The 72,089-nt window shown below is 38.1% G+C and overlaps 1 protein-coding gene and 1 pseudogene across 1 annotated transcript; both read left to right on the top strand.

Annotated features, from left to right (window-relative positions):
* Positions 1 to 36,604: 36,604 nt before the first annotated feature.
* LOC126063726 (olfactory receptor 10AG1-like) lies at positions 36,605 to 37,378 on the top strand. Its single transcript, XM_049862122.1, has one exon. It carries the CDS (start codon positions 36,605 to 36,607, stop codon positions 37,376 to 37,378), a length of 774 nt encoding a protein of 257 aa, XP_049718079.1.
* Positions 37,379 to 59,891: 22,513 nt separating this feature from the next.
* LOC126063919 (olfactory receptor 10AG1-like) lies at positions 59,892 to 60,848 on the top strand (annotated as a pseudogene).
* Positions 60,849 to 72,089: the final 11,241 nt, after the last annotated feature.

The following is a 72,089-nucleotide window of genomic DNA, read 5'->3' as shown; positions in this document are numbered from 1 at the left end:
CATCAATGGATGGATGGACAAAGAAATTATGATATATTCACATAATGAAATACTATACAACAATTAAGAACAATGATGAATCCATGAAACATTTCATAACATGGAGGAATTTGGAAGGCATTAGTCTGAGTGAAATGAGTCAGTTGCAAAAGGACAAATACTGTATGCCACCACTATTATATTTTAGGAAAAGTTTAAACAGAGAAGAAAATATTCTTTGATGGTTATGAGAGTGGGGCGGGAGGGAGAGGGGTATCCACTAATTAGATAGTAGACATGAACCGTTTTAGGTGAAGGGAAAGACAATACACAGTACAGGAGAGGTCAGCACAACTGGACAAAACCAAAAGCAAAGAAGTTTCCTGAATAAAACGAGTGCTTCAAAGGCCAGAGTAGCAGGGGCGGAGGTTTGGGGACCATGGTTTCTGGAGACATCTAGGTCAACTGGCATAATAAAATGTATTAAGAAAACCTTCTGCATCCCACATTGGAGAGAGGCATCTGGGATTTAAATGCTAAAAGTGGCCATCTAAGATGCATCAATTGGTCTCAACCCAACTGGAGGAAAGGAGAATGAAAAACACCAAAGGCATATGGTAAAGATGAGCCCAAGAGACAGTAAGGAACACACACCAGAGACTACATCAGCCTGAGATCAGAAGAACTAGATGGTACCCAGCTACCACTGATGACTGCCCTGACAGGGAACACAACAGAGGCTTCCGATGGAGCAGGAGAACAGTGGGATGCTGATCTTAAATTCTGATAAAAAAGACCAGACTTAATGGTCTGACTGGACCCTTTGGTAGCCCAAGATTGGAACCATTCCTAAAGCCAACTCTTTCGACAGGAATTGGACTGGACTATATATAAGAAAGAAAATGATACTGGTGAGGAGTGAGCGTCTTGGCTCGAGGAGACACATGAGACTATGTGGCTAACTCCTGTCTGGAGGTGACACAAGAAGACGGCGGGGGACAGGGGCTGGTTGAATGGACACGGGGAATATAAGGTAGACAGGAGAAATGGGCTGTCTCATTAGGGAGAGAGTAGCTAGGAGTACAGAGCAAGGTGTGTATAACTTTTTGTATGAGAAACTGACTTGATTTGTAAACTTTTACTTAAAGCACAATAAATTAGAAAAGAAAATGTTCTATGTCTTACGTTCGTGAGTGGTGCCTGGGCTCTTAAAAGCTTGTGAGTGGCTGTCTAATATACATTATCGATCCCAACCCTTTTGAAGCAAAGGATAATGAAGAAAACTTTGTTTTAAACGTTGGAAACTATGTGATCTGGTTTTAAGTCTGCTCACTAATAAACATTTTGGTTTATTTCTTCAAATTGTTTTTTATGACTAAATTAAGATTTAGAATGCTATTTATCAAAGGAAATTTAAGAGTGAAATATAAGGGGGCCAAGATGGCGGACTAGGTGGACGCTACCGCGGATCCCTCTTGCAACAAAGACTCGGAAAAACAAGGGAATCGATCACATACATAACAATCTACGAACTCTGAACAACAAGCACAGACTTAGAGACGGAAAACGAACAAATACGGGCAGACAGCGACTGTTTTCAGAACTAGGAGCCAGCGCACCAGGCAGGTGACCTTCGGAGCTCGATCTGGGGCAGAGCCCAGGGGGGCAGACGGCACAGAAAGGGGGCCCACCCCTTCCCCCCCGAACCCATCCCAGGAGGAAGTCTAGCAGGTTGGCGCAGGCGGCGTAGGGGCGCAGCCGGAGGGAGAAGCACCCGGGAGGCAGTGACTGATCTGGGAGGGGGGAGAACAGCGTCCCAGCTGGGGTGCCGTCCCGCCGGGAGTTAGGCGAGAAGCCGACGGGGCGCGAGCGGGGGGGGGGGTCAACTATATTTCCCTAAAGTGACCCCAGGGCGGGGCCCACACGTTCGTGAGGGAGGACGCACACCCAGTCCGCCCGTGTGGCACGGCACACCAGAGGGAGAAATCCCCGGAAGTGTCTGGTCTCAAAACAGGGAAAGCAGCATCCCAGACGGGGAGCCATTCCGCTGGGATCTGGGCGAGCACGCGCGCGCGGGGGCGGGGCATGAGCGCGGGGTCCATTTTTATTACCCTGAATTGACCCAGGGGGCGGGACCACCTGGTCGTGCGAGTGACGCCCTCCCAGTTTGCGCGAGAGGTGAGGCACACCGGAAGGAGAAGTCCCCGGGAGGAACTGATTGGTCCCGAAGCGCGGAAAGTAGCGTCCCAGACGGGGTGCCGTCCTGCCGGGGCTTGGGCGCGCGCACGAGCGGGGCGTGAGCGCGGAGTCCATTTTTATTGCCCTGAATTGACCCAGGGGGCGGGCCCACCTGGCCGTGCAGGTGACGCCAACCCAGTTCGCGCGAGAGGTGTGGCGCTCTGGAAGGAGAAGTCCCGGGGAGGAAGTGACTGGTTCCCGAACAGGGAAAGCAGCGTCTCAACCCGGAAGTCATCCCGCTGGGATTTGGGCACGCGCACAGGCGGGGCGTGACCGCGGGACCTAATTATAATCGCCTGACTAGACCCTGGGGGCGGGCCCACCCGTTCGTGCGGGAAACGCCCACCCAGTGCCCACGAGCGGTGCTGCGCACCAGAGGAAGACCCCAGGAGGAAGTGACTAGTTTCCGAGCAAGGAAAGCAGTGTCCTAGCCAGGGACCCGTCCAGCCCGGATTTTGGCGAAAGGGGGCGGAGCGTGAACGTGGTGTTCAGCTCTATATTCTGTGGTGCTACACTCCTAGCTCTCAGATCCCTCCCCCACCCTCCCCAGGCGACCCCACTAACATCCGAATACCCGGAGCCAGAGAGAGAATTCAGATAGGGATCTGACTGCATTTTTTTTTAGCTGACTACTTGGAAAATCTAGTTTCCCAGTGATGGCTCGGAGACAGCAGTCCATATCAAACCACATAAAGAAACAGACCACGACAGCTTCTCCAACCCCCCAAACAAAAGAATCAAAATCTTTCCCAAATGAAGATACAATCCTGGAATTATCAGATATAGAATATAAAAAACTAATTTACAGAATGCTTAAAGATATCACAAATGAAATTAGGATAAATGCAGAAAAAGCCAAGGAACACACTGATAAAACTGTTGAAGAACTCAAAAAGATTATTCAAGAACATAGTGGAAAAATTAACAAGTTGCAAGAATCCATAGAGAGACAGCATGTAGAAATCCAAAAGATGAACAATAAAATTACAGAATTTGACAACGCAATAGAAAGTCAGAGGAGCAGACTCGAGCAATTAGAATGTAGACTGGGACTTCTGGAGGACCAGGGAAACAACACCAACATAGCTGAAAAAAAATCAGATAAAAGAATTAAAAAAAATGAAGAAGCCCTAAGAATCATGTGGGACTCTATCAAGAAGGATAACTTGCGAGTGATTGGAGTCCCAGAACAGGGAGGGGGGACAGAAAACACAGAGAAAATAGTTGAAGAACTCCTGACACAAAACTTCCCTGACATCATGAAAGACGAAAGGATATCTATCCAAGATGCTCATCGAACCCCATTTAAGATTGATCCAAAAAGAAAAACACCAAGACATATCATCATCAAACTTGCCAAAACCAAAGACAAACAGAAAATTTTAAAAGCAGCCAGGGAGAAAAGAAAGGTTTCCTTCAAGGGAGAATCAATAAGAATAAGTTCAGACTACTCAGCAGAAACCATGCAGGCAAGAAGGGAATGGGACGACATATACAGAGCACTAAACGAGAAAAACTGCCAACCAAGGATCATATATCCAGCAAAACTCTCTCTGAAATATGAAGGAGAAATTAAGATATTTACAGATAAACACAAGTTTAGAGAATTTGCAAAAACTAAACCAAGACTGCAAGAAATGCTAAAGGAGATTGTTTGGCCGGATGACCAATAATATCAGCTACCAGCACAATACAAGGTCACAAAACAGAACGTCCTGATATCAACGCAACTCAAACAGGGAAAGCACAAAAACAAACAAATTAAGACTAACTCTAGAAAATAAATAAATAAACAAAATAATACACACAACAGGAAATCATGGAAATCAATAGATAAACGATCAAAATAATCAAAAAGAGGGACTAAATATAGGAGGCATTGAACTGCCAGATGGAGAGTGATACAAGGCGAAATAGAAGGATACAAGTTAGGTTGTTACTTAGAAAAATAGGGGTAAATAAAAAGGTAACCACAAAAAGGAATATCAATTCCATAACTCAAGAAAAAAGCCAAGAAAAACGTAACGACTCAATAAACACAAAGTTAAACATTATGAAAATGAGGATCTCACAAGCTACTAAGAAAAACGTCTCCGCACAAAAAAGCATGTGGAAAAATGAAATGGACAACAAGGCATCAAAATGACAGCACTAAAAACTTACTTATCTATAATTACGCTGAATGTAAATGGACTAAATGCACCAATAAAGAGACAGAGAGTCACGGACTGGATAAAAAAACACGATCCATCTATATGCTGCCTACAAGAGACACAACTTAGACTTAGAGACACAAACAAACTAAAACTCAAAGGATGGAAAAAAATATATCAAGCAAACAATAAGCAAAAAAGAAGAGGAGTAGCAATATTAATTTCTGACAAAATAGACTTTAGACTTAAATCCGCCACAAAGGATAAAGTAGGACACTATATAATGATAAAAGGGACAATTGATCAGGAAGACATAACCATATTAAATATTTACGCACCTAATGACAGGGCTGCAAGATACATAAATCAAATTTTAACAGAATTGAAAAGTGAGATAGACACCTCCACATATATAGTAGGAGACTTCAACACACCACTTTCGGAGAAGGACAGGACATCCAGTAAGAAGCTCAATAGAGACACGGAAGACCTGCTTACAACAATCAACCAACTTGACCTCATTGACTTATACAGAACTCTCCACCCAACTGCTGCAAAATATACTTTTTTTTCTAGCGCACATGGAACATTCTCTAGAATAGACCACATATTAGGTCATAAAACAAACCTTTGCAGAGTCCAAAACATCGAAATATTACAAAGCATCTTCTCAGACCACAAGGCAGTAAAACTAGAGATCAATAACAGAAAAACTAGGGAAAAGAAATCAAATACTTGGAAAATGAACAATACCCTCCTGAAAAAAGACTGGGTTGTAGAAGACATCAAGGAGGGAATAAGGAAATTCATAGAAAGCAACGAGAATGAAAATACTTCCTATCAAAACCTCTGGGACACAGCAAAAGCAGTGCTCAGAGGCCAATTTATATCAATAAATGCACACATACAAAAAGAAGAAAGAGCCAAAATCAGAGAACTGTCCCTACAACTTGAACAAATAGAAAGTGAGCAACAAAAGAATCCATCAGGCACCAGAAGAAAACAAATAATAAAAATTAGAGCTGAACTAAATGAATTAGAGAACAGAAAAACAATTGAAAGAATTAACAAAGCCAAAAGCTGGTTCTTTGAAAAAATTAACAAAATTGATAAACCATTGGCTAGACTGACTTATGAAAAACAGGAAAGGAAACAAATAACCCAAATAAGAAACGAGAAGGACCACATCACAACAGAACCAAATGAAATCAAAAGAATCATATCAGATTACTACATAAATTTGTACTCTAACAAATTTGAAAACCTAGAAGAAATGGATAAATTCTTGGAACAATACTACTTACCTACACTAACACATTCAGAAGTAGAACAACTAAATAGACCCATAACAAAAAAAGAGATTGAAACGGTAATCAAAAAACTCCCAACAAAAAAAAGTCCTGGCCCAGATGGCTTCACTGCAGAGTTCTACCAAACCTTCAGAGAAGACTTAACACCATTACTATTGAAGGTATTTCAAAGTATAGAAAAAGACGGAATACTACCCAACTCATTCTATGAAGCTACCATCTCCCTGATACCAAAACCTGGTAAAGACATTACAAAAAAAGAAAATTTTAGACCTATATCCCTCATGAACATAGATGCAAAAATCCTTAACAAAATTCTAGCCAATAGAATCCAACAACACATCAAAAAAATAATTCACCCTGATCAAGTGGGATTTATACCAGGTATGCAAGGCTGGTTTAATATCAGAAAAACCATTAATGTAATCCATCACATAAATAAAACAAAAGACAAAAACCACATGATCTTATCAATTGATGCAGAAAAGGCATTTGACAAAGTCCAATGCCCATTTATGATAAAAACTCTTACCAAAATAGGAATTGAAGGAAAATTCCTCAACATAATAAAGGGCATATATGCAAAGCCAACGGCCAATATCACTCTAAATGGAGAGAGCCTGAAAGCATTTCCCTTGAGAACGGGAACCAGACAAGGATGCCCTTTATCACCGCTCTTATTCAACATCGTACTTGAAGTCCTAGCCAGGGCAATTAGGCTAGACAAAGAAATAAAGGGTATCCAGATTGGTAAGGAGGAAGTAAAGCTATCACTATTTGCAGATGACATGATCGTATACATGGAAAACCCTAAGAAATCCTCCAGAAAACTACTGAAACTAATAGAAGAGTTTGGAAGAGTCTCAGGATATAAAATAAACATACAAAAATCACTTGGATTCCTCTACATCAACAAAAAGAACACCGAAGAGGAAATAACCAAATCAATACCATTCACAGTAGCCCCCAAGAAGATAAAATACTTAGGAATAAATCTTACCAAGGATGTAAAAGACCTATACAAAGAAAACTATAAAACTCTGCTACAAGAAATTCAAAAGGACACACTTAAATGGAAAAACATACCCTGCTCATGGATAGGAAGACTTAACATAGTAAAAATGTCTATTCTACCAAAAGCCATTTATACATACAACGCACTTCCAATCCAAATACCAATGTCATACTTTAAGGGAATAGAGAAACAAATCACTAATTTCATATGGAAAGGAAAGAACCCCCGGATAAGCAAAACATTACTGAAAAAGAAGAAGAAAGTGGGAGGCCTCACCCTACCTGATTTCAGAACCTATTATATAGCTACAGTAGTCAAAACAGCCTGGTACTGGTACAACAACAGGCACATAGACCAATGGAACAGAATTGAGAATCCAGATATAAATCCATCCATTTATGAGCAGCTGATATTTGACAAAGGACCAGTGTCAGTCAATTGGGGAAATAATAGTCTTTTTAACAAATGGTGCTTGTATACCTGGATATCCATTTGCAAAAGAATGAAACAGGACCCATACCTCACACCATGCACAAAAACTAACTCCAAGTGGATCAAAGACCTAAACATAAAGACTAAAACGATAAAAATCATGGAAGAAAAAATAGGATCTACCCTAGGAGCCCTAATACAGGGCATAAACAGAATACAAAACATTACCAAAAATGATGAAGAGAAACCAGATAACTGGGAGCTCCTAAAAATCAAACACCTATGCTCATCTAAAGACTTCACCAAAAGAGTAAAAAGACCACCTACAGACTGGGAAAGAATATTCAGCTATGACATCTCAGACCAGCGCCTGATCTCTAAAATCTACATGATTCTGTCAAAACTCAACCACAAAAAGACAAACAACCCAATCAAGAAGTGGGCAAAGGATATGAACACACATTTCACTAAGGAAGATATTCAGGCAGCCAACAGATACATGAGAAAATGCTCTCGATCATTAGCCATTAGAGAAATGCAAATTAAAACTACGATGAGATTCCATCTGACACCAACTAGACTGGCATTAATTCAAAAAACACAAAATAATAAATGTTGGAGAGGCTGCGGAGAGACTGGAACTCTCATACACTGCTGGTGGGACTGTAAAATGGTACAACCACTTTGGAAATCCATCTGGCGTTATCTTAAACAGTTAGAAATAGAACTACCATACAACCCAGAAATCCCACTCCTCGGAATATACCCTAAAAATACAAGACCCTACACACAAACAGATATATGCACACCCATGTTTATTGCAGCTCTGTTTACAATAGCAAAAAGCTGGAAGCAACCAAGGTGTCCATCAACGGACGAATGGGTAAATAAATTGTGGTATATTCACACAATGGAATACTACGCATCGATAAAGAACAGTGACGAATCTCTGAAACATTTCATAACATGGAGGAATCTGGAAGGCATTATGCTGAGCGAAATGAGTCAGTTGCAAAAGGACAAATATTGTATAAGACCACTATTATAAGATCTTGAGAAATAGAAAAAACGGAAAAGAACACATACTTTTGTGGTTACAAAGAGGGGAGGGAGGGAGGGAGGGAGGGAGAGGGCTTTTTATTGATCAATCTGTAGATGGGAACTGCTTTGGGTGAAGGGAAAGACAACACTCAAAACAAGGAAGGTCAGCCTAATTGGACAGGATTAAAAGTAAAGAGGTTTCCGAGATAAAATGAAAGCTTCAAAGGATAGCGAAGCAGGGGCTGGGGTCTGGGGAACTTGGTTTGAGAGGACTTCTAAATCAATGGGCAAAACAATTCTATTATGAAAACACTCTGCATCCCACTTTGAATTGTGGCACCTGGGGTCCTAAATGCCAACAAGCAGCCATCTAAAATACATTAATTGGTCTCAACCCACCGGCAGCAAAGGCAAAGGAAGAACACCAAGGTCACACGACAACTAAGAACCCAAGAGACAGAAAGGGCCACTTGAACCAGAGACCTACAATATCCTGAGACCAGAAGAACTAGTTGGTGCCTGGCCACAATCGATGTCTGCCCTGTCAGGGAACACAACAGACAACTCCTGAGGGAGCAGGAGACCAATGGGATGCAGACCCCAAATTCTCATTAAAAGACCACACCTAATGGTATGATTGCGACTAGAGGAATCCCAGAGACAATGCTCCCCAGAACTTCTGATGGCACAGGACAGGAACCATCCCCGAAGACAAATCATCAGGCATGAAAAGGACTGGTCAGTGGAGGGGAGAGAGATACTGATGAAGAGTGAGCTAATTAAATCAGGTGGACACGGGAGAGTGTGTTGGCAACTCTTGACTGGAGGGGGGATGGGAAGATAGAGAGAGAGGGAAGAAGGTAAAATTGGCACGAAACGAGAGACTGTAAGGGCTGACTCAATAGGGGGAGAGCAAGTGGGAGAAGGGAGCAAGATGTATGTAAACCTACATGTGACAGACTGACTGGAATGGTAAATGTTCACTTGAAGCTTAATAAAAATTTAAAAAAAAAAAAAGAGTGAAATGTAAAGCTAATGAATGGAACAACATTTTTAGGATATATAACTGTCAAAGAGATTATATCCCGAATATAAAAGAAAATGTCAATAAATAATCATAAAGACAAATAATTCAAAAGAAAATTGATCAATTGATACCTGAAGGCAAAAGAGAAAAAACCATAAACATATTAAAATGTGACCTACTTCGATCATAATAAGTATTCATATTGAAACTACAATGACATATTTAATGAAGATGCAATGACATTTTACCAAGCTACTGGGTAAAAATGAAAAAGAATGATAATATTGAGTGCTGGTCAGGAAGTAAAACATCACATTGGTACTTTCAAATGTTGCTATCACAAGTATAAAATGATACATCCAATCCGAAAGCTTATTTGAGAGTGAAATAAATTATTGCTACTTCTAGGTAGAAGCCCCCTTCTAATGAGTTCTTATGTGCAAAAGCAACAGTGCCCATGTCCCAAAATGGGAACATCCCAAATGTCCACCATAGTAGAATGAATTTTTAAAAACTCTGAATGTTTATAGCTGAAATAATAGGAACAAAATTGAACAAACTCTAAGTATATGCAATAAGAAATGATTTTTAAAATACAGTGTTCACTGACAAAATTAAAATATATAGAACACACTCTGCATGACTTGTTTTACATAAAGCTTGCAAAGAGAGAATATTAATTTGTATTTTTTCATACGCATAGTTACATAGAGAAAATACATAGGAGAGGAAGTGAATGATTATAATGGAAGTCAAATTTGTGGTTATTGCTGGGATGGGGGGTGGTGTTACCAGGGCATGGTTGGTAATTGACTTCTACAGTGCTGGTGATGTTCTATGAACAAATTTACTCAGAAATTGCCTGAGTGCCTTTTAAAAATTAATTTGCAATATTCATTTTTTTGGTAATATTTTATCAAGTTTTTATGAAAATTTTACCCAGCAAGTTACGTTCCTATTTGAGAATTTCTGCAAAAATCATTCAGTGACATTAGTTACATTTATCGCAATAACATGTCAACATTCCCTTTAATTGTGTTCTGTTTATTCCATTTCCAGTACTCTAATTTCTCCGCCACCACATGTCTACCAGTTTGTCACACTGGGGGGGCTTGCGTGTTGCTGCGATGCTGGAAACTATGTCACTAGTATTCAAATACCAGCAGGGTCAGCCATGGCAGACAGGTTTCAGCTGAACTTCCAGACTAAGACAGACTTGGAAGGACAGGGCTGTTAACTTCTAAAAAGATTTACCCAGTGAAAACCTTATGAATAGGAGCAGAGCATTGTTTGATGTAGTGCCAGGAGATGAGCTCCTCAGGTTCGAAGGCACTCAAAAGAGCTGCCTCTTCAAAATACAATAGACGTTAATGAAGTGAATGGAGTCAAGCTTTCAGAACCTTCATTTGCTGCTGTGGCATGACTCAAATTGAGAAGAAAGAGCTGCAAACATCCATTAATAAATCAGAACATGAGAATGTATGAAGTATGAATCTAGAAAAAATGGAAGTCATTAAAAATGAAAGAGAACAAATACACATTGATATCCTAGGCATTAGTGAGCTGAAATGGACTGGTATTAGCCATTTTGAATCACACAATCATTTGGCCTACTATGCCAAGAATCATAGCTAGAAGAGGAATGACATTGCATTCATCATCAAAAAGAACATTTCAAGATCTATCCTGAAGTACAACGCTGTCAGTGATAGGTTAATATCCATACACCTACAAGGAAGACCAGTTAATACGGCTCTTATTCATATTTACGCACCAGCCACTAAGGCCAAAGATGAAGAAATTGAAGATTTTCACCAACTTCTGCAGCCTGAAATTGATTGAACATACAATCAGGATACATTGATAATTACTGGAGATTGGAATGCAAAAGTTGGAAACAAAGCAAAGAATAGATAGTTTAAAATATGGCCTTGGTGATAGAATTGATGCCAGAGATCACATGATAGAATTTTGGAAGACCAACAACTTCTTTGAAAATAACTTTCTTTGCCAACATAAATGGCGATTATATACATGGACCCTACCAGATGGAATACACAAGAATCAAATCCACTACAACTGTGGGAAGAGACAAGGGAAAAGCTCAATATCTTCAGTCAGAACAAGGCCAGGGGCTGACTGTCAAACAGATCATCAATTGCTCATATACAAGTTCAAGTTGAAACAGAAGAAAATTAGAACAAGTCCACGAGAGCCAGGTACGACCTTGAGTATACCCCACCCGAATTTAGAGACCATCTCAAAAATAGATTTGACATGCTGAATACTAATGACCAAAGACCAGATGAGTTGTGTAGTGACATCAAGGACACCATACATGAAGAAAGCAAGAGGTCATTGGAAAGAAAGAAAAGACCAGAATGGATGTCCAAAGAGACTGAAACTTGCTCTTGAACATGGAGAAGCTAAAGCGAAAGGAAAAAATGATGAAGTAAAAGAGTCGAACACAAGATTTCGAAGAGCAGCTGAAGAAGACAAAGTAAAGTATTATAATGACATGTGCCAAGACCTGGAGCTGGAAAACAAAAAGGGAAGAACATGCTCAGCATTTCTCAAGCTGAAAGAACTGAAGAAAAAATTCAAGCCTCAATTTTTGATATTGAAGGATTCTATGGGTAAAATATTAAACAATTCAGGAAGCACCAAAAGAAGATGGAAGGAATACACAGATTCACTATACCAAAAAGGATTGGTCGACATCCAAACATTTCAGGACGTACCATATGAGCAGGAACCAATGGTACCGAAGGAAGAAGTCCAAACTGCACTGAAGGCATTGTCTACAAACAATTGATGGAATACAAATTGAGATGTTTCAACAAAAGGATGCAACACTGGAAGTACTCATTAATCTGTACCATGGAAGTTGGAAGACAGCTACCTGGCCAACCAAGTGGGAGAGATGTATATTTATGCCTATTCCCCAGAGAAGTGATCCCAGCGAACGCAGAAATAATCAAACAATACATTAATATCACACACAAGTAAGATTTTGCTGAAGATCATTCAAAAGCTGCTGCAGCAGTATATTGACAAGGAACTGCCAGAAATTCAGGATGGATTCAGAAGAGCACATGGAACCAGGTATATCATTATTGATGTCAGATGCATCCTGGCTGAAAGCAGAGAATACCATGGATACTGTATGATTTAAAGTCAGAGTGGTATGTGTCAGGGTTGTATCCTTGCACCATATTACTCAATCTGTATGCTGAGCAAATAATCCGAGAAGATGGACTTTATGAAGAGAAAGGGGCATAGGATTGGAGGAAGACTCATTAACAACTTACATTATGCAGATGACACAACCTTGCTTGCTGAAAGTGAACAGGACTTGAGAGCTTAATGATGAAGATAAAAGTCCACAGTCTTCAGTGTGGATTACACCTGAACATAAAGAAAAGGAAAAATCCTCACAACTTGACCAAGAAATGACATCATAATAAACATAGAGAAGATTGAAGTTGTCAAGGATTTCATTTTACTTGGATCCACAATCAACACCCATGGAAGCAACAGTCAAGAAACCAAAGAACTCATTGCATTGGGCAAATTTGTTGAGAAAGACCTCTTTAAAGTGTTAAAAAGCAAAGATGTCACCTTGAAGACTTAGGTGTGCCTGACCCAGGCCATGGTGTTTTCAATCACCTCATATGCCTGCGAAAGCTGGACAATAAATAAGGAAGACCAAAGAAGAATTAATTCCTTTGAATTGTGTTGTTGGTGAAGAATATTGAATATACCATGGACCACCAAATGAATGAAAAATCTGTCTTGGAAGACATACAACCAGAATGTTCCTTAGAGGCAGGGATGGCAAGACTTCCTCTCACAGACTTTGGACATATTATCAGGAGGGATCAGTCCCTGGAGAAGGACAGCATGCTTGGTAAAGTGGAGGGTCAGCAAAAGAGAGGAAGGCCCTCAAAGAGATGGATTGACATAGTGCTTGCAACAATGGGCTCAGTCATAACAACGATTGTGATGATGGTGCAGGACTGGGCAGTTTTCATTTTGTTGTACTTAGGTTTGCTCTGAGTCGGAACTGACCTGACAGCACCTAAGGACAACAACAGCTATGGACAACTGATTTTACATGTAATATATATAAAAGCCAGAGAGACTGGCAGTAGAGGACAGAGGACTCCTTGAGACTATAACCCAGAGACACTCTTTAAAGGTAGAACTAAGCCTTTCCCCTGAGATCACCTTTAAGTGAAAAAGCAAAGTGGCTCACAAAATATATCATATCACCTGTATGATCTGTGCTCTACTTAAAAACCATCAGTATGAAACCAAAATGTCAACAATTACTCAAACGAAAAGATAAGAAGATAAGGAGGCAGGGAAACTAGAGTACTAGAAATGGAACAAACAAAACATTAATAAAGAGAATGTTGCCACATTGTGATAAATGTAAATAATGTCACTGAAAAATTTGTGTGGAAATTATAAAATGGGAACCGAAATTGTTTTGTAAAATTTCACTAGAAACTCAATAAAATATTAATTAAATACATTGCTAAGTACTTTCTAAAAAACTGTATAAACACTCATGTAACTACCAACTGAATTAATAGATGGAACAATACCAAAAATAAATAAATAAATAATAAAAGCAACATTTTGCTGCCTAGTCGATTCTGACTCATAGTGCCCTCTAAGACAGAGTAGAACTGCCCGATAGGATTTACAAGGGGCGGCTGGTGGGTTCAAAATGCTGACATTTTGATTGGTAGCCAAGCTCTGAGCCACTCTATCACCAGGGCTCCAGAATGTTACCAGCACTGTACAAGTCAATTACCAACCTTTTCCTAATCTCATCTTCTTCCTGTCCCAGCGATAACCACAAGGGTGTCATTTATTATGATCATACACTTACTTTTTTATATATTTTACTATGTAACTATGCCTATAAAAATACAAATTAATATTTACTTTTTGCAAACTTCTTATAAAAGAAGTCATGCAGTATGTATTCCGTTTTAATTTTGATGAATATTTTTATGTTTATGAATTATTCATATTGTACATATTTACAGTTTGTTCAATTTTATTTCTATTTATTACTACATGGTATAAATATTCAGAGTTTTTAAAAATGCATTCTACTATGTTGGATATTTGGAATGTTTCCATTCTGGGACATGCACACTGTTATTCTGCACATGGAAACTCAATAGAGTGGTGTCTACTCCTAAAACTATCAGGCATTTATTTAGGTCTCAAATTTTTTTTTTTTAAAACGGGTATATCAATGTGTACTTGTAGTAAGAATGTTTGAAATTTCCAGTGTGATGTTCTGCTTCCTGACCAGCACTCCTCAGTGTTATCATTCTTTATGATATTTACTATTAGCTTGTTATAGAATATATCATAGTAGTATCAATTTCAGTGTTTATGATTATAGAGGTAAGGCATGTTTTAATATGTTTATGGATTTTCTCTTTTGTAAAGTGCCTTCAGGTGTCATTTCATCAATTTTATTTTGAGTTGTCTTTAGTCTTATTTATTGGACATTTTCTTTTACATTAGGGTTATAATCTCTTTGTCAGTTACATATCTTGAAACTATCTTCCCATTCATTGGCTTTACTTTTAACTCCCTAAATGTCCTTTGGTAAATAAAAAAAAATAGCATCCTAAATTTTATTTATCTTTATTATTTTTTAAATTGTACTTTGGATGAAGATTTATAGAACAAACTAGACTCTCATTACACAGTTAGTATACAAACTCTTCTATGATATTGGTTAACAACTCTACAACATGGCAACACTCTCCCTTTTTAATTTTGGGTTCCCTTTCTTTATTACCGGTATTACCAGTTTTCCTGTCCCCTCCTGCCCCTTCTTCCTAGTCCTTGCCCCTGGGCTGGTGTGCTCTTTTGGTCTTGTTTTGTTTTACGGGCCTGTCCAATCTTTGGATGAAGATCAAACATCAGGAGTGGCTTCTTTACTGTGCTAAAAGCGTGTCCGGGCCATACTCTCCAGCCTATGTCAGGCCAGTAAGTCTGAGTTAGAGTTTTACTGTGAGTTAGAATTTTGTCATACATTTTTCTCCAGCTCTGTTGTGATCCCTGACAGAGCAGTGAGTGGTGGTAGCTGGGCACCATCTCTTTGTACTGGACTCAGTCTGGTGGAGGCCCTAGTAGATGTGGTCCATTTGTCCTTTAGACTAATCTTTCCCTTGTATCTTCAGTTTTCGTTCTCCCTTGCTAACAAAGGGGTGAGACCAGGGGAGTATCTTAGATGGCCGCTCACAGGATATTAAGATCCCAGACACTACTCACCAAAGTAGAATGTAGACATTTTCTTTATAAACTATGTTATGTCAATTGAGCTAGATGTTCCCTGAGACCATGGTCCCCACAGCCCTCAGCCCAGTAATTCCATCCCTCAGGGAGTTTGGATGTGTCTATGGAGCTTCCACGACGATGCCTTGTAGAAGTTGTGCTGGCCTCCCCAGAATTGTGTACTGTAATACCCTTCACCACAGTTACCATTTATCTATTATCTATTTAGTGTCTTTCCATCCTCACCCTTCTCCTCCCTGGTAACCATCGAAGATTGTTTTATTTGTGTGTGTGTAAACATTTTCATGAGTTATTACGGCACTGGTCTCATACAACATTTGTCCTTTTGTGATTGACTTATTTCACTCAGCACAATGCCCTCCAGGTTCATCCATGCTGTGAGATGCTTCACAGATTCATCATTGTTCTTTATTGTTGCTTAGTGCTCCATCGTGTGTATCTACCACAGTTTGTTTATCCACTCACCTGATGATGAGCATCTGGCTTATTTCCATCCTTCTGCTATTGTGAACAATGCTGGAATGAACATGGGTGTTCATATGTCTATTGATGTGACGACTCTTATTTCTCTAGGATGTATTCCTAGGAATGGGATTGCTGAACCAAATGGTATTTCTGTTTCTAGCTTTCTAAGGAAAAGCCCCATGGTTGTGTCATTTTGCATTTGCATCAGCAGTGCATCAGAGTTGCGATCTCCCTGCATCATCTCCAACATATATTATTTTCTGTTTTTTTGATTCCTGCCGGTAATGCTGGGGTAAGATGGTATCTCATTGTGGTTTTGATTTGCATTTCTCTAATGGCTAGTGATTGCGAGCATTTCCTCACGTGTCTTTAAGCGGCTTGAATGTCTTATTTGTTGAAGTGTCTGTTCATTTCTTTTGCCCATTTTGTAATTGGATGATTCATCTTTTTATTGTAGAGGTGTTGGATTTTCCTGTAGATTTTAGAAATTAGACCTTTGTTGGATTTGTCATAGGCAAATTTTTTTCCTAGTATGTAATTCCTCTTTTTTTTTTTTTAAGTCCTCTTTTTACTCTTTTGATGAACATAAGTGATTTTTAGAAATCCCAGTTATCTAGCTTATCTTCTGCAGCTTGTGGGCTGTTAGTTATGGTTTGTATCCTGTTAATGCAGTGTATTAGCGTTTGATCCTATTTTTTCTTCTATAATGCTTAGAGTTTTGGGCTTTATATTTAGATCTTTGATCCATTTTGAATTAGTTTTTTTATGGTGTGAGGTATGGATCTTGTTTCATTTTTTTCGAGATGGATATCCAGTTTTGCCAGCATCATTTGTTAAAATGACTGTCTTTTCCCTATTTGGTGGACTTTGGGCCCTTGTCGAAGATCAGGTGACCACAGGCGATGGATTTACCTCTGGGTTCTCAATTCTGTTCCATTGGTCAATGTGTCTGTCATTGCACCAGTATCAGACTGTTTTGACTACTGTAGCTGTATAGTAGGTTCTCAAGTCTGGTAAGTGCGAGTCTTCCTACTTTATTCTCTTCTTTAGTAGTGCTTTACTTATCCAAGGCTTCTTCCCTTTCCATATAAAATTAATGATTAGTTTTTCCATTTCTTTGAAGAATGTTGTTGGAATTTGAATTGGGATTGCATTGTATTTGTAAATCGTTTTGGGTAAAATTGTCATTTTCACAATGTTGAGTCTACCTGTGCGTGAGCATGCTATGTTTTCGCATTTATGTAGATCTCTTTTGGTTTCTTGCAATAGTGTTTTGTAGTTTTCTTTGCATAGTCTTTTTACATCCCTGGTTAGATTTGTTCCTAAGTATTTTATTTTTTTAGGGACTATTATAAATGGTATTGTTTTCCTGATATCACTTTCACCTTTCTCTTTATTGGTGTTTAGGAATTCAACTGATCTTGTGTGTTTATCTTGTATCCTGGTACTCTCCTGACACTTTCTGTAAGTTCCAGGAGTTTTCTTGTGAAGTTTTTTTGTATTTTCTAGGTACAGTATCATATCGTCCCCAGATAGGGACAGTTTTACTTCTTCATTACCAACTTGGATGCCCTTTATTTCTTTTTCTTGCTTTATTGCTGTAGGTAGGACTTCCAGCACAATGAAGAATAGTAGTGGTGATACAGGACATCCTTGTCTTGTTCCTGTCCTCAAGGAGAATGTTTTCAGCCTCTCTCCATTAAGGATGATGTCGGCTGTTGGTTTTATATTGATGCCCTTTATTATATTGAAGAATTTTCCTTCTATACCTATTTTATTGAGAATTTTTATCAGGAATGGGTATTGGACTTTGCCAAATGCCTTTTCCAAGTCGATTGAGAGGATCATGTGATTCTTTTCTTTTATGTATGTGGTGGGTTACGTCAATTGATTTTCCAATGTTATACCATCATTGCATACCCGGTATGAATTCTACTTGGTTGTGTTGTATTTTTTTTTTTTTTGATATGATGCTGAATTGTACTGACTGGAATTTTGTTGAGAATTTTTGCATCTATATTCACGAGAGATATTGGTCTGTATTTATCACTTTTTTAATGATGTCTTTGCCTCATTTTGGTGTCAGTATTATTCTGGCTTCATAGAATAAATTTGGAAGTATCCCTTGCTTTTTTAAGTTCTGAAATAGCTTGAGTAGTACTGGAGTAATCTTTCCTGTGAATGTCTGGTAGAATTCTCCAGTGAAGCCATCTGGGTCAGGTTTTTTTTTTTCCTTGGGAGTTTTTTTTTTTTTGACTTTTCAATCTCTTGTTATAGGTCTGTTCAGATTTTCAACATCATTTTGTGTTAGTTTGGGTAGGTAGTGTGTTTCTAGAAATTTGTCTGTTTCCTCAAGGTTTTCGTAATACTCTGTTATGATTCTTTTTATTTCACTTTAGCCTGTTGTAGTGTCCTCCATTTCATTTCTTATGGATTGTTTGCATTCTCTCCTGTTTTTCTCTTGTCAGTTTGACCAGTGGTTTGTTGATGTTGTTGATCCTTTCAAAGAACTAATTTTTGGTTTTATGGGTTCTTTCTATTGTTTTTCTATTCTCTATTTCATTTATTTCTGTTCTGATGTTTATTATTTCCCTTCTTCTCTTGGCTGTGGGCTTCTTTTGCTATTCTCTTTCTATTTGCTCAAGTTGTGTAGCTAATGTTTTGATTTTGTCCCTTTCTTCTTTTTTGATGTGTGCATCTGTTGCTATAAATTGACCTCTGAGGACTACCTTGTTGTGTCCCAAAAGTTTTGGTATGAAGAGTTTTCATTCTCGTTTGATTCCAGGAATTTTTTGGTTCCATCCTTGATTTCTTCTATTGTCCAGTGGTTTTTAAGCAGAATGTTAGGCAGTTTCCATGTAATTGATTTTTTCCTTGCTCTTCCTGTTGTTCATTTCTACCCTGATGGTGTTGTGATCAGAGAAGATACTTCGTATTATTTTAATGTTTTGAATTTTGTTGAGTGTTGTTTTGTGGCCTAGATGTGTCTATTCTGGAGAATGTTCCATGTGCATTGGAAAAGAATGTGTGCTTTGCAGCTGTTGGATGGAGTGTTGTATATATGTCTATGAGTTCAAGTTGTTTGATTGTGTCCTTTAAATTTTCTGTATCTTTGTTGAGTTGCTTTCTATATGTTCTGTCCTTTGCCAGGAATGGTGTGTTGAAGTCTCCTACTATTATTGTGGAAGTGTCAATTTCTATTTTCGGTGCTGTTAAAGTTAGTTTTATGTATTTGGGAGCCCTGTGATGGGGGCATAAATGTTTATTATGATTATGTCTTCATGATGGATTGTCTCTTTAATCATTATATAGTGCCCTTCTTTGTCTTTTTTGGTGGATTTTGTTTTAAAATCTGTGTTATCTGAGAGTACTGTTGCCACTTCTGCTTTTTTTTGTTGCTGTTTGCTTAATGTATTTTTTCCATCCTTTGATTTTTAATAAATTTACATCTTTGTTATTAAGGTGTGTCTCTTATAGACAGCATAATAATGGATCCTGTTTTTTTATCCATTCTGTGACTCGCTGTTCCTTTATGGGTGCATTTAGGCCTTTTACGTTCAGCGTAATTATTGATAGGTATGAGTTTGTTGCTGTCATTTTATAGTTTTTTTTTTGTGTGTGTGGTGCAGACATTTTCTTTGTTCCTCTTACTCTCATGTGCTAAATTTCTTTTGTTTGTGGATTTTTTTTCCTTTCTTTTGTTTTCATAGGTTTTGTTTTTACTGAGACTTTATGTTTTTCTTCATTTTGATGAGTAGATTTGTAAACTTTCTTTGTGATTTTTTTCAAATTTACCCTTGTCTTTCTAGGTTTGAACAAGTGTTTTATTACTTGGTATTGCCTTGCCTTCCTCTCTATTAAGAAGTTCAAACCTACACAATTTTTTCTGTATTTTATTGTTCTGACATTGTTGTAATTTATAGATTAACCTTTCTGGTTCCCTGTTGTATATCTTTTGGTTTTCAATAGTCCTTGAGATCTCATTCCTAGCTTGGTATCTGGCTGGTACAATCTTGCATCCTGGGATCTGTCCTTGCTCTCTGTTCTCTATTAGTTCCTTATTCTATTTGGTGCTTGGTTGAGTTCTTCATCACTTCATTTGATGTTTCGTGTTCCAGAATTGATGTTTGTCTCTGTTTTACTTAGTTTTTTCCAGTCTTTGTTGTGGAGGGATGTTGTGGTGCCATGTCAGCTCCACTCTCTGCAACCTAAACTTTAAGTTAGTCAAATAAACCAATTTGAAGAAACAAACCAAAATGTTATGATTGAACAGACTTAAAATCAAATCACATAAATTTGCCAACATTTAAAACAAAGAAAGAGCTGCTATTTCTAGTTAAAATTCAGTGTGTCACAGCAAGCCAATGTCCCTGCTTCAGCCATTAGAAAAATCTAGATACCTTTCCTAAAAAGTACTTTTAGAGGCATCAAATAGCTGTGAAAGAAGAAAAGAATGATGAGAATATTAAAATGGAAACTCATTAAGTCAGAGGAAGATAATCCACTTAATGATTAACACTTAAATGACTTCCAATCTTTTGCAATTACAAACTCTGCTGGGATATAGCTATATTGGGTAAATTGATATGTGTGCTTGTTTTATTCATTCAAAGACTAAATATCCCCCAAAAACATTGCTGTCAAATTGATTCCAGCTCATGGAGACCCCATGTGTTACAGAGTTGAATTTCTCTATAGGGTTTTCTTGACTGTGTTCTTAACAGAAGCATATCACCAGACCTTTGTTCTGCTGTGTTGCAGGTGGGCTCGAACTGCCAGTGTTTATGTTAGCACCCCAAACAGCACCAAACCATTTGCCAATCAGTTGATTTCAACATATAGTAACCATATAGGATACAGTAGAACTGTCCTGAACTCTTGACCACTGTGCCACCAGAGATCTTTATGTTGGCAGTGGAGCACAAATAATTTGTGCCACCAAAGACTAGATACAATTATGATATTAGTCAATGGTATCCAATTCCCTTCCACAGGACTTGAACCATTTTACAGTTTTCTAAGCTGTATGTGTATATATATACGTATTTTCCCAAGATAATGTGTATTCTTTATAAATAAATTCTGTGCACCTTAAAATTTCACTTTTTTAATGATGTTAAATGTATTTTCATATGTTCTAGGGGTGATTTTACTCCGTTTTTATGTGAAGCATTATCTTACATATTTGGTCCATTTTTCACTTCTTCATATTTAAGAATAAAGTATTTATAAGGGAAATGAGCACTTCATCTGAGATACGATTCATAATTATTTTCCCACACTTTATTAATTACTTTTTGGCAGTATTTTGGTGCCTGTTTATTTTTAACATACACAATTATTTAATTTTACATAGTTGATTTTTTTATTATTATCTTTTATTGAGCTTCAAGTGGACGTTTACAAATCAAGTCAGTCTGTCACATATAAGTTTATATACACCTTACTCCTTACTCCCACTTGCTCTCCCCCTAATGAGTCAGCCCTTCCAGTCTCTCCTTTCGTGACAATTTTGCCAGCTTCCAACTCTCTCTATCCTCCCATCCCCCCTCCAGACACGAGATGCCAACACAGTCTCAAGTGTCCACCTGATATAATTAGCTCACTCTTCATCACCATCTCTCTCCTACCCACTGTCCAGTCCCTTTCATGTCTGATGAGTTGTCTTCGGGGATGGTTCCTGTCCTGTGCCAACAGAAGGTTTGGGGACCAAGACTGCCGGGATTCATCTAGTCTCAGTCAGACCATTAAGTATGGTCTTTTTATGAGAATTTGGGGTCTGTATCCCACTGATCTCCTGCTCCCTCAGGTGTTCTCTATTATGCTCCCTGTCAGGGCAGTCATTGATTGTGGCTGGGCACCAACTAGTTCTTCTGGTCTCAGGATGATGTAGGTCTCTGGTTCATGTGGGCCTTTCTGTCTCTTGGGCTCTTAGTTGTCGTGTGTCCTTGGTGTTCTTCATTCTCCTTTGATCCAGGTGGGTTGAGACCAATTGATGCATCTTAGATGGCCGCTTGTTAGCATTTAAGACCCCAGACGCCACATTTCAAAGTGGGATGCAGAATGTTTTCATAACAGAATTATTTTGCCAATTGACTTAGAGGTCCCCTTAAACCATGGTCCCTAAACCCCCGCCCTTGCTCCGCTGACCTTTGAAGCTTTCATTTAATTCCGGAAACTTCTTTGCTTTTGGTCCATTCCAATTGAGCTGACCTTCCATGTATTGAGTGTTGTCCTTCCCTTCACCTAAAGCAGTTCTTATCTACTAATTAATCAGTAAAAAACCCTCTTCCTCCCTCCCCCCCTCGTAACCACAAAAGTATGTGTTCTTCTCAGTTTATACTATTTTTCAAGATCTTATAATAGTGGTCTTATACAATATTTGTCCTTTTGCCTCTGACTAATTTCGCTCAGCATAATGCCTTCCAGGTTCCTCCATGTTATGAAATGTTTCACAGATTCGTCACTGTTCTTTATCGATGCGTAGTATTCCATTGTGTGAATATACCACAATTTATTTACCCATTCATCCGTTGATGGACACCTTGGTTGCTTCCAGCTTTTTGCTATTGTAAACAGAGCTGCAATAAACATGGGTGTGCATATATCTGTTTGTGTGAAGGCTCTTGTTTCTCTAGGGTATATTCCGAGGAGTGGGATTTCTGGGTTGTATGGTAGTTCTATTTCTAACTGTTTAAGATAATGCCAGATAGATTTCCAAAGTGGTTGTACCATTTGACATTCCCACCAGCAGTGCATAAGAGTTCCAATCTCTCCGCAGCCTCTCCAACATTTAGTATTTTGTCTTTTTTGGATTAATGCCAGCCTTGTTGGAGTGAGATGGAATCTCATCATAGTTTTAATTTGCATTTCTCTAAAGGCTGATGATCGAGAGCATTTTCTCACATATCTGTTGGCTGCCTGAATATCTTCTTTAGTGAAGTGGGTGTTCATCTCCTTTGCCCACTTCTTGATTGGGTTGTTTGTCTTTTTGTGGTTGAGTTTTGACAGAATCATATAGATTTTAGAGATCAGTCGCTGGGAAGAGATGTCATAGCTGAAAATTCTTTCCCAGTCTGTAGGTGGTCTTTTGACTCTTTGGTGAAGTCTTTAGATGAGCATAGGTGTTTGATTTTTAGGAGCTTCTAGTTATCTGGTTTCTCTTTGTCATTTTTGGTAATGTTTTGTATTCTGTTTATGCCTTGTATTAGGGCTCCTAAGGTTGTCCCTATTTTTTCTTCCATGATCTTTATCGTTTTAGTCTTTATGTTTAGGTCTTTGATCCACTTGGAGTTAGTTTTTCTGCATGGTGTGAGGTATGGGTCCTGTTTCATTTTTTTGCAAATGAATATCCACTTATGCCAGCACCATTTGTTAAAAAGACTATCTTTTCCCCAATTAACTGACACTGGCCTTTGTCAAATATCAGCTGCTCATATGTGGATGGATTTATATCTGGGTTCTCAATTCTGTTCCACTGGTCTATGTGCCTGTTGTTGTACCAATACCAGGCTGTTTTGACTACTGTGGCTGTATAATAGGTTCTGAAATCAGGTAGAGTGAGACCTCCCACTTTCTTCTTCTTTTTCAGTAATGCTTTGCTAATCCGAGGCTTCTCTCCTTTTCAAATGAAGTTGGTGATTTGTTTCTCTATCCCCTTAAAACTTGACATTGGAATTTGGATCGGAAGTGCATTGTATGTATAGATGGCTTTTGGTAGAATAGACATTTTTACTATGTTCACTCTTCCTATCCATGAGCAAGGTATGTTTTTCCACTTAAGTATGTCCTTTTTAATTTCTTGTAGTAGAGCTTTGTAGTTTTCTTTGTATAGGTCTTTTACATCCTTGGTAAGATTTATTCCTAAGTATTTTATCTTCTTGGGGGCTACTGTGAATGGTATTGATTTGGTTATTTCCTCTTCGATGTTCTTTTTGTTGATGTAGAGGAATCCAATTGATTTTTGTATGTTTATCTTATAACCTGAGGCTCTGCCAAACTCTTCTATTAGTTTCAGTAGTTTTCTGGAGGATTCCTTAGGGTTTTCTGTGTATAAGATCATGTCATGTGCAAATAGAGATAATTTGACTTCCTCCTTGCCAATCCAGATGCCCTTTATTTCTTTGTCTAGCCTAATTGCCCTGGCTAGGACTTCTAGCACAATGTTGAATAAGAGCGGTGATACAGGGCATCCTTGTCTGGTTCCCGTTCTCAAGGGAAATGCTTTCAGGCTCTCTCCATTTAGAGCGATGTTGGCTGTTGGCTTTGCGTAGATGCCCTTTATTATGTTGAGGATTTTTCCTTCAATTCCTATTTTGGTGAGAGTTTTTATCATAAATGGGTGTTGGACTTTGTCAAATGCCTTTTCTGCATCAATGGATAAGATCATGTGGTTTTTGTCTTTTGTTTTATTTATATGGTGGATTACATTAATGGTTTTTCTAATATTAAACCAGCCTTGCATACCTGACATAAATCCCACTTGGTCGTGGTGGATTATTTTTTTGATATGTTGTTGAATTCTATTGGCTAGAATTTTGTTGAGGATTTTTGCATCTATGTTCATGAGGGATATAAGCCTGTAATTTTCTTTTTTTGTGATGTCTTTACCTGGTTTTGGTATCAGGGAGATGGTGGCTTCATAGAATGAGTTGGGTAGTATTCCGTCACTTTCTATGTTTTGAAATACCTTTAGTAGTAATGGTGTTAACGCTTCTCTGAAAGTTTGGTAGAACTCTGCAGTGAAGCCCTCCGGGCCAGGGCTTTTTTTTGTTGGGAGTTTTTTGATTACCGTTTCAATCTCTTTTTTTATTATGGGTCTATTTAGTTGTTCTACTTCTGGATGTGTTAGTTTAGGTAGGTAGTGTTTTTCCAGGAATTCATCCATTTCTTCTAGGTTTGCACATTTGTTAGAGTACAATTTTTCGTAATAATCTGATATGATTCTTTTAATTTCAGTTGGGTCTGTTGTGATGAGGCCTTTCTCATTTCTTATTCGGGTTATTTGTTTCCTTTCCTGTATTTCTTTAATCAGTCTAGCCAATGGTTTATCAATTTTGTTAATTTTTTCAAAGAACCAGCTTTTGGCTTTGTTAATTCTTTCAATTGTTTTTCTGTTCTCTAATTCATTTAGTTCAGCTCTAATTTTTATTATTTGTTTTCTTCTGGTGCCTGATGGATTCTTTTGTTGCTCACTTTCTATTTGTTCAAGTTGTAGGGACAGTTCTCTGATTTGGGCTCTTTCTTCTTTTTGTATGTGTGCATTTATCACTATAAATTGGCCTCTGAGCACTGCTTTTGCTGTGTCCCAGAGGTTTTGATAGGAAGTATTTTCATTCTCGTTGCATTCTATGAATTTCCTTATTCCCTCCTTGATGTCTTCTATAACCCAGTCTTTTTTCAGGAGGGTATTGTTCAGTTTCCAAGTATTTGATTTCTTTTCCCTAGTTTTTCTGTTATTGATTTCTAGTTTTATTGCCTTGTGGTCTGAGAAGATGCTTTGTAATATTTCGATGTTTTGGATTCTGCAAAGGTTTGTTTTATGACCTCATATGTGGTCTATTCTAGAGAATGTTCCATGTGTGCTAGAAAAAAAAGTATATTTTGCAGCAGTTGGGTGGAGAGTTCTGTATAAATCAACGAGGTCAAGTTGGTTGATTGTTGTAAGTAGGTCTTCCGTGTCTCTATTGAGCTTCTTACTGGATGTCCTGTCCTTCTCTGAAAGTGGCGTGTTGAAGTCTTCTATTATAATTGTGGAGGTGTCTATCTCACTTTTCAGTTCTGTTAAAATTTGATTTATGTATCTTGCAGCCCTGTCATTGGGTGCATAAATATTTAATATGGTTATGTCTTCCTGATCAATTGTCCCTTTTATCATTATGTAGTGTCCTTCTTTATCCTTTGTGGTGGATTTAAGTTTAAAGTCTATTTTTCAGAAATTAATATTGCTACTCCTTTTTTGCTTCTTGTTTGCTTGATATATTTTTTTCCATCCTTTGAGTTTTAGTTTGTTTGTGTCTCTAAGTCTAAGGTGTGTCTCTTGTAGGCAGCATATAGACGGATCATGTTTCTTTATCCAGTCCGAGACTCTCTGTCTCTTTATTGGTGCATTTAGTCCATTTACATTCAGCGTAATTATAGATAAATAAGTGTTTAGTGTTGTTATTTTGATGCCTTTTTATGTGTGTTGTTGACAATTTCATTTTTCCACATATTTTTTTGTGCTGAGATGTTTTTCTTAGTAAATTGTGAGACCCTCATTTTCGTAGTGTTTGACTTTATGTTTGTTGAGTTGTTACGTTTTTCTTGGCTTTTATTTTGAGTTATGGAGTTGTTATATCTCTTTGTGGTTACCTTAATATTTACCCCTATTTTTCTAAGTAAAAACCTAACTTGTCTTGTTCTATATCGCCTTGTATCACTCTCCATATGGCAGTTCTATGCCACCTGTATTTAGTCCCTCTTTTTGATTATTCTGATCTTTTACATATTGACTTCAATGATTCCGTTTTGAGCATTTTTTTTTTAATTAATCTTAAATTATTTTTGTGATTTCCCTATTTGAGTTGATATCAGGGTGTTCTGTTTTGTGACTTTGTGTTGTGCTGGTATCTGATATTATTGGTTTTCTGACCAAACAATATCCTTTAGTATTTCTTGTAGCTTTGGTTTGGTTTTTGCAAATTCTCTAAACTTGTGTTTATCTGTAAATATCTTAATTTCGCCTTCATATTTCAGAGAGAGTTTTGCTGGATATATGATCCTTGGCTGGCAGTTTTTCTCCTTCAGTGCTCTGTATATGTTGTCCCATTCCCTTCTTGCCTCCATGGTTTCTGCTGAGTAGTCTGAACTTATTCTTATTGATTCTCCCTTCAAGGAGACCTTTCTCTTCTCCCTGGCCGCTTTTAAAAATTTCTCTTTATCTTTGATTTTGTCGAGTTTGATGATAATATGTCTGGGTGTTTTTCTTTTTGGATCGATCCTAAATGGTGTTTGATGAGCATCTTGGATAGATATCCTTTCGTCTTTCATGATGTCAGGGAAGTTTTCTGTCAGCAGATCTTCAACTATTTTCTCTGTGTTTTCTGTCCTCCCTCCCTGTTCTGGGACTCCAATCACACGGAAGTTATCCTTCTTGATAGAGTCCCACATGATTCTTAGGGTTTCTTCATTTTTTTTAATTCTTTTATCTGATTTTTTTTCAGCTATGTTGGTGTTAATGCCCTGGTCCTCCAGATTTCCCACTCTGCATTCTAATTGCTCGAGTCTGCTCCTCTGACTTCCTATTAAAAAAATATTTTATTTTTATTTTTTTAAATAAAAAAAGCTGTCGTGTAGTCTAATTCTGTAATTTTATTATTAATCTTTTGGATTTCTACATGCTGTCTCTCTATGGATTCTTGCAACTTATTAATTTTTCCACTATGTTCTTGAATAATCTTTTTGAGTTCCTCAACTGATAAGTGTGTTCCTTGGCTTTTTCTGCAGTTTGCCTTATTTTGTTTCTGATGTCTAGAAGCATTCTGTAAATTAGTTTTTTATATTGTGTATCTGATAATTCCAGGATTGTATCTTCATTTGGGAAAAATTTTGATTCTTTTGTTTGGGGGGGTTGTAGAAGCTGTCATGGTCTGCTTCTTTATGTGGGTTGATATTGACTGTTGTCTCCTAGCCATCACTAAGATATAAAAAAGTATATATACGTGGATGGGCTACTAGATTGTGCTGAATTGTTTGTTGTAGCCCTTGACTTACTTATGACCTATTACCAGCTGGTTTGGGCTGTTGCCAGATATATATGCCTGAGTCTATTCACTATTCTTGAGTAGAATCTGATTTTGGGTCATCAAGTGTGTGCTGCACCCTAACACCTCTCCACCTCGAGAAGTAGTGGTGATAGTTGTGTGCACCAGATTCTAGTAGCAGCTGGGGTTCACCCTCCGGGGGGGCAGGATGCTTACAGGCTTCCCCCAAGTGTCAGTGAGGTGGGTGTGTCTCTATTCCTATAGCACCTTGGTGGGAGGGCACTGCAGCTGTACCTTAGGCCCCCAATGCAAGTACCTCTACTGATTGGAAGGTGTCACCCTCCTTAGACCCCTAAGGCAAGAGGCTAGGTGGTCTGGGGGGAGCTTGAGCCCTTAGTTCCCTGTTGTGGGTCAGTTAGGACTCTGTTGTATAAGCAGAGATATCAGACCTGGGAAACTTATTTTTCCAGAAAATCCGCTAAAAAAAAAATGCAGTCAGATCCCTATCAGAACTGCCTTTGGATTATAACCGCCACCTTGTTCCCTGTAGGGATGAAAGTCCGAGATTTGGATCATATATGCTTGGCTGTAGCTGGTTTTGTGTTTTTAGTCCAATTAGGGAAGGATTTTTGGTCCCTGGATTTTTTGTGGTTCAAAAAAAATTTTTTTTTTTTCTCTCAGGCTGGAAGAATGGATCAGGAAAAGACCAAAAAAAAGGGGGGGGGGGGGAAGCAAAGCCGCTGCAGAGCCAGAGCCATTCTCCCTCCAGCTGAGGAAATTCCAATGTTAATGAAGCCGCCTGGGAAGGGTGGGAGAGGGTTCAGAGAGATAGGAGAGTAGCACCTGGGAATATAGCCAAAGTTGCTTGTCTTGCTTGGAATGACTATTTTATCTGAGATTCCCGAGGGGCGTGTCACCTACATGTCCTGGCTGTGTGGAGATTGCCACCGGGGGTCTGGCCCACTGAAGCCATGGTCAGATCCTCAGCTGCCCGTCCAAAGCCCAGAGTCGAGTTTCCCCTGCTGGGACGCTGCACTCCCGACTCCAAAATCAGTCGCTGCCTGCCGGGGACTTCTCGTCCCACCAGCCACGTCGCCACGCCACCCGCGCGGACCAGCTGGGCCCCCTCCCGGGGTTAGTTCAGGGGAATAGAGCTGCGCCCCGTGCTTGCGCCATGACAGCGCCCAGTCAAAAGCCCGGCGCCAAGGTTCCCTGGCTGGGACGCTGCACTCCCAGTTCTAAAACCATTCACTGCCCCCTGGGGACTTCTCCCACCAGCCGTGTCACCATGCCGCCCGCGCGGACCGGCTGGGCCCCCTCCCGGGTTCAGTTCAGGGGGGGTAGGGCTGCGCCCCTTGTTTTCGCCCTCACAAGATTTTTGAGTTCAGCTCCTCTGCACCCAGAAGCTCGGCGCCAAGGTTACCTGACTGGGACACTGGCTCCAGGCTCCGAAAACAGTCGCTGCTTCCCCGTATTTGTTCATTTTCTGTCTCTAAATCTGTGTTTGTTGTTCAGGGTTCATAGATTGTTAGGTATGTGATCGATTCACTTGTTTTTCCGAGTCTTTGTTGCAAGAGGGATCCGAGGTAGCGTCTACCTAGTCTGCCATCTTTGCCCCGCCCCGTAGTTGATTTTTTATCAATCATTTGTGTCCTGTATTCTAAATTTTTAGTTGTAAGTAGAAATGTTTATTACTCCAAAATCATATTCTAAAAAATATTTATTTTAGAATTATTTTATTGTTTAATTTTCTAAAATACCTGAACTAGTGTACCATTTGGAGTCTTTCCTGCTGTAGTGTGAAATATTCATAAAAATTCATCTTTTTTTCCTCGTAGACTTCTCAAGTATCCAAATGACAATTATCTTAAAAGCCCAGTTTTCATCTGTTCATTTGCTATCTTTATTCTATGATCATTTCTAATTTTTATTTGAGTCTTCCGTTTATGGCATTAGAAGATCCTGCTATTTATGCACAATATAATCCTGATTATATTGTGAGACTTTAGAATTTCCTTTTATCTGAATTACTCCTGGGATGTGCACCTCCAGTAGCTCAGGCCTGGCTGGCATTGCACCCCCTGCTGTGCTCTGCCACACCTGATTCCCATGAGAGACCTTGCTCGCCACATACTCTTAACTAACCTTCCATGTTTTCAAGGTCATAGTTCCAGATACCCTTCAATTAACTTCGCTAATAATTCTCTGTCATTATAATATTATAGGGTTTTTCTCTCTCCTGGAGATCGATAGATACTTTATATGACCATTAGATTAGTAATGGAAATATATATAATCCACTGCTAATCTCAAGATTGGCGGTAATTATAAACCCTTAGAAATCACTGTTTACAAATAATAGGAAGTAACATCCTATTTTCACAAGTGGAAATTTAGCTTCAAGCCAATGTTCTTAAACTACTGTCACACAGATTTAAAGTCTTGAAGCAGAAGTATTTCATACCAATAGACAGACTAGTGTCCTGGAATTTTGCCTCTCATCTCCGTTGGAATTATATCAGAATCTTATTTTCTCCTAAGTGATGTTTAACAGGATTCACATCTTAAAAAGGGGTTCACTGAAGGAATGAAGTTGGGAAGAGGAGAGAATGCTGCAAGGAAAAGAAAAAGTCCCCATTCTGGGATTAATCTAGGGGAAAAAAAAATATTTTTGACTTGGATTTAATATATCCAAAAATCAGCTCTCAGTTTTCCCAGGTAGTCTTGAAGAGACAAATTATACGTTATGTACTTTATAGGTATATATTTTACCTATAAAGTACATAACATATATATATATATACATAAAAAAAGTATATATATTAGTTTGTTTTTAGAATGTTTATTACAACTTTTACACAAAAGCCAGCTCCTGAATGGGGATCAAGGAACCCATTTCAGAGGAGAAAACAAGCAAAATAACTTCAGGAAAATGTGAAAGGAATTCAGTCAAGTAGCAACAGAGGGTCCACATGAAGCAGCCGTAATAGGTAAGGGGAAAATTGGATTCGTGTCAATTTTTCATGGCCTCCAATGGTATTGCTCAGTTAAGGGTAATCCAAGACTCTATTCAAGTCTAAGAAATAAAACTTTCTGCTCACTCTATTCCATTGAGAGGCTGCATAGGAAAAGTATTCTGTGTAGAGTGAAAGCTCTCTAGGAAAGTAAATAAATAAACCAAATCAGAGAGTGCCAAAGAGATTTGTTTAATTAGAAATTTAACTGCATCAGGTGGAAGAGATCCCAGGGGGTAGAGATTACTATTTTTCATTTAAAGAGCATTCCCTGTTCCAAAAGAACTAACTGCTTTAAGGGTGGATTGAATATCTATGATTAAATGATGAAATAAATTATTTCAGTGAAAGTAATTTAAATACTTAAGCGTTAAAAACTCTCTTCAGTGAGGGAAAAACAAGATTATATACCAAAAAAACCAAAACTGAAACCCACTCCCACTGGGTTAACTTAAACTCATATCGACCCTACAGGACAGAGTAGAAGAGGCTGCAAATCTTCGTGGAAGCTGCTGACTGCCTCATCTTTTCCCTGCAGCATGGCTGGTGGATTCGAACTGCCAGCCTTTGGTTAGCAGTGGAGCACTTTAACAACTTCACCACCAGGGCTGTTATAATCCCAAATGAGAAAGGTAAATATGAAATGTTTTATGTTAATATTCAACTTTAGATCATGATATTATTAGAATTAATATTTAATATAGAGTAGCTGGAAACCCTGGTGGCATAGTGGTTAAGTGCTGCGGCTGCTAACCAAAGGGTTGACAGTTCAAATCCGCCAGGTGCTCCTTGGAAACTCTACGGGGCAGTTCTACTCTGTCCAATAGGGTTGCTATGAGTCAGAATCGATTCGACGGCACTGGATTTGGTTTTTTGGTTGGTATAGGGTAGCAAATGTGATGTTTTATTAAAGCACCTCCTTAATATTTCCGACTGTATTAAATATAATTTACTGTAAAAAATGGTTTTAAATAATGCTGTTACTGTTTCCGGAAAATACTAAATATTATAGGAAAATTGCATTTCTAGTAAAGACATTGTAGCAAATAAGTATTATATTTATGTATTTTAGTGCCAATATTTTAATAAGATATTAAAAGTAAAACAATCCATTAAACAAATTTACAACCATTGAGAAATCCAGCAAATATTTATTTCAAAGAAAGTAATATTTTTTAAGTTAGAGAATTTATAAAAAAATAAAGTTTGAGGTTCATATTGTTTTTCAATTTAATTTCAGGGTTTAAGTTTCTAATTTATGTCAAAGATACAAGCATAGTGAGAGGTTTGGTAGATTGGGGACATTGATAATGACTAACATCTAAGTGAAACAAAGCATTGCTAACCAAAGCCAAACCCATTCCCTTCAAGTGGCATCTGACTCCTAAGGACCCTGTAGGATAGAGTAGGACTGCTTCACAATGTTCCCAAGGCTGTAAATCTTTACAGAAGCACACTGCCACAACTTCCTCCCATAGAGTGGCTCATGTGTTTCAACCACTGACCCTTTGGTTAGGAACCGAGCGCTTAACCACTGTGCAACCAGGACTCTGTCAGAATATTGTTAAGCATTCCTTAACCATTCAGATTTCTTCCAGGGAATTCATGTTTAGATTTCAAATAAAAATATGATAACTTTAAGTTTTATTTTTCTTAAGTAAAAAGAACAAACATTTTCAAGAAAGGAGAGTTAATATAGATAGTTTTGGGAGAATACACAGGGTAAATCTCTGCTCTTTCTATTCTGTTGTCTTGAGAAAAAATAAAGACACATCTTAAATATTTATAACATCAAATATTTAAGTTGTGTCTTTATTTTTTCTCAAGAAACATGGATAATTTCAAAATAAAAAAGGTTGAGTTTGTATAATTGTATTCAATTAATAAAAATTTAATTATTTTTTAATTAAATGCTGTCATTTGTAAAACAATACCTAAAGATGTGTCTTTTTTGTCCTTTCATGAGTCTTAATTCTTCTCTTGTAAGAGTTCACTCCTTTTAAGAGTGATGCTTTCATTTTAACAATATCTATTCCTCCATTTGTCTATTTCAACTTGTCTACTAACCAAAAGGTCAGCAGTTCCAATCCACCAGCCGCTCCTTGGAAACCCTTTGGAGTAGGTCTCCTCTGTCCTATAGAGTTGTTATGAGTTAGAATTGACTTGATGACAACAGTTCCTGTTTCTTTGTTTGTTTGTTTTATTCCTTTATTTCAGTCCAGAATCAAATCCTGAGTACAGTATTAGATGTACACCCAGTTTTTAGAATCTATATTGATTTCTAGTGACAGCCTTTTCCTCTCAGACCATTTAGTATCAGTAAATACCACACAGACAATACAGGCATAGCTTGGACATATCGTAGGTTCAGTTCCAGACTACCACAATAAAACAAATAATGCAATAGAGCAAGTCACACAAATTTTTTGGTTCCCCAGTGCATATAAAAGTTAGGATAACACTATGCTGTAGTCTATTAAGTGTGCAATAGCATTATGTTTAAAAAAATAAGTACATGCCTTAACTAAAAAAAATATTGCTAACAAATGCTAACCATCACTAAGCCTTTGGCAAGTTGTAATCTTTTTATGGGTGGAGGGTCTTGCCTCAGTGTTGATGGCTGCTGACTGATCAGGGTGGTGGTTGCTGAAGGTTGAGGTGACTGTGGCAACTTCTTACAATAAGACAACAGTGAAGCTTGCCATGTCAACTGACTCTTCCTTTCACAAAAGATTTTTTCTGTAGCCTGCAATGCTGTTTGATAACCTTTTACCTACAGTAGAAATTCTTCAAAATTGGAGTCAATCCTCTCAAATCCTGGTGCTGCTTTATCAACCAAGTTTATGTAATATTCTAAATCTCTTGTGGCCGTTTCAACAACGTTCACAGCATCTTCACCAAGAGTAGATTCCATCTCAAGAAACCACATTCTTAATTCATCCCTAAGAAGTGACTCCTCATCCATTAAAGTTTTATCATGAGATTGCAGCAATACAGCCACATCTTCAAGGCCCACTTCTAATTCTAGTTCTATTGCTATTTCCACCACATCTGCAGTTACTTGCTCCACTGAAGTCTTGAAACACTCAAAGCCATCCATGAGGGTTGGAATTGACTTCTTCCAAATGTTGATATTTTGTCCTCCTCCCGTGAATCACCAATGTTGCTAACAGCTTCTAGAATGGTGAATCCTTTCTGGAAGATTTTCAATTTACTTTGCCTAGATTCATCAGAGGAATCACTGTCTATGACAGCTTTGGCCTTACAAAATCTATTTCTTAAATACTAAGACTTTAAAGTTGAAATTACTCCTTGATCCATGGGCTGCAGAATGGATGTCGTGCTAGCTAGCATGGAAACATTAATCCCCTTGTACATCTCCATTAGAGCTCTTGGGTGGCCAGATGCCTTGTCAAAGAACAGTACAATTTTGAAAGGACCCTTTTTTTCCTGAGCAACAGGTCTATAACAGTAGTCTTAAAATATTCAGTGAGCCATGTTCTAAACAGATGTGCTGTCATCAGGCTTTGTTGTTCCATTTATAGAGCACAGGAAAGTAGATTTAGCATAATTTTGAAGGGCTCTAGGATTTTTGGAATGGCAAATGAGCCCTGGATTCAACTTGAAGTCACCAGCTGCATTATAACCTCCCAAGAATCTCGGCCTGTCCTTTGAAGCTTCGAAGCCAGGCATTGATTTCTCTCTAGCTGTGAAAGCCTGACTGGCATCATCTTCCAACATAAGGCTGTTTTGTCTCCATGGAAAACCTGTTGTTTAGCGTAGCCGCCTTCATCAGTTATCTTCCGGATAACTTGCTGCAGTTTCTACACCAGCATTTGCTGTTTCGCCTTGTATTTTTATGTTACAGAGATGGCTTCTTTCCTTAAACCTCGTTAGCCAACCTTTGCTAGCTTGAAAATTTTCTTCAGCCGCTTTCTCACCACTCTCAGCCTTCACAGAATTTAAAGAATTAGGGTCTGTCTCTGGATTAGGCTTTGGCTTAAGGTAATGTGGGTGGTTTGATCTTCTATTCAGGCCACTAAAATATCCTCCTTATCAGCAATATATGTCTATTTCACTTTCTCATTGTTCATGAGTACACTGGAGTAGAATTTTTTAATTTCCTTCTGCAACTTTTCCTTAGCATTCACAACATGGCTAACTGGTGCTAGATGCTTAGCTTTAGTTCTTTCTCAGATTTCAACATACCTTCCTTATTAACTTAATAATTTCTAACTTTTGATTTAAAGTAAGAGACCTGTGAATCTTTCACTTGAACACTTAGAGGCCATTGTAACATTATTAATAGGCCTAATTTCAATATTGTCATGTCTCAGAGAATAGGGAGTCCTGAGGAGAGGGAGACAGATGGGAGAATGGAGGGTTGGCAGAACAGTCAGAACACATGATGAAGTTCACTGTCTTGTACGGGTGCAGTTTTTTACCCCAAACCTATTATCATAGTAACATCGAAGATCACTAATCACCGTAACAGATCTAAAATCACAAAAAAAAAAAAATTGAAATAATGCGAGATATACCCAAATATGACACAGAGGCACAAAGAGAGCACATGCTGTTGGAAAAATCACCCAGCTAGTGTTGCTGGATGCAGGGTTGTTACACGCTTTCAGTTTGTAAAAAAAAATGCAGTATCCGCAAAGGGTCATAAAGCAAAGTACAACAAAATGAGGTATGCCTGCAAATTATGGAGATAGGAGTCAAACTCAAGTCCATTAAAAAAGGAAAATAGATACTGACTTGCAGTCACAAATCCTATGTGCAATTGGTCAAGTTATTCACACTTAATAAGTCTCAATACCCTTATAGCTAAGGAAAAGTGAGTTTAGAAACATTTATCTGAAGTGTTGCTTTTTGAGAAAAAATAAAAATAAAGATGGGCATATGCACCCCAATGAGTGTAACATATCAGCTAATATTTTTCCTTCTTCTGACACATACACACACACATTGGTAAAAATACCCCCCACGCTATCCCAGTTTTTCCAACACGACTACAATTTATTATTTGTATATGAATCAGTGTACATAGGCTAATTACCCTGAATTAAATCCTCTTATCTTACCCACTTCATATCCTACCAAAAGATATTTGTTTTATTCTTTCATGTAAAATGAGATATTCCTTCAATTTTCTTTCTAAACTACCTACTATGAACCGTGTAATATGAACCTATATGCTTAAAATCATTAAGTGATAGGAGAATAAAGTGTTGGAATAGACAGTTGAAAAAGTATGTCAGAAGACAGTTTATGGTATAGTGTTTGAGAAAACGACTGAAAAAATGCATAGGGAAGTACAATAGGATTGTCAAGATGTGAAATTAATTTAAAGTGAGACTAGATGTAAAAGCTGAGTTTCAATCTCCACAAGTTCCCAATTGTCCCACTGCCTTTGCTGAGTCAGGCATAGCTTGATCTATCCTGGGCTGTGCTCTGAAAGTGGAGTGAAATGATCTTAAAATAAATGTGAAGGGACTATTTACTCTGATTTGACAGGAAGATGTGGGACATGCATAAATAGTATCATTCTTAAAGTGCAAACAATTGTAGTAGTCATAAAATCCAACCCGGAGGACACCTCAATACAATTAACAGAAGAGACAAAGAGATATAAGAAGGTAAAGAAAAATGCACATGTAAATTTCCCTTGTCCACAGATGAGTCATCAAGAAAAACCACCAGAAGAAAATCAAACTGAATTGATTGAATTTGTTCTCTCGGGCTTTGCTGACATGCCCCATCTCCAGCGGTTTCTTTTTGGATTATTTTTTTATCATCTATATCATTATCCTGATGAGCAACGGCACCATATTTCTGATAACGAAAATGGATCCTGCTCTCCAGAGCCCTATGTATTTTTTCCTGGCAAATTTTTCCTTCTTGGAAATCTGCTATGTATCAGCTACTCTCCCCAGATTGCTGATGAATCTTGGGACCCAGAGAAGAAGAATTTCCTTAGCTGCCTGTGCTACACAGATGTGCTTTGTCTTTATGTTTGCAGTCACAGAGTGTTTGCTCCTGGCAGTGATGACCTATGACCGCTATGTAGCCCTTTGCAACCCTCTTCAGTATCCTGTAGCCATGAACTGCAGGGTCTGTATCCAGTTGGTGACTTGCGCCTGGACCATTGGAATCCCAGTTCAGATAGGGCAGACATGTCAGATTTTCTCTCTGCCTTTTTGTGGATCTAACATAATCAACCATTTCTTCTGTGATATTTTCCCAATGCTCAAGCTGGCTTGTGGGGACATATTTGTAAATGAGATATTGATCTACATAGTTGCTGTGTTATTTGGCATGGTTCCATTCCTGCTCATACTTGGCTCCTACAGTAAAATCATCTCCATCATTCCGAAGTTGCCATCAGCCACAAGTCGAGCCAAAGCCTTCTCTACCTGCTCTTCTCATCTTATGGTTGTGGTGTTATTCTTTGGATCAGCCATTATTACATACTTAAGACCCAATACCAGACATTCAGAGGGAACTGACAAAGTGCTTTCTCTTTTCTACACTATCCTAACTCCTTTGTTTAATCCCATAATATATAGTCTAAGGAACAAAGATGTCATAATGGCACTAAGAAAATTGCTATGTAAATAATTCACTTCGTTAAAGAAACAGTTAAATGTATAAGAATTGCTTTCTTACATATTTTTAATCCAATTTCAATAGATGTATAATTTTAACTATTCCTTGTGATATGGATTGGATTGTGTCCCCAAACATACGAGCCAACTTGGCTAGGCCATGATTCCCAGTGTTGTGTGATTGTTCATTCAATCTCTTTTGAAATAAAAGAGACAAGTGAGCAGAGAGACTGGGGGAACTCCTATCACCAAGAATGAAGAATCAGGAGGGGAATGCTACCTTTGGACCTGGGTCTCTGCACTGAGAAACTCTTAGACCAGGGGAAGATTGATGACAAGGACTTTCTTCCAGAGACAATAGAAAGAGAAAGCTTCCCTAAGCTGTCACCCTGAATTTGAACTTGTACCTCTTAGACTGTGAGAATAAGTTTCACTTTGTTAAGCTATACACTTGTGGTATTTTTGGTATAGTGGCACTGTATTACTAAGACATGTTGCGTTTGCATACAGTGACAGTTATTTTCAAGTTAAAAATCACTTGTAATGTTGTCAGAGCTTTCTGTTCAAATTATATAAGTAATGTATGTATCAGCATATATACACGTGTCTGTCAGTTTGTCATACTGTGGGGGCTTCTGTGTTGCTGTGATGCTGTAAGCTATGCCACTGGTATTCAGATACCAGCAGGGTCACCCATGGAGGACAGGTTTCAGCTGAGCTTCCAGACTAAGACAGACTAGGAAGAAGGACCCGGCAGTCTACTTCTGAAAATCATTAGCCAGTGAAAACCTTATGAATAGCAGCAGAACATTGTCTGATATACTGCTGGAAGATAAGGCCCCCGGTTGGAAAGCACTGAATAGAAGACTGGGGAAGAGCTGCCTCCTCAAAGTAGAGTCGACCTTAATGACGTGGATGGAGTAAAGCTTTTGGGACCTTCATTTGCTGATGTGGCATGACTCAAAATAAGAAGAAACAGCTGCAAACATCCATTAATAATCGAAACCTGGAATGTATGAAGTATGACTCTAAGAAATTTGGAAATCGTCATAAATGAAATGGAACACATAAACATCAATATTCTCAGCATTAGTGAGCTGAAATGGACCGGTATTGGCCATTTTGAATTGGACAATCATATAGCCTACTATGCTGGGAATGACAACTTGAAGAGGAATGGTGTTGCATTCATTGCCAAAAAGAACATTTCAAGATCTATCCTGAAGTACAACACTGTCAGTGATAGGATAATATCCATACACCTACTAGGAAGACCAGTTAATATGACTATTAATCAAATTTACACACCAACCACTAGGGCCAAAGATGAAGAAATAGAAGATTTTTATCAGCTGCTGAAGTCTGAAATTGATCAAACATGCAATCAAGATGCATTGATAATTACTGGCAATTGGAATGTGAAAATTGGAAACAAAGAAGAAGGATCAGTCATTGGAAAATATGGCCTTGGTGATAGAAACAATGCTGGAGATCGAATGATAGAATTTCGCAAGACCAATGACGTCTTCATTGCAAATACCTTCTTTCACCAACATAAACGGTGACTATACACATGGACCTCACCAGATGGAACACATAGAAATCAAATTGACTGCATCTATGGAAAGAGACGATGGAAACCTCAATATCATCAGTCAGAACAAGGCCAGGGGCCAACTGTGGAACAGACCATCAATTGCTCATATGCAAGTTCAAGCTGAAACTGAAGAAAATCAGAGCAAGTCCACGAAAGCCAAAATATGACCTTGAATATATCCCACCTGAATTTAGAGACCATCTCAAAAATAGATTTGATGCATTGAACACTAGTCACCGAAGACCAAACGAGTTGTGGAATGACATCAAGGACATCATACATGAAGACAGCAAGAGGTCACTGAAAAGACAGGAAAGAAAGAAAAGACCAAGGTGGATGTCAGAGGAGACTCTGAAACTTGCTCTTGAGCGTCAAACAGCTAAAACAAAAGGAAGAATTCATGAAGTAAAAGAACTGAACAGAAGATTTCAAAGGGCCTCTCGAGAAGACAAAGTAAAATATTATAATGACATGCGCAAATAGCTGGAGATGGAAAACCAAAAGGGATGAACATGCTCGGCGTTTCTCAAGCTGAAAGAACTGAAGAAAAAATTCAAGCCTCGAGTTGCAATAGTGAAGGACTCTGTGGGAAAAATATTAATGATGCAGGAAGCATCAGAAGAAGATGGAAGGAATACACAGAGTCATTATACCAAAAAGAATTAGTCGATGTTCACCCATTTCAAGAGGTGGCATATGATGGTACTGAAGGAAGAAGTCCAAGCTGCTCTGAAGGCATTGGTGAAAAACAAGGCTCGAGGAATTGATGGAATATCAACTGAGATGTTTCAACAAACAGATGCAGCACTGGAGGTGCTCACTCATCTATGCCAAGAAATGTGGAAGACAGCTTCCTGGCCAACTGACTGGAAGAGATCCCTATTTATGCCTATTCCTAAGAAAGGTGATCCAACCGAATATGGAAATTATAGAACAATATCATTAATATTACACACAAGCAAAATTCTGCTGAAGATCATTCAAAAACGACTGCAGCCATATATCGACAGGGAACTGCCAGAAATTCAGGTTGGTTTCAGAATAGGGTGTGGAACCAGTGATATCATTGCTGATGTCAGCTGGATCCTTGCTGAAAACAAAGAGTACAAGAAGGATGTTTACCTGTGTTTTGTTGATTATGCAAAGGCATTTGACTGTGTGGATCATAACAAACTATGGATAACACTGAGAAGAATGGGAATTCCAGAACACTTAATTGTGCTCATGAGAAACCTGTACATAGATCAAGAGGCAGTTGTTCGGACAGAACAAGGGGATACTGATTGGTTTAAAGTCAGGAAAGGTGTGCGTCAGGGTTGTATTCTTTCACCATACCTATTCAATCTGTATGCTGAACAAATAATCTGAGCAGCTGGACTATATGAAGAAGAACGGGGCGTCAGGATTTGAGGAAGACTCATTAACAGCCTGCGTTATGCAGATGACACAACTTTGCTTGCTGAAAGTGAAGAGGACTTGAAGCACTTACTAATGAAGATCAAAGACCACAGCCTTCAGTATGGATTACACCTCAACATAAAGAAAACAAAAATCCTCACAAGTGGACCAATGAGCAACATCATGATAAACGGAGAAAAGTTTGAAGCTGTCGAGGATTTCATTTTACTTGGATCCACAATCAACGGCCATGGAAGCAGCAGTCAAGAAATCAAAAGACGCATTGCATTGGGCAAATCTGCTGCAAAGGACCTCTTCAAACTGTTGAAGAGCAAAGATGTCACCCTGAAGACTAAGCTGCGCCTGACCCAAGCCATGGTATTTTCAATCACATCATACGCATGTGAAACCTGGGCAATGAATAAGGAAGACCGAAGAAGAATTGACACCTTTGAATTGTGGTGTTGGCAAAGAATATTGAATATACCATGGACTGCCAAAAGAACGAACAAATCTGCCTTGGAAGAAGTACAACCAGAATGCTCCTTAGAAGCAAGGATGGCAAGACTGCGTCTTACATACTTTGGACATGTTGTCAGGAGGGATCAATCCCTGGAGAAGGACATCATGCTTGGCACAGTACAGGGTCAGCAGAAAAGAGGAAGACCCTCAAAAAGGTAGATTGACACAGTGGCTGCAACAATGAGCTCAAGCGTAACAACGATTGTAAGGGTGGCGCAGGACCGGGCAATGTTTCGTTCTGTCGTGCATATATATGGTTGCTATGAGTCGAAACCTACTGGACGGCAACAAATAACAACAACAACAAAATGTATCAGCAGATAGCAAATTATTCCATTAGCAATTCTATCATTTCATTTTTCAATGTCCTCCCTCAATAAGAACTTTTGCTTGGGCTGATTTAATTTAGTCGTTTGTAATGTATAATCTGTCACTTATCCTAAACCGTATCAGCCATTTCCACGAGTGTGCACACAGTTGTGGCACTCATTTTAAAATACCAGGTTTGCGATATACATGAATTAAAACTATGCATTGTTCCGTCAACATCCATGTGGGATTGGTTCCAGGACCCCCAAAATACCAGAACATGTTCCTTATATAAAATAGCACAATATTTGTATATAATCTATACACAAACTCTTGTACAATTTTTAATCATCTGTAGATTACTTATAATACCTAATACAATGTAAATGCTATGTAAATAATTGTTATAAAGTACTGTTTAGGGAATAGTAGCAAGACATGAGGCAATCAATGCTCAAACAAGTGCTGGAGAGAGAGACTGAGGATCTGTGAAATGGCAGGAGGCTACTGCTGGGTACGCCTACACATCATTTCATTTGCAAAGATTCTGGGTAGTGCTTGGCACAATATCAACAATAATAAGCTCAATGATAAACCTAGAGAGGTCTCTCTGAAGAAGTAACATTTGTACTGAGTCCTAAATAATTTGAAGTAGTAACTACGTAAAGAACATTCTAGGAAGATGAAAAAGCAATGGAAGACCCTTAAGGTTTACATTCTTAGAAGTCTAGAGACTGATTGCCTGGGGAAAATATGTGTTAGGAGATGAGTTTGGAAATAAAAGTAGAGGCCAAGTTATGTAACACTTTTCAATTCCTGGGAAGACATTTGAATTATTTCAATTACGATGGAAATCCATAAAAGCGCTTAAGATTTTTTGTGGAGAAGAGTTTGAGTTTGAATCCACCAGCCCCTCCTTGGAGACCCTATGGGGCAGTTCTGTTCCACCCTATAGCATCGCTATGAGCCAGAATCAACTCAATGGCAAGGAATTTGTTTTTATTTATTAATTTATTTTTAATAGAGAACACTTAAGAAATAATTAAAAATGCAAATTCCATAGAAAAATACTGTGTAGCCTGGTGGAAGCAGTAATGAATCTTTCAAGTGTTTAAATCACTTAAAATTTTAAGCTCAGCCTTGAAACAAGAATCAGGTGAGACAGGAAACCTATTAAGTAGCAATCTACTGCATTCAATGACGGTGTTGGATTTTATGTCTATATACACATATATAAACTCATAACATTGCTGTCGAGTTGATTCTGACTCATAGTGGCCCTACAGAACAGACTAGAACTGCCCCATAGAGTTCCCAAGGAGCACCTGGTGGATTCAAACTGCTGAACTTTGGTTAGCAGCCATAGCACTTAACCACTACGCCCCTTGGGCCACTAGGGTTTCCATATATCTATATGTATAGTGGTCTGTTGGTATCTGCAGGGGTTTCCAGGACCTGATGACAGAAAAACCTGAGGATATTCAAGGCCATTAAATAAATTGGCAGAGTATTTTGGTTTATTTGTATATCACACAGGTACGTCCTCCCATATACTTTAATTCAATTCTAGATGACTTACAATTACTTACGATGCCTAATACAATGTAGATAATTGTTATGCATTACTGTATCGTTTAGGGAATACTGTCGAAACAAGATGGGAAAAACGCTCAAACCTCATGTGCTAGAGAGGGCCTGAGGACCTGTGAAACTGTGGGAGGCTACATCGAGGAATGCAAACACATCAATTCATTTGTTTGGATTCAGCGTGGCGCTCAGAGTGCGCCAATTTCAAGTTTTGCTTTTGAAACTTTCTTATTTTTTTCTTTTCCTAATACTGCTGATCTCGTTAAAACTGTGGATGTGAAACGTGCAGATACGGCGAGCCAACTGTATATGCGTATATATATGTATGTATATATATATGTAATAAATATGTACTTTATAATGTTAACTTTACATGGTAATTATATATGATGTTTGATTCTATATGTACCTATGCGCAATCTCTGTGTATATATATGTCTGTGTGTGTATATATGAGCCCTATCAGTACAGTGGTTAAAGCACTCTGGGGTTAACAAAAAAAGTTCAGCAGTTCGAACCCACCAGCCATTCTGCAGGAATATGACATAGCGATCTGCTTTTGTAAAAATTTATAGGCTTGGAAATCATATGGGCAAGTTCTACTTAGTCCTGCAGAGTTTCTATGAGTTGGAATTGACTAGATGGCTGTCCTTTTGATTTTGGTGATTTCCTGGGAAAAAAGGAAATTCCAGAGGAATTAATTGTGCTCATGAGGAGCCTACTGACAGCCAAAGAGGCTGTGGTTCAAAGAGAACTAGGGGATATTGCGTGACTCAAACTGAGTAAAGTTGTATGTCACCATGCTTATTCAATCTGTATAATGAGCAAGTTACTTGAAAAGCTGGACTGTATGAAGAAGAATGTGGGAACAGGTTTGAAAGTACTCATTAACAGACTGCAATATGCAGGTTACACAACCCGGCTTCTGAAAGTGAAGAGGATCTGAAGCACTTACTGGTGAAGATCAAACACTACAGTCTTTAGTATGGATGGCACATCAACATAAAACAAAAATCCTTAAACTGGACTAATAAGCAACAATGTGATAAACAGGGAAAAGCTGAAAGCTGTCAAGGATTTCATTTTACTTGGATCCACAGTCAATATCCATGTAAGCAGCAGTAAAGAAATCAAACCTCATACTGCATTGGGCTAGTCTGCCGAAAAAGGCCTCTTTAAGGCGATGAGAAGCAAAGATGACACTTTGAGGGTACCTACATATGTGGAAACCCTGGTGGCATAGTGATTAAACATTCAGCTGCTAACCAAAAGGCTGGCATTTGGAATCCACCAGGCATTCCTTAGAAACCCTATGGGGCAGTTCTAATGCTCTTAAATAATTTTATAGATTAAAACAAAACAAAACAGAAACACAGGGTTTCATAATTTTTCCTACTTCACATACATGCAAGGATTTTAACTCACTACCCGTGTTCTGGATCCCAGGTGAAGCAGTGGTTAGGCACTATGGCTGCTAATGAAAAGGTCAGCAGTTTGAATCCGCCAGCCACTACTGGGAAAACCTACAGGGCGGTTCTGCTCTGTCCTGAAGGGTCATTATGGGTCAGAATTGGCTTGACTGCAACACATTTTGGGGGGGAGCGGTTTACCCACGTTCTAGTTGTAGACCTGAGTTTGATCTAGGCCTTCACCACTTGTTTTTGTTTGACTTGGAAAATTATTTAAACCTTCAATGTAACTTTTTTATATTTGACTGAAAATAAATATGAACTTTATAGTTTCTTTGAGAATTAATCTGTTTTAAAGAGTAGGAGTTCTTTGGATTTAGTTTATCATATGACATTCTTATACTCTGTAATAGTGATGACATTTATGGCTAAGGAATTTCCTTAATATTTTCCCTTATCTACAGCCTTAGGAACAAACATATTGTGGACACAATTAGGAAATTAATTAATCATCAACAAACTGCTTTCACACTCAATGAAATCCAAATAAGTTTTTCTTCATTTATGCCTATTTCCAAACACTTTTCACATAACTTTTCACTCTTTCTTGAGTGTGGTCTAAGTCAATTGTTGTTATCGTTGGCGTTAGCTGCCATTGAGTCACAGCCCGAGTAAAGGCAAATCCATGTGTTACAGAGTGGAGCTGGGCTCCATAGGGTTTTATCAGCCATAATCTTTACAGAAGCAGATAACCAGGCCTTATCTGCAGAGCCACTGGATGGGTTCAATCTGCCAACCTTTCCTCTAGCAGCTGATTACAAACCACTTAAGCTCTCTAGGTTCCTTCTTAAATCAATTAAACACTGCCTATCCAATTATTTTGAATCTTTTGCATGCTTTAAAATCATTTATGGCTTAATGCAGAAATGATGCATTCAGATTCACTTGCTATCAGGTGGTGTCAGAAAAATATTTTTAAAAACCTGCCTTGGACAATATCTCATTCAGGATGGAGAAGTAAAGGTCTATATTTAGGGACTCAATACTTATATTATTGTTTGACTTTAAGTTGTGGTAATAATAAAAGAACTGCAAACACATAACACAACTGCCTTTACTGTATACTCACAACTATTGCTTTTGATTCAGAAAATTTATAAAGCAAACTTTTTTACTTCCCTTCAAAAACTTTATTTTGTTTCAAGTAGTGGAAAAATTGAGGTTTGAATTATGAAAATGTTATCAGATTCTTAAGGAAGAAAATGTTAAAAAAAGATTAGCTACTGTCTATATATACATCCTCAACTAAGTGTTGAAAACAACACTGTATTTCAAGAAAAAGTTCAGTTGACTTCAAGTCTTGTGTCCAAAATAATTTTCCAAGAGGTAATCAGAGAGAATTTCCACACCTGAACACAAAATCAAGCTATAGGAAGCTTCACCAACCCCATTCAGGAAAGACTCGCACTACCTGACCTCAGAACCTACTATACAGCTACAATAGTCAAAATGGCCTTGTACTGGTACAATGACAGACACATTGACCAATGGAACATAATTGAGAACCCAGATGTAAATCCATCCACCTATGGTCACCTGATCTTTGACAAGGGCCCAAAGTCCATCTAATGGGGAAAAGACAGTCTTTTTAATAAATGGTGCTGGCAAAACTGGATGTCCATCTGCAAAAAAATGAAACAGGACCCATATCTCACACCATATACAAAAACTATCTCAAAATGAGTCAAAGACTTAAATAGAAAGCCATAAACCATGAAGTTCATAGAAGGAAAAATGGGATCAAGGCTAAAGGCCCTAGTACATGGCGTTAAGAGTATACAAACCACAACCAACAACACACAAGCTCCAGAGAATAAGCTAGATAATTGAGATCTTCTAAAAATTAAACAGTTAAACACTCATCAAAAGACTTCACCAAAAGAGGAAAAAAGAGAACCTACAGACTGGGAAATAATTTTTGCCTATTACAAATCAGACAAAAGTCTAATCCCTAAAATCTACAAGAAAATCCAGCACCTCTACAACAAAAATACAAATCAGTTAAAAAATGGGCAAAGGAAATGAACAGACACTTCATCAAAGAACACATTCAAGAAGCCAACAGACACATGAGGGAATGGTCATGATCTGTACCCATTAGAGAAATGCAAATCGAAATCACAATGAGACACCATCTCCTCCGAGCATTACTAGCACAGATCAATTAAGCAGGAAATAACACATGTTGGAGAGGCTACAGGGAAATTGGAACTATCATGCACTGCTGGTAGGAATACAAAATGATACAACCATTTTGGAAAATGATGACACTTCCTTAGAAAGCTAGGAATAGAAATACCATATGACCTAGTAATCCCACTCCTAGGAATATATCCTAGAGAAATAAGGGTCGTCACACGAATAGGTATATGTACACCCATGCTCATTGCAGCATTATTCACAGTAGCAAAAAGACGGACTCAAACTAGATGCCCAACAACAGATACATGGATAAACTGTTCTACATACACACAATGGAGTATTATGCAATATTAAATAACAATGATGAATCTATGAAGCCTCTCATAACATGGATGAACCTGGAGGGCATTATGCTGAGTGAAATAAGTCAATCACAAAAGGACAAATTTTGTTTTAGACCACTACTGTAAATGCTTATGAAAAGGTTTGCATACAAAAAGAAAGCATCTTTGATAGTTACGAGGGAGAGGAGAGGTGGGGATGGAAAAACACTTAATAGACAGTAGATAAGTGGTAACCTTTGTGAAGCATAAGACAGTACACAATACTGAGGAAGCTAGAACAACCTGTACAAGGCAAGGTCATGGTAGCTCCATAGACATATCCAATCTCCCTGAGGGACCTAATTTCTGGACTGAGCTCTGCGGGAACCATGATCTCGGAGAATATCTAGCTCAACTGGCACAACATAGTTTATAAGGAATATGTTCTACTTTTTACTTTGGTGAGTAAGGTCTGGGGTCTTAAAATCCTATGAGCAGCCATCTAGGATACTCCACTGGTCTCACACCTTTGGGAGCAAGGAAGAATGAAGAAAACTAAAGACATAAGGGAAAGATTAGTCCAAAAGACTAAGGGACCACAATTACCACAGCTTCCACCAGACTGAGTCCAGAACAATGAGATGGTGCCTGGCTACCACCACTGACTGCCACAACAGGGATCACAAAAGAGGGTCCCAGACAGAGATGGAGAAAAATGTAGAACAATGTTTTAACTCAAAAAGAAAGACCAGACTTGGTGGCCTGACAGATACTGGAGAAACCCTGAGAATATGGCTCGGGGACACACTTTCGGCTCAGTAATGCGGTCACCCTTGAGGTTCACCCTTCAGCCAAAGATTGCACAGGCCCATGGAACAAAAGAAGACTAAAAGAGTGCACCAGCCCTGGGGCAGGGACTTGAAGGCAGGAAGGAACAGGAAAGCTGATAATAGGGAACCCAGGGTTGAGTAGGGAGAGTGATGACATGTCTTGGGGTTGTTGATCAATGTCATAGCACAATGTGTGTACTAACTGTTTGTTGAGAAACTAGTTTGTTCTGTAAACCTTCATCTAAAGTACAATTAAAAAAAAAGTGAGGGGGAAATCAACGCATTACGAAAGTAACAGAAGCTCTGGGAATTTGCCACTTCCAGAGAAGCTTCCCAAGTTTTAATCAAGTGAGAACTCCAAATGGAAAGGCAAGAGCATTAAATAAATATGTTTATCTATACAAGAGACAAAATAAATAAATAAAAAATAAGACAGAGGAAGAAAGATCTCCCAAAATGCAATAATGGGGCATTTACAAGGACCAAGTATATGATATTTTCAAGGAATAAATACAATAATTAAATAACTCAAAAAATACTACATTAAGTTTCAAAGAAATAAGCACAAAGTAACCTTATCAAATAAAAAAAATAGGTTGAATATTGATGTTAATGAAGATATACCAACAGAAACCAGGGAGGGAGGAGCATATTAGGAATAGGTTTATTTTGTTAAGGCTGTATGTTAACTGTTGCTCATATTTTAAACATTGTTGCAATTGTAAGTGGTTTAATGCTGAAGATTATTCAAAAGTGGCTGTAGCAGAATAACGACAGGGAACTGCCAATCATTCAGGCCAGTTTCAGAAGAGGGTGTGGAGCCAGGGATATCATTGCTGATGATAGATGGATCCTGGCTGAAAGCAGAGAATACCAGAAGGATGTTTACCTGAATTTTATTGACTATGCAAAGGCATTCAACTGTGTGGACCATAACAAATTATGGATAACATTGCAAAGAATGGGAATTCCAGAACACTTAATTGTATTTATGAGGAACCTTTACATAGATCGAGAAGCAGTTGTTCACATGGAACAAGGGGATACTGATTGGTTTAAAGTCAGAAAAGTTGTCCGTCAGGGTTGTATCGTTTCACCATACCCATTCAATCTACATGCAGAGCAAATAATCCAAGAAGCTGGACTGTACAAAGAGGGGGACATAGGATTGGAGGAAGACTCATTAACAACCTGCATTATGCAGATGATACAATCTTGTTTGCTGAAAGTGAAAAGGACTTGAAGGGCTTACTAATGAAGATCAAAGACCACAGCCTTCAGTATGGATTGCACCTCAACATAAAGAAAAGAAAAAATCCTCACAAGTAGACCAAAGAGTAACATCATGAAAAATGGAGAAAAAATTGATGCTGTCAAGGATTTCATTTTACTTGGATCCATAATCAACAGCCATGGAAGCCGCAGTCACAAAATCAAACAATGCATTGCATTGGGTAAATCTACTGCAAAGGACCTCTTTAAAGTGTTGAAAAGCAAAGATATTACCTTGAAGGATAAGGTGCACCTGACCCAAGCTACGTGTTTTTCTTTGCGACATATGCATGTTAAAGCTGGACAGTGAATAAGGAAGACTGAGGAAGAATTGATGCCTTTGAATTGTGGTGTTGGTGAAAAATATTGAATAAACCATGGACTGCCATAAGAACGAACAAATCTGTCTTGGAAGAAATACAGCCAGAATGATCCTTAGAAGCAAGGATGGTGAGACTGAGTTTTACATACTTTAGACATGTTGTCAGGAGGGATCAGTCCCTGGAGAAGGATATCATGCTTGGCAAAGCACAGGGTCAGTGGAAAAGAGGAAGACCCTCAACGAGGTGGATTGACACAGTGGGTGCAGCAACGAGCTCAAGCATAACAACAATTGTGAGGGTGGTGCAGGACCGGGCAGTGTTTTGTTCTGTTGTGCATGGGGTCACAATGATTCGTAACCTACTCAATGGCACCTAACAACAACAACATGGTCTATTCTGGAAAATAATCCATATGCGCTGGAAAAGAATGTGCATTGTTCTGATCCTGGGTGGAGTGTTCTATATATGCCCATTAGGTCCAGTTGGTTTACTATTTTATTTAAGTTCTTAGTGTCCTTAGTGATCTTCTTTCAGATGTTCTGTCTATAATCAACCCTACTATTATTGTGGAGTGACCTATTTTCCTTTTCCAGTCAGTATTTGTTTCATGTGTGTTGGTGTATTGCTATTAACTACATATATATTTATAATAGTTATGTCTTCTTGCTGAACTGACCCTTTCATTATTTTGTAATATCATTTTGTCCACATGCTAGGACAAAATAAGTCTCAAGAAATTTTAGCAAAAAATTTAAATCATACAAAGCATCTCCTCTGACTATAACAATATGAAGTTAGAAAACAACAACAGAAAAAGGGAGACTGAAAAAAAAAGTGAAAACTAAATAATACAGTACTAAAAATTATTGAGCCATAGAAGAAATCATAAATGAAATTACAAAATTCCTAGAATCAAATGAAAATAAAAACACAATATATCAAAATTTTCGTTATGCAACAAAAACCGTACTTCGCAGGAAATTCATACCAATAAATTCCTATATTTAAATAAAAACAGAGGTCCAAAATCATTAACTTAAATGGACAACTTTAACAAATGGAAAAGAGAGAGCAAATGAAGCCTAAAGCTAAGAGGAAAAAAGAAGAAGAAGAAAAAAAAAAAAACCAGGAAAAATAAAGATCACAGCAGAAATAAACTAAATACAAAATAGAAAAAATACTAAGAAAAAAAAAAACAGAAATTGTTTCTTGAAAGGATCAATAAAATAGAAAAAAACACTAGCTAGATTGAAAAGGGGGTAAAACAACAAACGGAAGAGAGAAGGTAGAAAAACCAAATTCAAAAATGAAATTGATACATAGCAACCTATCCCACAGAGATGAAGAAGATCCTAAGTGGTTACTATGAGAAACTGTAGCCCAACAAATTTGGAAACCTGGATGATATGGACAAATTCCTAGAAACACACTACCAACACAAACTAACACAAACAGAAGTAGAATATTTACAGAGACCGATTACAAAGGAAGAGGTTGAAGACATCATCAAAACACTACCAACAACAGCAAAAAGAGGAGGACCAGATGGCTACACTGGATAATTCTATCAAATATTCAGAGAAGAGTTAACACCAATCCTACTCAATCACTTCAGAAACACAAAAGAGAGGGATACTATCAAGCCCTTTCTATGAAGCCAGCATAATCCTGATGCCTAAACCAGGCAAAGACATTATGAAAAAAAGAAAATTACAAAGCAATCTCCCTTATGAACATAGATGCCAACATTTTCAATTAAATGCTAACCAACAGACTTCAGCCACATATAAAACAATCATATACCATAATCAAGTGGATTCATACCAAGATTACAAGGGTGATTCAAATTTAGAAAACCGTTTAATCCATTACATAAATAATAGAATGACATGATCCTATCAATTGACGCAGAAAATGCATTCAATAAAATTCAGCACCCTGTCCTGATAAAAACCCTCAGTAAAATAGATATAAAAGGGAAATTTCTCAATATAATTAAGAGCATTTATGGAAAACCAATAGTCGACATTACTCTTAACTGAGAAAGGCTGAGAGCCTTCTCTTTCAGAATAGGACCAAGACAAAGATGCCCATTATCACTGCTCATATTCAACAATGCACTGGAAGTACTAGCCATAGAAAAAGAATAGAAAGAGAAATAAAAGGTATCCTGGTCAGAAAGGAAGATTGAAAGCTATCTATATTTGCAGATGACATGATCCTATACATAGAAAACTATTCCACGAGAAAACTGCCACAACTAATGGGAGAATTTAGCAACTTTGCAGGATAAAAGATCAACACATAAAAATCAGTTGCTTTCCTTTACACTAACAAAGGTGGCTCCAAAAAAGAAATCGAGCAAACAATTCCATTTGCCATAAACCCCAAGATGACAAATTACCTAGGAATTAACCTAACCAGGGACATAAAAGACTTATACAATGAAAATTATAAAACACTACTACAAGAGACTAAAAGAAATTTACAAAAATGGAAATACATCCAGTGCTAATGTATTGTTAGATTTAATATAGTGGAAATGTCAATTCTATCGAAAGCAATCTTCAGATATGTTACAAACCCAATTTAAACCCCAACAACATTTTTTTACTGAAATGGGAAAACTAATGACCAACATCATACGGAAAGGAAAGAAACCCCTGATGGACAAAGCAATATCGAAAAGAAAGAACAAAGCAGGAAGCCTCACATAGAGCAGTGGAATAGAACTGAGAACTTAGAATTAAACTCAGCCATCTACGGAAAACTGACTTTCAACAAGGGGAGAAAATCAATTCAGTGGGGCAGAAACAGTCTCCTTAATGAATGGTGCTGACAAGCCTGCATATTCACCTGCAGAAAATTGAAAATGGATGCATACTTCACACCATACAGAAAAAACTAGCTCAAAATGGGTCAAAGACCTAAATGATAACCTTATAATTACGAAATTTTGTGGAAGAACACATAGGTGGAAAACTGCGGGACCTACGCTTTTGTAAAAACAGAATAACAAACATAACAACAAATGCACACACACACACAACGAACAAAGTAGATAAATGGTACCTCATAAAAATTAAAAACATGTACTTTATTAAGAGAGTGAATAGAAGGCTGACAGATGGCAAAAAAAAAATCTTCAGAAATGACTTTTCTGATAAGGGTTTAACTTCTAAAATCTGTAGAAAGTTGCAAAAAGTCATCCACAGAAAGACAAGCAACACATTCACAAATTAGGCAAAGGAGATGAGCAGAAGGTTCACCAAAGAGTTCACCCAAGCAGGTAAAAAACATGAGAGAAGATATTCACATTAGATGTTAGAGACATGCAACTCAAAAGTGCAATGAGATAAGATTTTCTCCAACTAAAATGGTGCTGATTGAAAAAAAAAAAAAATGGGTAACAAGCAACAAATATTGGAACTCACAGGGAAATTGGAACCCATATCCATAGCTGATGGGAATGTAAACTGGTATACTCACTATGGAAAATGGTATGGCCCTTTCTCAAAAATGTAGAAATAGAGCTACCCTATTTTTTATGATCCAGCAATCCCACTCCTAGGAACATACCCTACACCCTTTGCAGTGTAGTCCATTCCAACACAAAGCTACTCAATGAGACAGAGTAGAACTGCCCCATAAGGTTTCTAAGGAAAGGCTGGTGAATTCCAACTGCTAGCTTTTTCATTAGCAGCTGAGCTCTTAACTACCACATTACCAGGGCTCCAGGTATATACCCTGGAGACCAAAAATGATGATGTGAACAGATATATGCACACCTGTGTTCATTGCTGCTTTATTTGCAATAGCAAATAAATGGAAACAACCGAAGTGCCCATGAACAGATGAATGGATAAGCAAATTTTAGTATATACAAACAATGGAATACTGTACAACCATAGAGAAAAAAAAAAAGATGAGACCACAAAACATAATATAACATGGATGGACCTAGAGGGCATAATGCTAAGTGAGCATAGTCAAGCATATAAGGACAAATATTGTATGATTTTTGGGGGGTTTTTGTACCTCTTTTATAAGAACACAAGAATAAATATATTCTCATTGATGTTCATTGGTGGTAACCAGGGGTAAATGGTAAGTATATCTTAGATCTAAGAGAATTGTAAATCATTTTTGGTGATGGGAAAACCGACACTGAATGTTGATGTAGTGAGCACAACACAACCAAATTAGAAACACATATGGAGGGGAATAGTCATATTGGTATACGGGTAGGTACAAGTGTGCATGTAGGTGAGAGAAGACAGAAGAATCTATTAAAAAAAAATGTCTTCGAGTCGATTCTGATACAGAGTGACCCGAAAGGACAGAGTAGAACTGTCCTATAGGGTTTCCAAGGAATGGCTAATGAATTATAGCAGCCAACCTTTTGGTTAGCAGTCTGAGCTCTTAACTGTTACTCCACCAGGGCTCCAGAGGTATGTATAAGTCCAAATACGTGAGTATAGGCACATATGTTCATTGGAGAATACAAATACAGATACTCCATAGCTATAACCAAACTCCTTCTAAGACTGGTTTTCTGAATTTTAAAAGCTTAGGACCACAGTCTCACAGGACAACTCAGTAAACTGGTATAACATAGCTCACAACAATCATGATCTGCATCTTAGTGAAGGGAGTAGTATCTGCGGTCTTAACAAAAACTTGCAAGCAATATTATAAGGCATGATTAAGAGTCTCCACACACCAGGAGTAAGAAAGTGACCAAAACCTCAGAGAAGAAACAAGTCTATATGGGCCACAACCTCATCTATCCCGATACCAGAAGTATGAAATGGTTCTTGGGTCACAATCGATGGTTTTGGATAGAATGAGATTAAAATGTGGTGCAGAACTCTATTCTTATTTAGAAAAAAAAAAGAAAAAGTCAGGCAAACAGAAACAGTAGAGAATGGACTCCCTGAGACTGTCACCCTAAGGCACCTTTTCAACCTAGAGCCGAGCCTATCCCCTGAGATTAGCTTTTAGCAAAAAAAGTAGAGTGGCACACACAATAAAAGATGTTACTTGTAAGATTGTTGCTCGGTTTAAAAACCACCAGTATGAGACCACAAGTTTAACAATTACACAGAAGCAAAGATGTGAAGATAAAGGGGCAGGGAAAGTAGACTGCTGGAAATGGAACTAACAGAACACAAAAACAATGTTGACATATTATTGTGATAAATGTAACTAATGTCACTGAACAATTTGTGTGGAAATTGTCAAACAGAAACCTAACTTGCTGTGTAAAATTTCGCCAAAAACCCAATAAAATATCATTTAAAATATATATATATATTGCAAATCAATTAAAAATAATTAAATACCCATGTAACTCCCAAGTAGATTGATTCGTAGAACATAACTAGCACTGTAGAAGTAATTACCAATCCTTTCCATATCTCCCAAGCCTCATATCCCAGCAATAACTACATTAAAAAAAAAAAAAAGTTGACTTTTATTATAACTATGCTCAAGCTTTTCTTGGGAAGTCCCAAATCCCTGGGTCAGGCATTAGGGCATGAAGAACCCAAGATCCACATGTCAGATGGCAGGCTGCTGGCTCACAGCTGTGAAGGCCGACAATCAAGATCAGTAAGTGAGATGGCAGACCCCTGGCCCCAGTCCCAAGAACTGGAGATCAGATCATGATGAGCCAAATACTGGATCTAGGGCAGAGCTAAAGGCAGTGAGCTTTGCCAGAAAGTCAACATATATTGGATACAGGTCACAACCCAAGAAAACTCCCTTTTAAATGATTGGCTACTCACAGCAGATTCCATCATGGAGATGATCACGTTGTATCAGATCTCGTCATGGTGGTGATTACATCATTCTGTGACTGCCAAAGCACATCTTAGCTGCCAAGCCATGGACAATTGTAGCCCAGCCACATTGACATACAGTCTTAGAGATAACGCTACCTAAGTGTTACTAAGATTTGAAGTCTTGAAGAGGAAGTATTTTATGACAATAGTCCAACAATTGACAATTGTTCTGGAATCTTGCCTCTAACCTAAGCTGGAATTCTGTGAGAATCTTATTTTCTGCCAAGTGAAATTTAATAGGATTCTCAACTGAGTAGTGGGTTTGCAGGGGGAATCAAGCAGGGAAAAGAAGAAAGAATGCTGTAAGGAAAAGAAAAAGTTCCCCCGTTGGGATTAACTTTGGGTGGGGGGGAACGTTTGAACTAAATTCTGTATATTCAACAGCCAATCCTCAGTTTGTCCAGGTAGGCCTGAAGAAATTACTTATATATTATATAATTTGTAGGTAAAAATATTCTTTGTTGTCAGAACATTTATTATAACTCTTACAGTGGCCAGCTCCAGAACTTGGATCAAGGCACCCATTTCAGAGGAGAAAATAAGCAAAAAACTTCAAGAAAATGTGACAGGAGCTCAGCCTAACAGGAACAGAGGGTCCATATGAAGCAGTCATAGTAGATAAGAGGAGAGTTGGTTTGCGTCACGTTCGGATGGCCTCCAATGGCATTGCTCGGTTAAGGGCAATCAGGACCCTGCTGAAGTCTAAGAAAGGGGAATTTCTGCACACTCTATTCCATTGAGAGGCTGCAGAGGAAGAGTATTCTGGGTAGAGTGAGAGCTATCTGGGCAAATAAATAAATAAACCAAATCAGAGGGTGCCAAAGAGATTTGTTTAATTAGAAATTTAACTGTGTCAGATGGAGGAGATCTCAGGGGAAGGGATAACTATTTTGTACATAGAGACCATTCCATGTTCAAAGTGAACAGACTGTTTTAAAGGTGTATTGAATACCATTGATGAAAGAAGTTGTTTCAGCCAAAGCAATTCGAACACTTAAATATACAAACCCTCTTCAGTGAGGAAGAAATAAGATTATCACAGACAAACCCAGACCCAAACCAACTACTGCCAAGTGCATTCTGACCAACAGCGACCCTTCAGGACACAGTAGAACTGCCCCATCCAGTTTCCAAGGCTGTCAACCTTTAAGGAAGCTGATGGCCACAACTTTCTCCCATGGAGCAGATGGTGGATCCTAACTGCAGACCTTTTGGATAGCAGCCGAGCACTTTAACCACTGAGCCACCAAGTCTATTTTTCAAACTAAGAAAGGTAAGTATGAAATGTTTTATATTAATATTTGACTTCAGGTCATATTATTAGAATCAATAATTAATATAAAGTATCAAAAGTGCTATTTTATTAAAGCATCTCCTATTTCTGACTATTAAATATAACTTACTTTGAGTTTAAATAGCAACATTAAATTACATTGCAACACTGAAAATTTGGAAAGCGATCTTTTTTAAGAATACTAAATATTCGAGGAAAACATTTTTAGCAAAGACTTTGTGGCAAATTAGAATTATATTTGTGGATTTTGGCTCTGATCATATTTCAATATTTTAAAGTAAAATAATCCATGAAATAAATTTACAAACATTAAGGAGTCCAAGAAACATTTATTTTAAAGAAAATATTTTTATGTTACATAAATTTTTTAATTCATAAAATAAAGTTTTAAGTTCATATTATTATTAAAATTAATTTCAGGGTTTATGTTTTTAACTTCTATCAAAAATACAAATGTAGCTGAGCTTTAGGTAGGTTGGGGATATTGACAGTGATAAATATGTATCTGAATCAGAATATTGTCAACCAAAGTCAAACCTATTCCCTGAGAGTATAATCTGACTCATAAGGACCACATAGGATAGTGTAGAACTGTCTCACAGGGTTTCCACGGCTATATATCTTTATGGAGACAGATCGCCACATCTTCCTCGCACACAGTGGCTGTGTGGGTTTGAAGCACCTGCATTTTGATTAGCAGCCCAGCATTTAACCCCTGTGCCACCAGGACCCCTTCAGAATATGATTACATATCCCTTAATCATTTGGATTTTTTCCAGGGAACAGATACTTGGATTTGAAATTTATATATATATATATATATATATATATATATATATATATATATATACACACACACATATGATAACATTAAGTTATATTTTACTTGAAGTAATAAGATATTAAACATTTTCAAGAAAGAAGAGTAATATAGATAGTTTCAGGAGAACACACCGTAAATCTCTGCACTTTTTACCCTGTTCTCTTCAGAAAAACATAGACAAACCTTACCTATTTAATGTTATACATGGATAATTTCTTCACCAAAAAAGTTGAGTGTGTAAAATTAGAATTCTATTTCATCTAGTGCTCAAAGTCATTTTATTCAATTAACAAGAATTAACTTATTTTTTTTAATTAAATGCTGTCATTCATAAAGTAATGAATAAAGCTTTGGCTCTTTTGCTCTCTTGTGAGTCTGAATTCTTTTCTCCCTCTTAAGAGTGATGCTTTCATTTTAATAAAATCTAATCTTTTGTTTCAGTTCAGAAACAAATCCTGAGTAACATATTAGATGTACACCCATTTTCTAGGATCTATATTGATTTAAAGTAGGAAAACATTCACAGCCTTTAGCTCTCAGATCATTTAGTACCAGTAAAAAAAAAAAAAAAAAAATGCATACAAAGGCTATTACCCTAATTGCAATTCTAAGGACTGAGCAGCGATGGGTACTATAGGTGTTAGAGCCCATAAAGTAGAAGTAAGGATATAAACCCAAATATTGACAGAATTCATGGTGAGATAGCAACTTGAGGGTTGAATGTTTTTTGGAGTTTTGTTACACGTCGATAATTGCTTTTAAGATCTCACTATACTCCCACAAAATCCAGTGATACAAAGAAAAATAGGGAGTATTCTGAGTAAAATTCAGAGGAATAAATTAGAATTAGTTTTAATAATAATAAATGGGTGATGATAATAAGTAACTTTGATAACAATAACAATAAATAACAATAATAATAACCTTTTATAAATGTCAGGGTTTCTTCAAGATTTTTTTACTTATATTAAATGATTTACCCCACATAACAACACTAAATGTTGGTATAGTTGCTAGCCATTTAACAGCTGAGCAAACCGTGGCACTGGGAGATTAACTTTCACAAAGACATCACACAGGTAGCTGTTGTTGGAGCTATAATTCGACTATACTCCATCTGGAAGTACTGTTTTTAACCATGGGCATATTGCCCTGGTGCACAGTGGTTAAGCACTCCACTGCTAACCAAAAGGCCAGTGATTCAAACCAAACTGTTTTTTCTTGGAATGCAAACATGATAGTCTGCTTCCCTAAAAATTTACAGCCTTGGAAACAGTAGTGGGCAGTTCTACTCTGTCCTATTCGGTCACTATGACTCGGGATTGACTCCTCAGCAACGGGTTTGGGAATTTTTAACCTTGGCACAATACTCTTGCTTTGCTTAGTGGACATTAGGACGGAGAGATGAAAAGCAGGGTGAGGCAAGAGGCACTTTGACTTTTACAATATTTAAGGAAGCCCTCACTTTCAGGATTGTGCAACTGCAAGGATGGCCCTGAATGCCTTCTTAAATTTTGTACCTCAGGAGCTTCACTGACTAGTCCTTGTCCTGATCCTGATGAAGGGAATGGTTGGAAAAATAATTGCCAATAAAGGCACTGACAACCACTTCATCAAATACCTATTTTACTAGGCAATTTGTTAAATCCTAGGGCTACAGGCTTAAAAAACTACAGTTCTAATTATAGAACTGTAACTAATAAGTAAACAATTTAAAATTGGTAAGTAGGTGGAAAATTAAATTATCACATTTAAGTCTTACAAAGAAGTACACCTTAGACTTTAAATAATTGCTTAATATCACAAAGATGATAAATCATGAAGAGTCAAACTCAAGTCTATTAAAAAAAAGATAATGACTTGCAGTCACAGAAAAAAAAAAGCCATGTACAATTGGTCAAATTACTCATACTGAGTCTCAATATCTTTATATAAAAGAAAAGTCAGTGCAGAAAGTTATCTAAAGTGCTATTTTTTAAGTAACAACAAAAATTATAATGGGTGCACACAGCACAGTGGGTATAACAGCCAAAACCTTTCCTCCTCCTGACCCACACATACATACACAGGTAACAGAAACCCTCTGTGCTACCGCTGTTTTTCCAGGGTGACTACATTTATTGTTTATGTCTGAATCAGTGTTCCCAGGCTAACTTCCCTGAATAAAATCCTCTTATCTTACCTACTTAACCTACCAAAGATATTTGTTTTATTCCCCTATGTAAAATGAAATATTGAGAGAATTTGCATTTTTCTTTCTAAAGCACCTAATATGAACTATATAATAAGAACCTCTATTTGTAAAATGTCAAGTCATGGAAGAACAAAGCTGTGAAATAGGCAGTTAAAAATATATGTGAAAACACAGTTTATAATAGAGTGTTTGAGAAGTTTGACTGAGAAAATGCGCAGAGAAGTACAACAGAATTGCCAAGACCTGTAATTAACTTGAAGTGAGATTAGACTGCAAAGCTGAGAGTCCATCTCTAGTAATTGCCAATTGCTCCAGTGCCTGTGCTGAGTCAGGCATTGCTTGATTTACCCTGGGCTGTGCTTGGAAAGTATAGTAAAATGCTCTTAAATTTGAGGGGACTGTTTACTGTGATTTAATAAGAGGTCATGGGACATATGTAAATAGTGTCATTCTTAAAGCGTAAACAATAGCAGTGATCATAAAATCCAATGCAGACAACTCAATACAGTTTAGGGAAGAGGCAGAGACAGAGGAAGGTAAAGGAAGTGCAAATGTTAATTTCCCTTTTCCACAGATAAAGGAAATGCACATATAAATTTACGTTTTCCACAGATGAATCATCAAGTAAAACCACCAGAAGACAACCTAACAGAACTGATGGCATTTGTTGTCTTGGGCTTTGCTGACATGCCCCATCTCCAGTGGTTTCTTTCTGGATTGTTTTTAATCATCTATATCATTATCCTGATGAGCAATGGCACCATATTTCTAATAACAAAAACGGATCCTGCTCTCCAGAGCCCTATGTATTTTTTCCTAGCAAATTTTTCCTTCTTGGAAATCTCCTATGTATCGGCTACTCTCCCCAGAATGCTGATGAATCTAGGAACCCAGAGACGAAGAATTTCCTTAGTTGCCTGTGCTGCACAGATGTGCTTTGTCCTCATGTTTGGAGGTTCAGAGTGTTTGCTCCTGGCAGTGATGGCCTATGACCGCTATGTGGCCATTTGTAATCCTCTGCACTAACCTCTAGTCTTGAACCACAGGGTCTGCATTCAGTTGGTGACTGGGTCCTGGATCATTGGAATCCCAGTTCAGATAGGGCAGACATATCAGGTTTTCTCTCTGCCTTTTTGTGGATCTAACCAAATCAACCACTTCTTCTGTGATATTCCCCCAATACTCAAGCTGGCTTGTGGGGACACCTTTGTAAACGAGATGTTGGTCTACATAGTTGCTGTGTTATTTGTCATGGTTCCCTTTCTGACGATACTTGGCTCCTACAGTAAAATCATCTCCATCATCCTTAAGTTCCCATCAGCCACAAGTCGAGCCAAAGCCTTCTCTACTTGCTCATCTCATCTTACGGTTGTGGTATTATTCTTTGGATCAGGCATTACTACATACTTAAGACCCAACACCAGACACTCAGAAGGAGCTGACAAAGTTGTATCTGTTTTCTACACTATCCTAATTCCTATGTTTAATCCCATGATATATAGTCTAAGGAACAAGTATGTCATAATGGCACTGAGAAAACTAGTATGTAAATAATTCATTTTATTATACGTATAAGAATTGCTTTCTTACGTATTTTTAACCAAATTTCAACAGATGTATACTTTTAATTATGACTTATGTTATGGATTAAGTCCCTTAAAAATGTGTGTCAACTTGTCTAGGCCATGATTCCCAACATTGTGTGACTGCCCACCATTTTGTAATATGATTCGGAAGGGTCTACAAGGCAATGGGTTTGGTTTGGTGATTTTCCTATGTGTTGTAAATCCTACATCGATAATGTTAATGAAGCAGGGTTAGAGGTAGTTATTTTCATGATGCAGGACTCAATCTACAACATTAGGTTTTATTTTGAGTCAATTCTTTTGAGATATAAAAGAGAGAAACCAACAGAGAGACAAGGGACTTCCTACCACCAAGAATAATGAACCAGAATGGGAGTGTGTTCTTTGGCCCATTTTTCCTGAGCTGAGAAGCTCCTAGACCAGGGGAAGATTGATGAAAAGGACCTTCCTCCCAAGCCAACAAAAAGAAAAGCTTCCCCTAGAGCCATCACCTTGAGTTTGGAATTTATTCTCACAGTCTAGTCCCCTAGACTGTGAGAATAAATTTATCTTTGTTAACCAATATACTTGTGGTATTTCTATTAGAGCAGCACCAGATTCCTAAGACACTTTGTCTCTCCATACAATTATTTCCAAATTTAAAATCACTTTTAATATTGTCAGAACTTTCTGCTCAAATTATATAAGTGATATATATATCAGCAGATAGTAAATCATTCCTGTAGTAATTATATAATTTTGTTGTGCAGTGTGCAATGTGTTCAATAGAACTTTTACTTGGGCTGATATAATTTAGTCAATTTATGTCATTTAGTTTAAACCACGTCATTCACTTCTAGTGTGTCCTTGCAGTTGTGATGCCCATTTTAAAAACCAAGTTTGCAATATGCATTAATTAAATATTCACAGGGGATTGGTTCCAGTACCCCCATGAATATCAAAATCCATGGATGCTCAACTTCCTTTTATAAAGTGGTACAATATTTGTATTAAACCAATGTACAACCTTCTGTATACTTTAAATCATCTCTAGATTACTTGTAATACCTAATACAATGTAAATGCTATGTGAATAGGCATTATACAGTACTGTATTGCTTAGGGAATAATGACAAGAGGCAAACAATGCTCAAACATAAGTGCTGGAGGGAGACTGAGCATCTCTGAAATGGAGGGAGGCTACATCAGGGAATGTCTACAAATAATTTCATTCTAGTTTTGCTTTTCAGAACTTTCTTTTTTTGGTTTTTATGAATACTTTCAATCTCAGTTAGTTGAATCTCTCAAGGTGGGACCTGAGAAACAGAATGCCAACTGTATCTATCTATCTATTGATCTATCTGTCTGTCTGTCTATCTCTATCTATCTATCATCTATCTATCTATCGTCTATTTATCTATCTATCATCTTCATCATCTATCTATCTAGCATCTATCTAGCTAGCTAGCGTCTATCTATCTAGTGTCTATCTATCTATCTATATATACACACACACACAAGCATATATATATACATATATATATATATTTTTTTTACTTGGATCCACAATTAGCACATGTGGAAGCAGCACTAAAGAAATCAAACGGCATATTGCGTTGGCCAAATCTACTGCAAAAGAGCTCTTTTTAAGGCGTTGGGAAGGAAAGATGACACTTTGAGGGCCCCAATTTATGTATTGTGTGTATTTATATATGTATGTGTGTGTATACATATATATATGTATATATGCTTATATATAAAAACTGTTAATGCTGTCACATTATTTTATACATTAAAAAAAAACCCAAGATACAAAGAGTTAGCATAACTTTTCCTCCTTCACACACATGCAAGGATTGTAACTGACTATGCATATTCTGGATCCCTATTTAGTGGCACAGTGATTAGGAGTTATGGCTGCTAAACAAATGGTCAACAGTTCAAATACACCAGCTGCTCCTTGATAAACCTATGTGGCAATTAAATTTAGTCCCATACGGTCACTACGACTTGGAAATGAATGCACAGAAGGAGTTTGGTTTTTTGGTTTTTACACATGTTCTGTTTCTAGGCCTGGGTTTGAGTTAGGTCTTGACCACTTAAGTTTTTGTTTGACTTGGAAAATTATTTAATCATTTAAAGTCACTTTTTATATTTGATATATATGTATGTGAACCTTGCAGAGTTTTGTGAAAATGAATATCTTGTAAAGAGCACACATACCACTGATTTAGTTTATAATTGTGATCACATTTGTAATTGAGGCATTTCCTTAATATCTTCCCTTATTTTCAGGCTTAGGAACAAAGATATCATGGAGACAATTAGAAAGTTAATTATTCATACCAAACTGCTTTGGCACCCAATGTAATCCAAATAGGTGTTTCTTCATTTATGTCCTACTTTCAAACACTTTTCATAAATTTTGTTCACTCTTTTGTGATTGTGGTCTAAGTTAACTGTTGCTATTTTTGGTATTAGCTGTCATCAGGTCAGAGCAGGACTCACCGCAAAGCCATGTGTTGTAGAGCAGGACTGTGCTCTATAAGGTTTATTTGGTGGTGATCTTTACAGAAGCAGATAGCCAGGCCTTTCTTCTGCAGAGCCACTGGGTGGGTTCAATCTGCCAACCTTTCCATTAGCAGCTGATTGCAAACTGCTTGTGCTATCCATGTTCCCTCTTAAATCAATTCAACTTTGCCTGTTCCATGATTTTCAATCTTTTGCATGCTTTGCAATCATCTCTGAGTTAATTTAGAAATGATGCATTCTGATTCATTTGCTCTCAGGTGGTGTCAGAAAAATGCATAATAAAAACTTCCTATCGGGCGCTATCTCCATCAGAATGGAGCAGGAGAAGTCTATATTTAGGGACTCGATACTGATATCATTGCTTGACTTTAACTTGTGCTTGATAATAAAAGAACTGCAAACACTTATCATAACAGCCTTTATTTTATCCTCACAACTAACTCTGCGTGTGTGAGTACATTTTTTAGGTGACAGTTACAGCTCAAGTTAATTTCTCATACAAAAATGTGTACCCATATTGTTTTGTGACATTAGTTGAAATCCCCATAATATGACAGCACACTCCTCCCTTCCAACCCAGGTTCCCTGTGTCCCTCGAATCAGTTCCTGTCCCTTCCTGCTTTCTCACCCTACTTTTGGACAGAAGCTGCCCATTTGGTCTAGTCTATCTGACTGAACTAAAAAGCACATTCCTCACTTGCATACTTTTTGTTTTATACTCCTGTCTAATCTTTGTCTGAAGAGTGGGTTTTGGTAATGGTTTCAGTTCTGGTTTAACGGAGCATCTGGAGACCATAGTTTCAGGGTTCCTCCAGTCTCTATCAGCACCTTAAGCCTGGTCTTTTTACATGGATTTGAGTTCTGTTCTACGTTTTCCTCCTGCTCTGTCTGGGACTCTCTGTTGCGTTCCCTGTCAGGGCAGTCTCCCGTGGTAGCCGGGCACCATCTAGTTCTTCTGGTCTCAGGCTGGTGAAATTTTGGTTTATGTGGTCCTTTAGTCCTTTGGGATAATATTTTCCTTGTGTCTTTGGTGTTCTTTATTCTCTTTTGCTCCAAGTGGAATGGGACCGTTTGATGTATCTCACAAGTTTTAAGTTCCCAGATGGCACTCATCAAAGTGGGATGTAGAACATTTTCTTAATAAACTCTGTTATGCCAATTGACCTACATGTCCCCCAAAACTATGGTCCCCAAGCTCCAGCCCCAGCTACTCTGTTCCTCAAAGTATTTGGATGTGTCCAGGAAACTTTTTAGCTTTTTTTAAGTCCTGTTATGCTGACTTCCCCTGCATTGTGTGTTATCTTTCCCTTCACCAAAATTGATCCTTTTCTACTCTCTAGTTAGTGAGTTTCCCTCCCCTTCCCTTCCCACCCTGGTAACCCACAAAGAATTTTTTTTCTGTGTTTAAACTTTTTTCTTGAGTCCTTATTATAGTGGTCTCATACAATATTTGTCATTTTTTGACTGACTGATTTCATTTAGCATAATGCCTTCCAGTTTCATCCAGGTTGTGAGATGTTTCACAGATTCATCATTGTCCTTTATCATTGCCTACTATTTCTTTGTGTGTATGTATCATAATTTGTTCATCTATTCAGTTATTGATGGGCATTTAGGTTGTTTCTATTTTTTTTTAATTGTGAATAGTGTTATAATGAATATAGCTGTGCATTTGTCTATTCACGCAATGGCTCTTATTTCTCTTGGGTATATTCCTAGGAGTGGAATTGCTGGATCATATGGCACTTCTATTTCTAGCTTTTAAAAGAACCACCAAATTGTTTTCCAAAGTGGTTGTATCATTTTATATTCCCACCAGCAGTGTATAAGGTTTCCAATCTCTCCACAACATCTCCAACATTTGTTATTTTGTTTTTTTTGCATTAGTGCCAGCCTTGTTGGTGTAATATAGTATCATACTCTAGCTTTGATTTGCATTTCTCTAATGATTACCCTAGTGGCGTAGTGGTCAAGAGCTACATCTGCTAACCTAAAGGTTGGCAGTTTGAATCCACCACGTACTTCTTGGAAACCCTGTGGGGCAGTTCTACTCTGTTCTACAGGGTCGCTATGAGTTGGAATTAACTCTACGCCAATGGATTTGGAGTGACCAATGATCGTAAGCACTTCCTCATCTGTCTGTTACCCCCCTGAATGTTTTCTTTGATAAAGTGTCTGTTCATATCCTTCACCCATTTTTTAATTGGATTATTTATCTTTTTGTTGTTGAGAGTTTGCACTATCTTATAGACTTTACAGATTAGGCCCTGATCGAATATGTCATAGCCAAAATTTTTTTCCTTGTCTTTGGTTCTCTTTTTACTCTTTTGGTGAAGTCTTTTGATGAGCATAACTGTTTGATTTTTAGGAGCTCCTGGTTACCTAGTTTCTCTTTTAGTGTTTGCACATGTTAGTTATGGTGTGTATACTATTTGTGCCATGTATTAGGGCTTCTAGTGTTGTCCCTATTTTTCCTTCCATCATCTTTATCATTTTAGATTTTATAGTTGGATCTCTGATCCATTTTGAGTTAGTTTTTGTGTATGGTTTGAGAAATGGGTCCTGCTTCATTACTTTTAATTTTTTTTTAATTTTATTTTATAGGTGGATATCTGGTTACACCACCAGTTGTTAAAGAGACTGTCTTTTCCCTAATTAATGACGCTGGGCCTTTGTTGAATATCAGCAGCTCATAAGTGGATGGATTTACGTCTAGGTTCTCGACTCTGTTCCATTGTCTTGTGTCTGTTATTGTACCAGTACCAGGCAGTTTTGACTACTGTGGCAGTATAGCAGGCTTTAAAATTAGTTAGTACAAGGCCTCTCACTTTGTTCTTCATCTGCAGTAATGCTTTAGTTACTCCGTATGAAGTTGGTGATTTGTTTATCCAGCTCATTAAAAAATGCTGTTGCAATTTGGATCAGAATTGCTTGGTATCTGTAGATACTTTCTGGTAAAATTCACATTTTCGTTATGTTGAGTCTTCCCATCCATTCACACGGTATGCTTTTCCGCTCATGTAGGTCTCTTATGGTATAAGTAACTCTTTTGATTCTGGGATTGCATTAAGCACGATTTTCTACTTCCCCTGAACAACTTTATTTTATTTCAAGTATTGGAAAAATTGCAGTTTGCTTTATGAAAATGTTATCACATTCTTAAGGAAGAGAACATTAAAAATATTAGCTACTATCTATATATAGCATCATTTTTTCAGTATCAATGTAATATAATTCAATAACATTTTGAAAATAATACTGTGCATGAAGAAAATGTTCAGTTTACTTCAAGTTTTATATGCAAAACTAATGTGATATCAAAATCAAAATTTATAAATGTACTTTTTGATGATCCATTCTCACTCCTAAACCTATTCTCCCTATCAGTGTCCTCTGTATTAATAAATAACTTCTGTATTTACTGAGTTGCTCAAAGGTGTAAAAGTCATTTGTTATTCTATCACCACACTCATATCTTTAAATTTTCCAGAATATAGCCGTTTTTACATGTGTTTTGTCTTCGATCAATAATTGTCATTAACTTGATCTTTAGCAGTTATTACCAAAAGAATCTACTTGCCTCATATCATAATCTCCTATTAGCCATTAATCTAAGGTTACCTCTAGGATTTTTAAGAAATAGATAAATAGTTTATTTCACTTCTCTATTTACAAACATCCAATGCTTTTGTATTATACTGAGGACAAAAATTGAACACTACAAAATTTAGAAAATACCAAACTCTCTGGCTTCATCCTTTTTGAAATAAAATATATTGTAGGATTGGGTGGAGCAAGATGGAGAAGTGAGTAGGTACTCCCGTTTACTCCCCCAGCAACTTACACACAGAAAAATGAATAAAAAGAACTACAGACTGAAATCTCAGAACTCCAGGGGCAGCTGAGGCTTTGGAGATTCTTTTTTGAGTATAGAAGCAATACAGAGCAGGAGTAGGGATGGCACAGAAGCTGGGAGAACCTAAATGCTATTATCGGGAGCATTTGCTCATTGCTGCCATTTTGCAACACCCTAAACAGGGAACACAGAAGGGGAGCTCATTTCAGGAAGCTGTAGCCCACTTTTTTTTTTTTAAGGTATCACCAATTGGCCCTGGGAGTTCATGGGCTATCCAACTGAGAGAGTTTGAAGGAAGATTGAGGCACTATGAGAGCTGTTGGATCTCACTAAGGTCCAGAAAGATGGGTAATAGAGCCAGGAGTATTTGCATGGGCAGCATTGTGAAGGGAATACTTTAAAGTAGTGAATGACAAAAAGGGAAATAGTTGGCTCCTAGCTACAGTGCGACACCATGGGACACCTGTGCAGGGGTGCCCATGAAAGAAAGGCGTAAAGAGCCCACCATTTTTGTCACAGGAAAATCAAGCTCCACCCATTATGTCAGCATCTTTAACCAGCTAAACATCCCCTCACCCATGCATGCATTATGCATTCCAAAGATCAAGCATCCTAAACTCCTGATTAACTGTTGAAAAAAAACCTATCAATAAGAGTGTCCTCTAGTGGTTCTTAAGTGAAGAAACAAAGATCACTAACGAGTTGATTCTGACTCGTAGCAACCCTGTGGAGCGGAGTCTGCTGCCCCAAGGGATTCCTAGGTCCCTGAGTCTTTGTGGACATCAGATGCCACACCTTTCTCCCACAATGTGGCTGGTGGGACAAGTGCCAGCCTTTTGGTTGACAGCTGAGCACTTGACCACTGCACCATCAGAATGCCTAATCAGAAAATTTTCCCACAGAAATCAGAAGACAAAATTTAAGGGAAAAAATTAACAAAAGGCTCAAGCTCTACAAAAAATAGTAAAACATGCAAAATCACAAGATAAGAAGAACCAGTTAAAAGAAAACATGAAGAAAAGAAAATTTCTTCTATGGACATCGGATTAAAGCAAAAAATTGATAATTTTCAGACTCTGGTGCCAGGTATCTTTAAACAAAGCTAAAAGCACACAGAATACAAACCACTGAATATCAGGAAAAAAAAATGGAAGAACAAAATAATATTCCATGAAGAATTTGAAAGCATCAAAAAAAAAAAAAATGAACAGTTGGAACAGAAGAATAAAGCAACTGATTTAGAAAAAGTAAGAGAAACACTCAACAATAGAACAGACTGAAGATAGAAGAAATAAACTAAAAGACAAAATAACTGAACTTATCAAGTTTCAAGAGAAAAACAAGACTAAACGCAAACAAACCAAAAAGAAATATGGAATTCAATTAAGAAGTCTAACAATAGAATTATTGAAATCCCAGAATGCTATGACAATAAGAAAACCATAGAAACAATTTTCCAAGAGATAATCAGAGAGAATTTCTCAGACCTGAACAGAAAATCAATTCTGCAATTATAGGAAGCCACAGGAAACCCAACCAGAACAGACAAAAAATTCCAACTCCACGCCGCAGCCAAATTAAATTCTTGAAAACAGAAGACAAGGAAGGAATTCTGAAACAAGCAAGAGAACAACACAGTATATTATACCGAGGATCTTTCACAAGAATCAGTGCAGGATTTCCTCAAAGACTCTAGAGGCCAGAAGACAATGGAGAGACATATATAAAATACTGAATGAAAAGAATTACCAACCAAGAATTCTTTACCTAATGTCTTAGGCTGGGTTCTCCAGAGAAGCTAAACCAGTAAAGTGTATAAATATATGTACAGAAATTTATATTAAGGAAATGGCTCATGTGGTTGTAGAGGGTGGCGTATTCCAAGTGCAAGGGTCAGGATAGAGGCTTCTCTTCATTCACATAACCACAGGGGCTGTTGAACCCAAGATTGGCAAATCAGAGAGCCAGGCTCTTGCTCACAGGGAGTGAAGATCGATGAATCCCAGATTGGCAGGCAAGACCATAGGTAAGCTGCTAGCTCAAGTTCCAAGAACCAGAGTTCAGATGACAGGAGCCAGATACAGGACCCAGCATGAGCAAAAATCCCCAAAACCTTGCCAGAATGTGGCTTATATTCAAAGCAGGTGGCACACCCAAGGAAATTCCCATTCAATAGATTGGTTACTCAGACAGATCATAAAAAAAAAAAAAGCAGGTGGCACACCCAAGGAAATTCCCATTCAATAGATTGGTTACTCAGACAGATCATAGGGGTGATCAAATATCAAATCTCAACAGGAAGTGATCTCAACATTATACAACTGCCGAAACAGTGAAAATCATGGTCCAGCCAAGGTGACACACAATCTTAACCATCACAGTCTGTCCCTTGTCTGCTTGGCATCTGTGCACCTTTTTAAATCATACGTAATCTTTGAGTAAAGACAGTGATAAAGTCATGCTTGCACCTAACATGATACAACAAACACACATACAACTGAAAATGCACTAGCCCTGTTTACATCTTATACTTTATAAGTGAAGAAAACAAATATATTTGATGTATACGTACAAAGCTGAAATTCTCATAACAAGGTCCTCATTTCTGCAACTGGTCATGTGGACATTACTTGTACTCAGAACTACATTCTTCCACCATCCATGCTGTATTCCCTTTGCCCTCAGAAAGCACCTCAGCTGTTCATGGTTCTGTATCTGGTGAGGTGACCCAAACCTTCATTCCCAAAGGGTCTAGGCCATTAGTAGTCATGCTGGAATGGGGTTGCTGTAGGTTTCTACTGACTTTAATCACAGGGCATAGTAAAACTAAGAGAAGCCCTAAGGGATCTCCTGCATTCCAGGCATACTCCTCTTTATTTCCATTATGTAATGTTAATCTGAATTCCTCTTGGTAATCAGGTTCAATTATAGCAGCCAGTATGGCAACTCCCTTCTTTGCCTGTTGATCCAGAGGCATAAGGAGCCTAAAGTGGCCATATGGTATTCTTAGCTTCCAGTTCAGTGCAATCAGTGATGTATCTCCAGGCAGGAGCATAGATCATGGGGACAGGCATCAAAATTCTTGTAAGTGAGTCACTGGGGGTAATAGTGAGTGGTGCCATGCCCGTTTCAACCCTTTGATTCCTGAGTGCATGAATTCTGGCTATGGGAGAAAGAGCACATAGATAATTTACAACACTCTGGTGAACATTGCCCAACCCTGCAAAGTATTGCCACATAGCTGGTGCTGTAATTGTGACTTTAGAAGACCATTCCATCATTCTATCAAGCCAGTAAAATCCATGAGCATGCACCCACTGCCAGATTTCATTTGGTATGAAGTTAGTCCTTTGATCTGAGGCAATGCTGTGTAGGGTACCATGATGGTGGATAAGGCATTCTGTAAGTCCATGGATGGCAGTTGTGGCAGAAACATGGTGTGCAGGGAAAGCAAATCCATATCCAGAGTGTCTATTCCAGTAAGGACAAAACATCTTTCCATGATGGAAGGGGTCCAGTGGAATCAACTTGCCACCAGGTTGTTGGCTGATCACCTTGAGGGATGGTGCCATACCGAGGACTCAGTGTTGGTTTCTGCTGCTGGTGGATTGGGCACTCAGCAGTGGCTGTAACCAAGCCAGCCTTGGTGAGCAGAAGTCCACATTGCTGGGCTGGTGCATAATCTCCATCTCTGCCACCATGGCCACTTTGTTCATGAGCACATTGAGCTATGACAGGAGTAGCTGGGAAAGAGGATGAGTGCTTTCCACAGAACGAATGATCCTATTCACTTGATTATTAAAATCATTCTCTGAGGAGGTCACCCTTTTGTGAGTATTCACATGAGACACAAATATCTTCACTTCTTTGGCCCATTCTGAGAGGTCTATCCACATGTGTCTTCCCCAACAATCCCTGTCTCCAATTTTCTAATCATGTTCCTCCCAAGCCCCTGACCACCCAGCCAAACCATTGCCCATGAATAAGTACACAATCCCACAACTGGCCATTTCTCCTTCCAAACAAAGTGAACAACCAGGTGCACTGCTCAAAGTTCAGCCCATTGTGAGAATTTCTCTCCACCACTTTCCTTCAGGGAGGTCTCAGAAAGGGGCTGTAGGGCTGCCAGTGTTGACTTTTGAGTGGTGCCTGCATATCATGCAGAACCATCTGTAAATCAGACATAAGCATTCTCTTCCTCAGTCAACCAATCACAAGGAACTTCCCATGAGACCATAGGTGCAGGCTAGGAGATATAAGGTAATGTGACAGGAGTGAAGACCATGGGCATTTGGGCCACTTTCTCAGATAACTTTCTTTTGCCTTCTGGTCCTGCTGGAGCCCAAACTCGAATATACCAATTCCATGTAATGAAGGAGTGCTGCTGTGCACTTCCAACTTTATGATTCTGTGGGTCAGACAACACCCAGTTCATGATGGGCACCTCAGGCCACATGGTGATTTGGTGTCCCACGGTTAAGCTCTCATTATCTACTAAGGCCCAGTAACAAGTTAAAAGCAATTTCTCAAAAGGACAGTAGTTATCTGCAGAGAATGGAAAGTCTTTGCTCACAAATCCTAACCGTCTGTGTGTGATTCACCAAGAAGGGCCTGCCAAAGGCTCCAGGCAGCATCTGTATTTGCCGCTGCCACTTCAGACACAATTGGGTCAGCTGGATCATACAGCCCAAGGGGCAGAGCAGCATGCACAACAGCCTGAACCTGTTACAGAGCCTTCTCTTGTTCTGGGCTCCACATAAAACTAGCAGCTTTTTCGAGTCACTTGATAAATAGGCCAGAGTAGCACACCCAAATGAGGTATATGTTGCCTTCAAAATCCAA

This window comes from Elephas maximus, chromosome 20, assembly GCF_024166365.1.
Source record: "Elephas maximus indicus isolate mEleMax1 chromosome 20, mEleMax1 primary haplotype, whole genome shotgun sequence".
In the NCBI taxonomy this organism is placed as follows: domain Eukaryota; kingdom Metazoa; phylum Chordata; class Mammalia; order Proboscidea; family Elephantidae; genus Elephas; species Elephas maximus.
This window is presented reverse-complemented; position numbering and strand designations above follow the sequence as displayed.

Excerpts from the sequence above, each read along its gene's own strand:
- LOC126063726 (XM_049862122.1), top strand. The coding sequence starts at position 36,605 with ATGGATCCTGCTCTCCAGAGCCCTATGTATTTTTTCCTGGCAAATTTT.